Source organism: Schistocerca gregaria, chromosome 9 (assembly GCF_023897955.1).
Source record: "Schistocerca gregaria isolate iqSchGreg1 chromosome 9, iqSchGreg1.2, whole genome shotgun sequence".
Classification (NCBI taxonomy): domain Eukaryota; kingdom Metazoa; phylum Arthropoda; class Insecta; order Orthoptera; family Acrididae; genus Schistocerca; species Schistocerca gregaria.
This window is the reverse complement of record NC_064928.1, coordinates 8,150,746-8,217,104: the sequence shown is the minus strand read 5'-3', so window position 1 is coordinate 8,217,104 and position 66,359 is coordinate 8,150,746. Positions and strand designations below refer to the sequence as shown.

Sequence of the window (66,359 nt, the reverse complement as noted above, 5' to 3'; positions counted from 1 at the left end):
ATTTTATTAGGTTGAGATGGTTTAGGTTTAGTTTCTTATTGTTTAGTTATTTATTATCAAAATGTAAAATCTTATAGTGCTGGTATATTAACTGCACTTTCTAATCGTATTGGTGATGTTGCTATTTTAATTTCTATTGCATGAATGTTAAATTTTGGTGGTTGAAATTATATTTATTATTATGACTTTATTTCTAATTCTTTTGAAATAAAGCTCATTACTATATTAATTGTTTTAGCAGCTATAACTAAGAGAGCTCAGATTCCTTTCTCTTCATGACTTCCTGCTGCTATAGCAGCTCCTACTCCTGTTTCTGCTTTAGTTCATTCTTCTACTCTTGTTACTGCTGGTGTTTATTTATTAATTCGTTTTAGACCAATCTTAGATACTTATAATTGTGGTTGATTTTTACTTTTAATTGGTTGTATAACTATATTTATGGCTGGATTGGGCGCTAATTTTGAATTTGATTTGAAGAAGATTATTGCTCTTCCTACTTTAAGACAACTTGGTTTAATAATAAGAATTTTGGCTATGGGTTATCCAAAGCTTGCATTTTTTCATTTATTGGCTCATGCTTTATTTAAGGCATTATTATTTATATGTGCAGGTTCAATAATTCATAATTTGAAGGATTCTCAGGATATTCGTTTTATAGGATCAATTGTTAATTTCATACCTTTAACTTCAGTTTGTTTTAATGTTTCTAGTTTATCTTTGTGTGGAATACCTTTTTTAGCGGGATTTTATTCAAAGGATTTAATTCTTGAGATGGTTTGTTTAACATGAATTTATTGTTTAATTTTTTTTCTTTATTTTTTTTCTACTGGTGTAACTGCTTCTTATTCTTTTCGTTTGTTTTATTATTCAATATCTGGTGATAATAATTTTTATTATAGATTTTCTTTTGATGATAAGGGTTATTATATTTCATTTGGAATAATTGGTCTATTGTTGTTGCTGTTTTTGGTGGTAGTCTTTTATCTTGATTAATTTTTCCTATTCCTCATGTGATTGCTTTACCTTATTATTTAAAGTTTTTAACTATTACAGTTGTTATTTTAGGTGCTTATTTAGGTTATCTTATTTCTTATTTTGATTTTTCTCATAATTTAATTTCTTTAAGTATACTTTCTTTTGTCAGATTTGCTGGTTCTATATGATTTATACCTTTTCTTTCAACTAAGTTTATTAGATATATTCCTTTAAAAATAGGTTATTATTCATCTAAGTCATTTGATTATGGTTGGGGTGAATTACTTGGTGGTCAAGGTTTATATAGATTATTTATTTATTTAATTGGTTATATTCAAGGTTGATATGATTCTAATTTCAAGATTTATCTTTTAACTTTTATTTTTTGAATATTTATTTTGGTTATATTATTTTTCGTTTACTTAAATAGCTTATAATTAGAGCGTGACACTGAAGATGTTAAGGAAGTATTTTTACTTTTAGGTATTTATAAATATAGATATATTATTTTTACAGTGAAAATGTAATGTTTTATTTAAACTATATAAATTTTAGAAATGTTAACGGAGTTTAACCGCTAATATAAAAAGTTAGCAGCTTTCATATTGGCTTTACATTTCCTTAATTGGAACTATTATAGTTCAATTATATTATTAACAGTAATACGTCTCTTTTTGGCTTCAATTAATAAGAATAAGGGTAGTATATACCAATCTTCCAGGTCGAAACTGACTGCAATATTTCGCTTCTTATTCTATTTAAGGTTGATTGATATTATCAATACTTTTTGAATGCAACCCAAATGTTATGTTTAACTACAACCCTTTATTCAGCTCATTGTAATGCTCCTTGATTTCATTCATGGTATAGTCCACCTAGTAGAACTAGAATAAAAAATATTGTTGATACTGTTCAGATTATAATGTCTGATGTTTTAAAAATAATTACTATTGGTAGAATTAGTGCAATTTCTACATCAAAAATTAAAAAGATTACTGCGATTAGGAAGAATCGTAGTGAGAATGGTATTCGTGCTGATCTTTTTGGATCAAACCCACATTCAAATGGTGATCTTTTTTCTCGATCATTAATTAATTTTTTTGATAGTGTTGTTGCCAGGATTATAACAATTATTGGAATAATAAATCTAATGAAAACTCTTGTGGATAGAATTAGAATTGTTTTTCTTGATTTATATCAAGCTTTCTGATTGGAAGTCAAATGTACTATTTATACTAGAAAAACAATTATCTACCTCATCAATAAATAGAGATATATAAGAATAATCATACTACGTCTACGAAGTGTCAGTATCATGCTGCTGCTTCAAATCCAAAGTGGTGTCTTGGTGAGAATTGATTTATTGAGTGTCGAAGTAGACATGTTGATAAAAAGATTGTTCCAATAATTACGTGTAAACCATGGAATCCTGTTGCAACAAAGAATGTTGACCCATAAACTGCATCTGCAATGGTAAAAGGTGCTTCTCAATATTCATATGCTTGGAGTATTATAAAGTATAGTCCTAATAACACTGTGAAGAATAATCCTTGTAGTGCTTGAGTATGATTAGATTCCATTAAACTATGATGTGCTCATGTTACTGTTACTCCTGATGCTAAAAGAATAGCTGTATTAAGTAATGGAATTTGTATAGGGTTAAAGGGTTGAATTCCTATTGGAGGTCATAGTATTCCTAGTTCAATTGTTGGTGCTAATCTTCTTCTAAAGAATGCTCAAAAAAAAGAAACGAAAAATAATACCTCTGATGCAATAAATAAAATTATTCCTCATCGTAATCCAATTGATACAAATCCTGTATGTAATCCTTGATATGTTCCTTCTCGTACTACATCTCGTCATCATTGAATTATGGTTAGTAGGGTAATTCCAAATCCAATTATAAATAAGTTAATATTAAATAGGTGGAATCATTTTGCTAGTCCTGATACTAGGACTATTGCTCCAATTGCTCCTGTTAATGGTCAAGGTCTATAGTCTACTAAGTGGAATGGGTGGTTTGAGTGAGTTGTTAACATAGGTTTAATATACTTCTCTAGAATATAGAGTTCTTAGAATTGAGAAAACATAGGCTTGAATTATTGCTACTGCTGATTCTAGAATTAATAGAAGTATTTGTCCAATAATTAGTAATGAGATTAAGTTTATTGCTATAGATGGTCCTGTGTTTCCTAATAAGGTTAATAATAAGTGTCCTGCAAATATATTTGCTGCTAACCATACTGCTAATGTACCTGGTCGAATAACATTACTAATTGTTTCAATAGAACTATAAATGATATTAATGCGGGCGGTGTACCTTGTGGTACAAGGTGTGTAAATATATGATTAGTATGGTTAATTCATCCAAATAATATAAATCTTAGTCATATAGGTAGGGCAATTGCAAATGTTAATGCTAAATGTCTTGTTCTAGTAAAAATATAAGGGAATAATCCTATGAAATTGTTAAATAATATTATAATAAGAATTGAGATGAAAATGAATGTTGTTCCATTAAATGATTTTGGTCCAAGTAGTGTTTTAAATTCATTATGTAAGGTTAAATTTAGTTTATTTCAGATAATGTTAATTTGTGATGGTGTAAGTCAAAATAGTGATGGGATTAATAATAGTCCTAGAAATGTTCTAGTTCAATTTAATGATAAATTAAAGATGTTAGTTGATGGGTCAAATGTTGAGAATAGATTTGTTATCATTTTCAATTTAAGTTTTTTATTTCAATTGTTCCTTTTTCTGCTCTTTTAATAAGGTTAGGTTTAAATGAGAAGAAGTTTATTTGATTAAACAAGATTAATGTAGCTGAAAATATAATGAATAGTGAGAATCATATAAGAGGGGATATTTGAGGGATTTGGATATAATTTCCCCATCTTAAGTAGTCGTTAATTTACTATTATTTGGTTTAAGATACCATTACTTACTTTCAGTCATCTGATGAATTTCAAGGTGTACTAATTTTTTTAAATACTTTAGATTGCCACTCTAATGTTATTTATTTTAACTAACTCCTTAAATTATCTTAGATAATCACTTAATAAATAAATTTACTGAAGTTCTTTCAATTAAAATTGGTATAAATCTGTGGTTTGCTCCACAGATTTCTGAGCACTGTCCAAAGAATAATCCAGGTCGATTTATTGTGAATGTTCCTTGATTTAACCGACCAGGCGTTGCATTTATTTTAACTAACCCCTAATGCAGGAACTGCTCATGAGTGTGGAACATCTGATGCTCTTGTTAATACTCGTACTTCTGTATTTATTGGTAGGATTGTTCGGTTATCTACATCTAGCAGTCGAAATCCATCATTTTCTAGGTCTTGTTCTGGTGATATATAAGTGTCAAATTCTACGTCTATGAAGTCTGAATATTCATATCTTCAATATCATTGTCGTCCAATGGTTTTAATTGTGATTATTGCATCTACTGAATCATCAAGTAAATATAATAGTCGTAATGATGGAAGGGCAATAAAAATTAATGTAATTGCTGGTAAAGCTGTTCAGATTGTTTCAATTAAATGTCCATGAAGTATATTACGGTTAGAATAGGCAATAAATAATATATAACTTAAGGCATAACCTACATTTACTGTAATTAATAATAATACGACCATAGTATGATCATGAAAGAATGATAATTGTTCCATTAATGGTGAAGCTCCATCTTGAAGAGATAAATTTGATCATGTTGCCATTAATAAATATTTTCTAATAAAAGGTCAAACCTTTATTTGTAGAGCTTAAATCTACTGCACTAATCTGCCATATTAGAATCTAGAGATTAATGGTAATTCTGAGTAACTATGTTCTGCAGGAGGGTTATTTTGTAGTCATTCTGTTGATCTTCTTATGTTAGCTCTAAATATAATTGCTCGGTTTGTAACCATTCTTTCTCATATAATTACAATGAAAATAATGATTCCTACAATAGAAATTGTAGACCCAATTCTTGAAACTACGTTTCATGATGTATATGTGTCTGGGTAGTCTGAGTATCGTCGAGGTATTCCTGCTAATCCTAGGAAGTGTTGAGGAAAGAATGTTAAGTTTACTCCAATGAATATAATTGTAAATTGGATTTTTAATCATGTATTATTTATAGTTAATCCTGTAAATAGTGGATATCATTGAATGACACCTCCTATAATTGCAAATACTGCTCCTATAGATAATACATAATGGAAGTGGGGTACTACATAATATGTATCATGTAATACAATATCAAGTGATGAATTTGCTAATACTAATCCTGTTAATCCACCAATCAAGGTAAACCTTTAATCAGGCACTTCATTTATTTAATATATAAATCGAAAGTTTTTTTTTAAATTCCTTTATGTATTATTTTTTTTAATTAGAATTAATTTATCCTGCTCCTTATATATATATATATATATATATATATATATATATATATATATATATATATATATATATATATATATATATATAATTTATATTAATATATTACATTTAATTAAAATTAAAAGATTATAAGTTCATCTTATTATTACTAATTGATTATTATAATACATTCATTTACCTAGGATTATAGCTGCTTATGTTTTTAGCTTAAAAAAGGTTATTATAATATATATAATTATTTGTAATTTAATATTTAATATTATTATAATTGGATATAATAAATTAAATTATTAATTTTAAATATAAAATATTATAATAATATAAACAATTATATTAATTATAATAATATAATTAACATAAATTATCTATAATTAGATTATTTAACTAATATATATATAAGTTAACTTAATATAAAAAAAGAATTCATATTAATAATATATTATATTAAATTACATAATTGTATAAAATATATTTATTATATTATTTAATGTTTATTTATTTAATAGTGAAAAGAAAGATCAAATATGAAAGAATATAATACATTTATTGCTATACATGTTCCATATTAATCTTTAATTATATAAATAAGAGAAGTTGTTGTGGTCATACAGGGGAGCGTTTTTTTTTTTTTGTTAATGTTTGTGGTTTTTTTCTTTTTTTTTCTTTAAATATTTGAAGCTTTTATTTTTTTCCTGATTTAATAAATTTAAAAATTTCTTATTTTTTATTTTTAAAAGTTTTATTCTTGCTTGTTTATTCACGTTTTCTTTGTATTATATGTAAATTTTGTTAGACTAAAAGTTTTTTTTGCAGTAATTTGATTTAATTATCAATTGATTTTGGATTTAGCAATTGATTTAGTATCGGCATAATTCGTGCCAGTAGCCGCGGTTATACGATTGATACAAGTGAATATTATTGGTTAAAACAGTTGTTTATACTATTAGGGTTGAAATATAAATTTGTAAGGTGAAATGTTAAAATTTATTTGTGGCCCTTTTTATGAATCTGTGAAATTTAAATAATAAACTAGGATTAGATACCCTATTATTTTAAATGTTAATTATATTTACCAGGGTACTATTAGTTAAGGTCTTTAAACCCAAAGAATTTGGCGGTATCTCATTCCATTCAGAGGAACCTACCCCATGATTGATAATACACGATTTACTCTACTTAATTTATTTGTTTGTATATCTCCGTTATCAGAGAATCTTTTTAGAGTTATAATTCTCAAGATTTAGAATTGTAAAATATTTGAGGTCAAGGTGCAGCTTATAGTTAAGAGGAGGTGGGTTACAATAGATTTTTGTTTATAACGGATTTGATAGTGAAATACTGTTAATGAAGGTGGATTTGATAGTAAATTAATTTATTTAATTTAACTGATATTGGCTCTGAGATGTGTACACATCGCCCGTCGCTCTCATTATTGATTATTCTATTCTATTTTAAAGTAGCTTCAATTTAGATGAGATAAGTTGTAACATAGTAGATGTACTGGAAAGTGTATCTAGGAAGAGTTTCAAGATATAACTTATTAGTAAAGTGTTTCATTTACACTGAAAATTTTTCTGTGCAAATCAGGATATCTTGATTATTTATTTTATTATATTTATTTTTTGTTTATTTAATTATTTAATATAAATAATTTTATTGTATTTTTGTCTTAGTATATTTTATAGAATTGATTTTTTAAATTATAGTGTATTGGTAATGTAAGTGTTTTATGAAATATTATTTTAATTTTTTTTAAGTAGATTTTATTTATTGTACCTTTTGTATCAGGGTTTATCAAAATTTTAGTATTTATTTTACTTGTCTCGATTTGGGTTGATTTATAAATAATTTATAGTTAATGTATCATAATTATTATTAAATTATTTATAGAAATGAGATGTTAATCGTTTCCCAAGATTTCTAGTTTCATAAGAAAAATTTTAATTTTTTAAAGTTATTTGTTTTTATTTAATTTTTTAAGTAAAAATATTAACTTATTTATTCTTTAAGGGATAAGCTTTGAAGTTAATAACCTATAATTTATTTTATAGAAATATAATAGTAAGCTTTAAACCAGCTATCTTTAAGAATACGTATTAGTTCATTATTTTTTATTTTGATTTTATAAATATTTTAGGTTTTTTATTAAGATTATTAATTTAATTTTAAAATTATTGTAATAATGATAGAATTAGTATATTTATTTGTATGAAATTTTTACCTTGTGAACTTATTATAAGGAACAAGGCAAAATTGATTTCCGCCTGTTTATCAAAAACATTTCCTCTTGTTTATACTTTGAGTTCTGGCCTGCTCACTGAGCGTATTTTTAAAGAGCCGCGGTATTTTGACCGTGCAAAGGTAGCATAATCATTAGTCTCTTAATTAGTGGCTGGAATGAATGGCTTGACGAGAAATCAACTGTCTCTTAATAAATTTTTGAATTTAACTTTTGAGTCAAAAGGCTTAAATTCTTCTTTAGGACGAGAAGACCCTATAGAGCTTGACATTTTACTTTTATATAGTTTTTTGTTTGTCTTTCTATATTTAATGATGATGTTTTGTTGGGGTGACATGAAGAATAGATAAACTCTTCATTATTAAATCATTTATTTATGTTTGTTATTTTGATCCATAATTTATGATCATAAGATTAAGTTACCTTAGGGATAACAGCGTAATTGTTTTTGAGAGCTCATATCGACAAAGCAGATTGCGACCTCGATGTTGGATTAAGAAAAATTTTGGGTGCAGGAGCCCAATGATTAGGTCTGTTCGACCTTTAAATTCTTACATGATCTGAGTTCAGACCGGCGTGAGCCAGGTCGGTTTCTATCCTAAGATTATTAATCCATTTTAGTACGAAAGGACCATATGGTTAAAATATTTTTTGTTATATTGATTAATATTAATTTATTTACTATTTTGACAGATTAATGTGTTGAATTTAGAATTCATTTATGTAGATTTTTTTCTACAAATAGTATTGATACTTTATGATTTATATATATTTATTTTGAATGTTCTTTTATTGGTTATTTGTGTTTTAATTAGTGTTGCCTTTTTAACTTTATTAGAGCGTAAGGTTTTAGGTTATATTCAGATTCGAAAGGGTCCAAATAAGGTAGGTTTTCTTGGAATTCCTCAGCCATTTAGAGATGCTATTAAGTTAATTTGTAAGGAGCAGCCAATTCCAATTATATCTAATTACCTACTTTATTATTTTCCCCTGTTTTTAAGTTAATGATTTCTTTAGCCGTTTGAGTAATTTTTCCTTATTTAACTTATATGTGTTCTTTTTCTAATGGATTTTTATTTTTTTTATGTTGTACTAGATTAGGTGTTTATACTGTTATAATTGCTGGTTGATCTTCTAATTCAAATTATTCATTATTAGGTTCTCTTCGTTCTGTTGCTCAAACAATTTCTTATGAAGTTAGTTTAGCTTTAATTTAATTGTCTTTAATTATTTTAATTGGTAGTTTTTATATGTTTGATTTTATAAACTATCAGCTTTATTGTTGATTTATTATTATTTCTTTTCCTTTAGCTTTAGCTTGTTTTGCTTCTTGTTTAGCTGAAACTAATCGTACTCCTTTTGATTTTGCTGAAGGGGAATCTGAGTTAGTTTCAGGATTTAATATTGAGTATGGTGCGGGTGGTTTTACTTTAATTTTTTTAGCTGAATATACTAGAATTGTCTTCATAAGAATATTATTGGCTTTAATTTTTTTAGGTGGTGATTTTTATTCTTTTATATTATTTATTAAGCTTGCTATTATATCTTTTGTTTTTATTTGGGTTCGTGGAACATTACCACGGTTTCGTTATGATAAATTAATGTACTTAGCTTGAAAAAGTTTTTTACCTTTATCTTTGAATTTTTTTATTTTCTTTGTTGGTTTAAAGATTTTATTTATATCATTTGTTTAGTGAAATTTTTTGAGAAAAGTTAATAGAAGAGTTAAACTTCTAATTTTATGTTTTCAAAACATATACTTTTCCTAAGCTAATTAACTTTATTCCTTAATTAATTTATCTCATGCGTTTGCGACATGGACATTAATTAAGAAATATGTAAGGTAGATAATTGTTAAGATTTGACCTGTTATAATATAAGGTTCTTCAACAGGTCGTTTACCAATTCACGTTAGTAGGCATACAACAACTACTATAATTCAGAATAAAATTTGATTAATAGGGTAAAATTGAATGCCTCGGAATGGTGTTTTATTATAAAATGGTAAAATTATTAAGATTCTAATTGATAAAAATAATGCAATAACACCTCCTAATTTATTAGGGATAGATCGTAGAATTGCATATGCAAATAGGAAATATCACTCTGGTTGAATGTGAACTGGTGTTACTAATGGGTTGGCAGGTACAAAGTTATCTGGATCTCCTAATAGGTAAGGATTGATTAAACATAGTATAATTAATAATGATGTTATTATTACAAATGTAATAGAATCCTTAAAGGTAAAGTATGGATGGAATGGAATTTTTTCAATATCTCCATTTAGTCCAAGAGGATTATTAGATCCTGTTTGGTGAAGAAAAAATAAATGAATTGCTGCTATAGCAGCAATAATAAACGGTAATACAAAATGGAATGTGAAGAATCGATTTAATGTTGCATTATCAACAGCGAATCCTCCTCATACTCATTGGACTAAATCTGTTCCTAAGTATGGGATGGCTGATAATAAACTAGTAATTACTGTTGCACCTCAAAAAGATATTTGGCCTCAGGGTAAGACATATCCTACAAATGCAGTTGCTATAACTAAAAATAAAATCACTGTACCAATTATTCAGGTATGTATATATATATAAGATCCGTAGTAAATTCCCCGTCCTACATGTAAGTAAATGCAAATAAAAAATATAGATGCTCCATTTGCATGTAAGGTTCGGATAATTCAACCATTATTTACGTCTCGGCAGATGTGTACTACACTACTGAATGCTATTTCAATATTTGATGTATAATGTATAGCTAAAAATAGTCCAGTTACGATTTGAATTACCAAACATAACCCTAATAGGGATCCAAAATTTAATGAAAATGAAATATTTGTTGGGGCAGGTAAGTCAATTAAAGAGTTATTAATAATTTTAATTAAAGGATGTCTTAATCGTAAGGGTTTATTCATTAGTAATTATCTTATTTTACGAATAGGTCCCTGATTAATATTAGTGATTTTAACAACTGCTAGTAGTGCTAAAAATAAATAAATTATTATTATTATTGTAATAATGAATGTTGGTTTGTTATATAATTTTTCTAAAAATATTGTTATTTCTTGATAATTGATTGAATAATCAATATTTATAGTTTTGGTGTTTTTGAAAAAGTCTATAAATATAGATATATCTAGAATAATTAATATTGATATGATAAATACTCACATTATTAATGTAATAATTATAGTAATTGATTTAGGCTGAAATATTTCGTTTGATGCAATTCTTGTAATGTAAATAAATAATACTAGTATACCACCAAGAAATGTTAAAAATAAAATATATGATAATCAATATCTTTCTATTATTGTTCCTGTTATTAATCCAACTAGGAAGGTTTGAAGGATAATAAAAAGCATTATTGATATTGGGTGTCTTAATTTAATAAAATTAATGTTTATTACATTTTATATTGATATAATTATTATTTTGATCATTTCAGGGGTTAGTTTATTTAAAATATCGGTTTTGGGGGCCGATGATGGAAGCTTTTCCACCTCTGAAGTTTTAAAAGTGGGGGCTGGACTTATTTCCGGTTTACAAGACCGGCGTTTTTTTTAAACTATTAAAACTAATGTTTATATTCTCTATTTTTACTTCTTTATTGATTTATTTTGCTGGTGTTTATGTTTTTTCTTCTAAACGTAAACATTTATTAATGGTCCTTTTGAGATTAGAATATTGTTGTTCTTTCTCTATTTATATTAGTTATTGTGTTTCTTATTGAGTTTGATTATGATTATTTTTTTCCTGTTATTTTTTTAGTTTTTTCTGTTTGTGAGGGTGCTTTAGGTCTTTCTATTGTAGTTTCAATAATTCGTTCTCATGGTAATGATTTTTTAAATTCTTTTGGTTTATCTTTATGTTAAAGTATTTATTTATAACTATTTTTTTGATCCCTCTTTGTTTATTAAATAATTGTTGATGGTTGGTTCATTCTTTAATGTTTCTGTTGAGTTTTGTGTTTATAATTTGTGTTTATTCATATGCTGATTTGAATATAATTAGATATTATTTTGGTATTGATTATTTTTCTTTTAGTTTAATTTTGCTTAGTTTTTGGATTTGTTCTTTAATAATCACTGCTAGAGGTTCAGTTTATTTAAGTTCATATCATTCTAATTTTTTTGATTTTAATAATAATGCTTTACTGTTCATTTGCTAGATTAAGTCTTCTTTCTTTTTATATTTTTTTTGAGGCTAGATTAGTTCCTACTTTACTTTTAATTTTGGGTTGGGGTTATCAACCTGAGCGTTTGCAGGCTGGTGTTTATTTAATTTTTTATACTTTGGTTGCTAGATTACCTTTATTATTAGTTTTATTTGAGGTTAATGATTTTTCTAATACTTTATATTTTCCTTTATAAGTTGATTTTGGTTCTTATTATTTTATGTTTTATGTATTTATAATTTTGGCTTTTTTAGTTAAGATACCTATGTTTTTGGTTCATTTATGACTTCCTATGGCTCATGTAGAGGCCCCTATTTCAGGTAGAATGATTCTTGCTGGTGTTTTATTAAAGTTAGGTGGTTATGGAATTTTTTGTGTTATAAAGGTTATTTCTTATTTGAGTTTAAAGTTTAATTATTTTTGATTATCTTTGGGTTTATCTGGGGGTGTTATTGTAAGATTTATTTGTTTTCGTCAGGTTGATTTAAAGTCTTTAATTGCATATTCTTCTGTTGCTCATATAAGAATGGTTATTGGTGGATTGATGACTATGAATTGATGAGGTTGTGTAGGTTCTCTTTCTCTAATGGTTGGTCATGGTTTATGTTCTTCTGGTTTATTTTGTTTATCTAATATTATTTATGAACGTTTAGGTAGACGAAGATTATTAATTAACAAGGGTATAATTAATTTGATGCCAAGAATGGCTTTATGATGATTTCTTTTAAGATCATCAAATATGGCTGCTCCTCCTTCTTTAAATTTGGTAGGTGAAATTAGATTATTAAATAGAATTATATCTTGATCTTCTTTTAGATTCTTTGCTTTGATTTTTTTATCTTTTTTTAGAGCTGTTTATACTTTGTATATATATTCTTATTCTCAGCATGGAAATTATTATTCTGGTGTTTATACTTGTCCTCTTGGTTATTTTCGTGAATATCATCTTTTACTTTTACATTGATTGCCTTTAAATATTCTCTGTTTAAAGGGTGAATATTTCTTTGTTTAGTTTGCTTAAGTATTTTAATTAAAAATATTGTTTTGTGGAATCAATGATATGAAGTTTTTCATCTTAGGCCGTGAATTTATTTTCTATTTGTTCTTTGAGTTTTTTTTCTTTGTTTTTTTCGAGAACTATAATTTTTATTTTAGGTATTTATTATTTAATAATTGATTATAGAGTTTTTGTTGAGTCAGAGCTTTTCTATTTAAATGGTTCTATAGTTGTTATAACTTTAATTTTGGATTTAATATCTCTTATTTTTATACCTTTTGTTATATATATTTCTTCTTTGGTTATTTATTATAGAGAGGATTATATATCTGGTGAAAAGAATATAAATTGTTTTATTATTATTGTTTTAATATTTATTCTTTCTATAGGTTTTTTAATTATTAGTCCTAATTTAATTAGAATTTTATTAGGTTGAGATGGTTTAGGTTTAGTTTCTTATTGTTTAGTTATTTGTTATCAAAATGTAAAATCTTATAGTGCAGGTATATTAACTGCACTTTCTAATCGTATTGGTGATGTTGCTATTTTAATTTGTATTGCATGAATGTTAAATTTTGGTGGTTGAAATTATATTTATTATTATGATTTTATTTCTAATTCTTTTGAAATAAAGCTCATTACTATATTAATTGTTTTAGCAGCTATAACTAAGAGAGCTCAGATTCCTTTCTCTTCATGACTTCCTGCTGCTATAGCAGCTCCTACTCCTGTTTCTGCTTTAGTTCATTCTTCTACTCTTGTTACTGCTGGTGTTTATTTATTAATTCGTTTTAGACCAATATTAGATACTTATAATTGTGGTTGATTTTTACTTTTAATTGGTTGTATAACTATATTTATGGCTGGATTGGGCGCTAATTTTGAATTTGATTTGAAGAAGATTATTGCTCTTTCTACTTTAAGACAACTTGGTTTAATAATAAGAATTTTGGCTATGGGTTATCCAAAGCTTGCATTTTTTCATTTATTGGGTCATGCATTATTTAAGGCATTATTATTTATATGTGCAGGTTCAATAATTCATAATTTGAAGGATTCTCAGGATATTCGTTTTATAGGATCAATTGTTAATTTCATACCTTTAACTTCAGTTTGTTTTAATGTTTCTAGTTTTCTTTGTGTGGAATACCTTTTTTAGCGGGATTTTATTCAAAGGATTTAATTCTTGAGATGGTTTGTTTAAGATGAATTAATTGTTTAATTTTTTTTCTTTATTTTTTTCTACTGGTTTAACTGCTTCTTATTCTTTTCGTTTGTTTTATTATTCAATATCTGGTGATAATAATTTTTATTCTAGATTTTCTTTTGATGATAAGGGTTATTATATTTCATTTGGAATAATTGGTCTATTGTTTGTTGCTGTTTTTGGTGGTAGTCTTTTAACTTGATTAATTTTTCCTATTCCTCTGTGATTGCTTTACCTTATTATTTAAAGTTTTTAACTATTCCAGTTGTTATTTTAGGTGCTTATTTAGGTTAACTTATTTCTAATTTGGATTTTTCTCATAATTTATTTTCTTTAAGTATACTTTCTTTTGTCAGATTTGCTGGTTCTATATGATTTATACCTTTTCTTTCAACTAAGTTTATTAGATATATTCCTTTAAAAATAGGTTATTATTTATCTAAGTCATTTGATTATGGTTGGGGTGAATTACTTGGTGGTCAAGGTTTATTTAGATTATTTATTTATTTAATTGGTTATATTCAAGGTTGATATGATTCTAATTTCAAGATTTATCTTTTAACTTTTATTTTTTGAATATTTATTTTGGTAATATTATTTTTCGTTTACTTAAATTGCTTATAATTAGAGCGTGACACTGAAGATGTTAAGGAAGTATTTTTACTTTTAGGTATTTATAAATATAGATATATTATTTTTACAGTGAAAATGTAATGTTTTATTTAAACTATATAAATTTTAGAAATGTTAACGGAGTTTAACCGCTAATATAAAAAGTTAGCAGCTTTCATATTGGCTTTACATTTCCTTAATTGGAACTATTATAGTTCAATTATATTATTAACAGTAATACGCCTCTTTTTGGCTTCAATTAATAAGAATAAGGGTAGTATATACCAATCTTCCAGGTCGAAACTGACTGCAATATTTCGCTTCTTATTCTATTTAAGGTTGATTGATATTATCAATACTTTTTGTTGCAAGCCAAATGTTATGTTTAACTACAACCCTTTATTCTGCTCATTGTAATGCTCCTTGATTTCATTCATGGTATAGTCCACCTAGTAGAACTAGAATAAAAAATATTGTTGATACTGTTCAGATTATAATGTCTGATGTTTTAAAAATAATTACAATTGGTAGAATTAGTGCAATTACTACATCAAAAATTAAAAAGATTACTGCGATTAGGAAGAATCGTAGTGAGAATGGTATTCGTGCTGATCTTTTTGGATCAAACCCACATTCAAATGGTGATCTTTTTTCTCGATCATTAATTAATTTTTTTGATAGTGTTGTTGCCAGGATTATAACAATTACTGGAATAATAAATCTAATGAAAACTCTTGTGGATAGAATTAGAATTGTTTTTCTTGATTTACATCAAGCTTTCTGATTGGAAGTCAAATGTACTATTTATACTAGAAAAACAATTATCTACCTCATCAATAAATAGAGATATTTAAGAATAATCATACAACGTCTACGAAGTGTCAGTATCATGCTGCTGCTTCAAATCCAAAGTGGTGTCTTGGTGAGAATTGATTTATTGAGTGTCGAAGTAGACATGTTGATAAAAAGATTGTTCCAATAATTACGTGTAAACCATGGAATCCTGTTGCAACAAAGAATGTTGACCCATAAACTGCATCTGCAATGGTAAAAGGTGCTTCTCAATATTCATATGCTTGGAGTATTGTAAAGTATAGTCCTAATAACACTGTGAAGAATAATGCTTGTAGTGCTTGAGTATGATTAGATTCCATTAAACTATGATGTGCTCATGTTACTGTTACTCCTGATGCTAAAAGAATAGCTGTAGTAAGTAATGGAATTTGTATAGGGTTAAAGGGTTGAATTCCTATTGGAGGTCATAGTATTCCTAGTTCAATTGTTGGTGCTAATCTTCTTCTTAAGAATGCTCAAAAAAAAAGAAACGAAAAATAATACCTCTGATGCAATAAATAAAATTATTCCTCATCGTAATCCAATTGATACAAATCCTGTATGTAATCCTTGATATGTTCCTTCTCGTACTACATCTCGTCATCATTGAATTATGGTTAGTAGGGTAATTCCAAATCCAATTATAAATAAGTTAATATTAAATAGGTGGAATCATTTTGCTAGTCCTGATACTAGGACTATTGCTCCAATTGCTCCTGTTAATGGTCAAGGTCTATAGTCTACTAAGTGGAATAGGTGGTTTGAGTGAGTTGTTAACATAGGTTTAATATACTTCTCTAGAATATAAAGTTCTTAGAATTGAGAAAACATAGGCTTGAATTATTGCTACTGCTGATTCTAGAATTAATAGAAGTATTTGTCCAATAATTAGTAATGAGATTAAGTTTATTGCTATAGATGGTCCTGTGTTTCCTAATAAGGTTAATAATAAGTGTCCTGCAATTATATTTGCTGCTAACCGTACTGCTAATGTACCTGGTCGAATAACATTACTAATTGTTTCAATTAGTACTATATATGATATTAATGCGGGCGGTGTACCTTGTGGTACAAGGTGTGTAAATATATGATTAGTATGGTTAATTCATCCAAATAATATAAATCTTAGTCATATAGGTAGGGCAATTGCAAATGTTAATGCTAAATGTCTTGTTCTAGTAAAAATATAAGGGAATAATCCTATGAAATTGTTAAATAATATTATAATAAGAATTGTGATGAAAATGAATGTTGTTCCATTAAATGATTTTGGTCCAAGTAGTGTTTTAAATTCATTATGTAAGGTTAAATTTAGTTTATTTCAGATAATGTTAATTCGTGATGGTGTAAGTCAAAATAGTGATGGGATTAATAATAGTCCTAGAAATGTTCTAGTTCAATTTAATGATAAATTAAAGATGTTAGTTGATGGGTCAAATGTTGAGAATAGATTTGTTATCATTTTCAATTTAAGTTTTTTATTTCAATTGTTCCTTTTTCTGCTCTTTTAATAAGGTTAGGTTTAAATGAGAAGAAGTTTATTTGATTAAACAAGATTAATGTAGCTGAAAATATAATGAATAGTGAGAATCATATAAGAGGGGATATTTGAGGGATTTGGATATAATTTCCCCATCAGAAGTAGTCGTTAATTTACTATTATTTGGTTTAAGAGACCATTACTTACTTTCAGTCATCTGATGAATTTCAAGGTGTACTAATTTTTTTAGTTACTTTAGATTGACACTCTAATGTTATTTATTTTAACTAACTCCTTAAATTATCTTAGATAATCACTTAATAAATAAATTTACTGAAGTTCTTTCAATTAAAATTGGTATAAATCTGTGGTTTGCTCCACAGATTTCTGAGCATTGTCCAAAGAATAATCCAGGTCGATTTATTGTGAATGTTCCTTGATTTAACCGACCTGGCGTTGCATCAATTTTAACCCATAATGCAGGAACTGCTCATGAGTGTAGAACATCTGATGCTCTTGTTAATACTCGTATTTCTGTATTTATTGGTAGGATTGTTCGGTTATCTACATCTAGCAGTCGAAATCCATCATTTTCTAGGTCTTGTTCTGGTGTTATATAAGTGTCAAATTCTACATCTATGAAGTCTGAATATTCATATCTTCAATATCATTGTCGTCCAATGGTTTTAATTGTGATTATTGCATCTACTGAATCATCAAGTAAATATAATAGTCGTTATGATGGAAGGGCAATAAAAATTAATGTAATTGCTGGTAAAGCTGTTCAGATTGTTTCAATTAAATGTCCATGAATTATATTACGGTTAGTATAGGCAATAAATAATATATAACTTAAGGCATAACCTACAATTACTGTAATTAATAATAATACGACCATAGTATGATCATGAAAGAATGATAATTGTTCCATTAATGGTGAAGCTCCATCTTGAAGTGATAAATTTGATCATGTTGCCATTAATAAATATTTTCGAATAAAAGGTCAAACCTTTATTTTTAAAACGTATAAAGCAAATAAATTTATTTTTCATAAATCAAATTTATTCAGCCAGAAATATAAAAACCGAAATTAAATTCATAATATTCTTATCTTTATTATCTTTAGGTGGACTACCACCATTCCTTGGATTCTTACCAAAATGAATTGTAATACAATCGTTAATAGAAAACAATATAACAACTATTATAACTATTATAGTTGTATTAACTACAATTACACTCTACTACTATATACGTATTAGATTCTCAGCTCTAATTATATCATACACAGAAAATTCGTGATCTATAAAGATAAAGTCCCAAAAATCAAGAATCATTCTTCCTATAACAGTAATAATTTCAACAATAGGATTGATCTCAACATCAACCTTAATTTCATTATACTAAGGACTTAAGTTAATCAAACTAATAACCTTCAAAGTTATAATTAAAAGAATAATCTTTTAGGCCTTAGTAAAATTTTACACCTCTAGAATTGCAGTCTAGAATCATAATTGAATATAAGACCTAAATATGATAAGAGAGAAAACATCTCATAAGTAGATTTACAGTCTACCACCTAAAATTCAGCCATCTTACCGCAAAAATGATTATTCTCAACAAACCATAAGGACATTGGCACTTTATATTTTCTATTTGGAGCATGAGCAGGAATAGTAGGAACATCAATAAGAATACTTATTCGTGCTGAACTTGGTCAACCAGGATCTCTAATTGGGGAAGACCAGATTTATAATGTTATTATTACAGCTCACGCATTCGTAATAATTTTCTTTATAGTAATACCTATTATAATTGGTGGATTTGGTAATTGACTTGTTCCACTAATAATTGGTGCACCAGATATAGCATTTCCACGAATAAATAATATAAGTTTTTGATTACTACCACCTTCACTAACCCTTCTTCTTACATCTTCTATAGTAGATAATGGTGCTGGTACAGGATGAACAGTTTACCCTCCTCTAGCAGGAGCTATTGCACATGGGGGTGCATCTGTAGATCTAGCTATTTTTTCACTACACTTAGCAGGTGTATCATCTATTCTTGGTGCAGTAAATTTCATTACAACAGCAATTAATATACGATCAGAAAGTATAACTTTAGATCAAACACCTTTATTTGTATGATCAGTAGCTATTACAGCATTACTTCTCCTTCTTTCACTTCCAGTTTTAGCAGGAGCTATTACTATATTATTAACAGATCGAAATTTAAATACATCATTCTTTGACCCAGCAGGAGGGGGTGACCCAATTCTATATCAACATCTATTTTGATCCTTTGGACACCCAGAAGTTTATATTTTAATTCTACCGGGGTTCGGAATTATTTCACATATTGTATGTCAAGAAAGAGGAAAAATTGAATCATTTGGAACATTAGGTATAATTTATGCTATACTATCAATTGGACTAATAGGATTTATTGTATGAGCACATCATATATTTACAGTGGGAATGGATGTTGACACACGAGCAGATTTTACATCAGCAACAATAATTATTGCTGTACCTACAGGAATTAAGGTATTTAGATGATTAGCTACATTATATGGAACGAAATTCAAGTTCAATCCACCATTATTATGAGCTCTAGGATTTATTTTCCTATTTACAATTGGCGGATTAACAGGATTAGTATTAGCAAATTCATCACTTGATATTGTATTACATGATACATATTATGTAGTAGCCCACTTTCATTATGTATTACTATAGGAGCAGTATTTGCAATTATAGGAGGTGTCATTCAATGATATCCACTATTTACAGGATTAACTATAAATAATACATGATTAAAAATCCAATTTACAATTATATTCATTGGAGTAAACTTAACATTCTTCCCTCAACACTTCCTAGGATTAGCAGGAATACCTCGATGATACTCAGACTACCCAGACGCATATACATCATGAAACGTAGTATCAAGAATTGGGTCTACAATTTCTATTGTAGGAATCATTATATTCATTGTAATTATATGAGAAAGAATGGTTACAAACCGAGCAATTATATTTAGAGCTAACATAAGAAGATCAACAGAATGACTACAAAATAACCCTCCTGCAGAACATAGTTACTCAGAATTACCATTAATCTCTAGATTCTAATATGGCAGATTAGTGCAGTAGATTTAAGCTCTACAAATAAAGGTTTGACCTTTTATTAGAAAATATTTATTAATGGCAACATGATCAAATTTATCTCTTCAAGATGGAGCTTCACCATTAATGGAACAATTATCATTCTTTCATGATCATACTATGGTCGTATTACTATTAATTACAGTAATTGTAGGTTATGCCTTAAGTTATATATTATTTATTGCCTATACTAACCGTAATATACTTCATGGACATTTAATTGAAACAATCTGAACAGCTTTACCAGCAATTACATTAATTTTTATTGCCCTTCCATCATTACGACTATTATATTTACTTGATGATTCAGTAGATGCAATAATCACAATTAAAACCATTGGACGACAATGATATTGAAGATATGAATATTCAGACTTCATAGATGTAGAATTTGACACTTATATAACACCAGAACAAGACCTAGAAAATGATGGATTTCGACTGCTAGATGTAGATAACCGAACAATCCTACCAATAAATACAGAAATACGAGTATTAACAAGAGCATCAGATGTTCTACACTCATGAGCAGTTCCTGCATTAGGGGTTAAAATTGATGCAACGCCAGGTCGGTTAAATCAAGGAACATTCACAATAAATCGACCTGGATTATTCTTTGGACAATGCTCAGAAATCTGTGGAGCAAACCACAGATTTATACCAATTGTAATTGAAAGAACTTCAGTAAATTTATTTATTAAGTGATTATCTAAGATAATTTAAGGAGTTAGTTAAAATAAATAACATTAGAGTGTCAATCTAAAGTAACTAAAAAAATTAGTACACCTTGAAATTCATCAGATGACTGAAAGTAAGTAATGGTATCTTAAACCAAATAATAGTAAATTAACGACTACTTAAGATGGGGAAATTATATCCAAATCCCTCAAATATCCCCTCTTATATGATTCTCACTATTCATTATATTTTCAGCTACATTAATCTTGTTTAATCAAATAAACTTCTTCTCATTTAAACCTAACCTTATTAAAAGAGCAGAAAAAGGAACAATTGAAATAAAAAACTTAAATTGAAAATGATAACAAATCTATTCTCAACATTTGACCCATCAACTAACATCTTTAATTTATCATTAAAATGAACAAGAACATTTCTAGGACTATTATTAATCCCATCACTATTTTTACTTACACCATCACGAATTAACATTATCTGAAATAAACTAAATTTAACCTTACATAATGAATTTAAAACACTACTTGGACCAAAATCATTTAATGGAACAACATTCATTTTCATCTCAATTCTTATTATAATATTATTTAACAATTTCATAGGATTATTCCCTTATATTTTTACTAGAACAAGACATTTAGCATTAACATTTGCAATTGCCCTACCTATATGACTAAGATTTATATTATTTGGATGAATTAACCATACTAATCATATATTTACACACCTTGTACCACAAGGTACACCGCCCGCATTAATATCATTTATAGTACTAATTGAAACAATTAGTAATGTTATTCAACCAGGTACATTAGCAGTACGGTTAGCAGCAAATATAATTGCAGGACACTTATTATTAACCTTATTAGGAAACACAGGACCATCTATAGCAATAAACTTAATCTCATTACTAATTATTGGACAAATACTTCTATTAATTCTAGAATCAGCAGTAGCAATAATTCAAGCCTATGTTTTCTCAATTCTAAGAACTCTATATTCTAGAGAAGTATATTAAACCTATGTTAACAACTCACTCAAACCACCCATTCCACTTAGTAGACTATAGACCTTGACCATTAACAGGAGCAATTGGAGCAATAGTCCTAGTATCAGGACTAGCAAAATGATTCCACCTATTTAATATTAACTTATTTATAATTGTATTTGGAATTACCCTACTAACCATAATTCAATGATGACGAGATGTAGCACATGAAGGAACATATCAAGGATTACATACAGGATTTGTATCAATTGGATTACGATGAGGAATAATTTTATTTATTGCATCAGAGGTATTATTTTTCGTTTCTTTTTTTTTGAGCATTCTTTAGAAAAAGATTAGCACCAACAATTGAACTAGGAATACTATGACCTCCAATAGGAATTCAACCCTTTAACCCTATACAAATTCCATTACTTACTACAGCTATTCTTTTAGCATCAGGAGTAACAGTAACATGAGCACATCATAGTTTAATGGAATCTAATCATACTCAAGCACTACAAGCATTATTCTTCACAGTGTTATTAGGACTATACTTTACAATACTCCAAGCATATGAATATTGAGAAGCACCTTTTACCATTGCAGATGCAGTTTATGGGTCAACATTCTTTGTTGCAACAGGATTCCATGGTTTACACGTAATTATTGGAACAATCTTTTTATCAACATGTCTACTTCGACACTCAATAAATCAATTCTCACCAAGACACCACTTTGGATTTGAAGCAGCAGCATGATACTAACACTTCGTAGACGTAGTATGATTATTCTTATATATCTCTATTTATTGATGAGGTAGATAATTGTTTTTCTAGTATAAATAGTACATTTGACTTCCAATCAGAAAGCTTGATATAAATCAAGAAAAACAATTCTAATTCTATCCACAAGAGTTTTCATTAGATTTATTATTCCAGTAATTGTTATAAATCTGGCAACAACACTATCAAAAAAATTAATTAATGATCGAGAAAAAAGATCACCATTTGAATGTGGGTTTGATCCAAAAAGATCAGCACGAATACCATTCTCACTACGATTCTTCCTAATCGCAGTAATCTTTTTAATTTTTGATGTAGAAATTGCACTAATTCTACCAATTGTAATTATTTTTAAAACATCAGACATTATAATCTGAACAGTATCAACAATATTTTTTATTCTAGTTCTACTAGGTGGACTATACCATGAATGAAATCAAGGAGCATTACAATGAGCAGAATAAAGGGTTGTAGTTAAACATAACATTTGGGTTGCATTCAAAAAGTATTGATAATATCAATCAACCTTAAATAGAATAAGAAGCGAAATATTGCAGTCAGTTTCGACCTGGAAGATTGGTATATACTACCCCTATTCTTATTAATTGAAGCCAAAAAGAGGCGTATTACTGTTAATAATATAATTGAACTATAATAGTTCCAATTAAGGAAATGTAAAGCCAATATGAAAGCTGCTAACTTTTTATATTAGCGGTTAAACTCCGTTAACATTTCTAAAATTTATATAGTTTAAATAAAACATTACATTTTCACTGTAAAAATAAAATATCTATATTTATAAATACCTAAAAGTAAAAATACTTCCTTAACATCTTCAGTGTCACGCTCTAATTATAAGCAATTTAAGTAAACGAAAAATAATATTACCAAAATAAATATTCAAAAAATAAAAGTTAAAAGATAAATCTTGAAATTAGAATCATATCAACCTTGAATATAACCAATTAAATAAATAAATAATCTATATAAACCTTGACCACCAAGTAATTCACCCCAACCACAATCAAATGACTTAGATGAATAATAACCTATTTTTAAAGGAATATATCTAATAAACATAGTTGAAAGAAAAGGTATAAATCATATAGAACCAGCAAATCTGACAAAAGAAAGTATACTTAAAGAAAATAAATTATGAGAAAAATCAAAATTAGAAATAAGATAACCTAAATAAGCACCTAAAATAACAACTGTAATAGTTAAAAACTTTAAATAATAAGGTAAAGCAATCACATGAGGAATAGGAAAAATTAATCAAGATAAAAGACTACCACCAAAAACAGCAACAAACAATACACCAATTATTCCAAATGAAATATAATAACCCTTATCATCAAAAGAAAATCTAGAATAAAAATTATTATCACCAGATATTGAATAATAAAACAAACGAAAAGAATAAGAAGCAGTTAAACCAGTAGAAAAAAAATAAAGAAAAAAAATTAAACAATTAATTCATCTTAAACAAACCATCTCAAGAATAAAATCCTTTGAATAAAATCCCGCTAAAAGAGGTATTCCACACAAAGATAAACTAGAAACATTAAAACAAACTCAAGTTAAAGGTATGAAATTAACAATTGATCCTATAAAACGAATATCCTGAGAATCCTTCAAATTATGAATTATTGAACCTGCACATATAAATATTAATGCCTTAAATAAAGCATGAGCCAATAAATGAAAAAATGCAAGCTTTGGATAACCCATAGCCAAAATTCTTATTATTAAACCAAGTTGTCTTAAAGTAGAAAGAGCAATAATCTTCTTCAAATCAAATTCAAAATTAGCGCCCAATCCAGCCATAAATATAGATATACAACCAATTAAAAGTAAAAATCAACCACAATTATAAGTATCTAATATTGGTCTAAAACGAATTAATAAATAAACACCAGCAGTAACAAGAGTAGAAGAATGAACTAAAGCAGAAACAGGAGTAGGAGCTGCTATAGCAGCAGGAAGTCATGAAGAGAAAGGAATCTGAGCTCTCTTAGTTATAGCTGCTAAAACAATTTATATAGTAATGAGCTTTATTTCAAAAGAATTAGAAATAAAATCATAATAATAAATATAATTTCAACCACCAAACTTTAACATTCATGCAATAGAAATTAAAATAGCAACATCACCAATACGAATAGAAAGTGCAGTTAATATACCAGCACTATAAGATTTTACATTTTAATAATAAATAACTAAACAATAAGAAACTAAACCTAAACCATCTCAACCTATTAAAATTCTAATTAAATTAGGACTAATAATTAAAAAACCTATAGAAAGAATAAATATTAAAACAATAATAATAAAACGATTTATATTCTTTTCACCAGATATATAATCCTCTCTATAATAAATAACCAAAGAAGAAATATATATAACAAAAGATATAAAAATAAGAGATATTCAATCAAAAATTAAAGTTATAACAACTATAGAACCATTTAAATTGAAAAGCTCTCACTCAACAAAAACTCTATAATCAATTATTAAATAATAAATACCTAAAATAAAAATTATAGTTCTCGAAAAAAACAAAGAAAAAAACTCAAAGAACAAATAGAAAATAAATTCACGGCCTAAGATGAAAAACTTCATATCATTGATTCCACAAAACAATATTTTTAATTAAAATACTTAAGCATACTAAACAAAGAAATATTCACCCTTTAAACAGAGAATATTTAAAGGCAATCAATGTAAAAGTAAAAGATGATATTCACGAAAATAACCAAGAGAACAAGTATAAACACCAGAATAATAATTTCCATGCTGAGAATAAGAATATATATACAAAGTATAAACAGCTCTAAAAAAAGATAAAAAAATAAAAGCAAAGAATCTAAAAGAAGATCAAGATATAATTCTATTTAATAATCTAATTTCACCTACCAAATTTAAAGAAGGAGGAGCAGCCATATTTGATGATCTTAAAAGAAATCATCATTAAGGCAATCCTCGCATCAAATTAATTATACCCTTGTTAATTAATAATCTTCGTCTACCTAAACGTTCATAAATAATATTAGATAAACAAAATAAACCAGAAGAACATAAACCATGACCAACCATTAGAGAAAGAGAACCTACACAACCTCATCAATTCATAGTCATCAATCCACCAATAACCATTCTTATATGAGCAACAGAAGAATATGCAATTAAAGACTTTAAATCAACCTGACGAAAACAAATAAATCTTACAATAACACCCCCAGATAAACCCAAAGATAATCAAAAATAATTAAACTTTAAACCCAAATAAGAAATAACCTTTATAACACGAAAAATACCATAACCACCTAACTTTAATAAAACACCAGAAAGAATCATTCTACCTGAAATAGGGGCCTCTACATGAGCCTTAGGAAGTCATAAATGAACCAAAAACATAGGTATCTTAACTAGAAAAGCCAAAATTATAAATACATAAAACGTAAAATAATAAGAACCAAAATCAACTAATAAAGGAAAATATAAAGTATTAGAAAAATCATAAACTTTACATAAAACTAATAATAAAGGTAATCTAGCAACCAAAGTATAAAAAATTAAATAAACACCAGCCTGCAAACGCTCAGGTTGATAACCCCAACCCAAAATTAAAAGTAAAGTAGGAACTAATCTAGCCTAAAAAAAAATATAAAAAGAAAGAAGACTTAATCTAGCAAATGAACAGTAAAGCATAATTATTAAAATCAAAACCATAAAAACAAAAAAATTAGAATGATATGAACTTAAATAAACTGAAACTCTAGCAGTGATTATTAAAGAACAAATCCAAAAACTAAGCAAAATTAAACTAAAAGAAAAATAATCAATACCAAAATAATATCTAATTATATTCAAATCAGCATATGAATAAACACAAATTATAAACACAAAACTCGACAGAAACATTAAAGAATGAACCAACCATCAACAATTATTTAATAAACAAAGAGGGATCAAAAAAATAGTTATAAATAAATACTTTAACATAAAGATAAACCAAAAGAATTAAAAAAATCATTACCATAAGAACGAATTATTGAAACTACAATAGAAAGACCTAAAGCACCCTCACAACCAGAAAAAACTAAAAAAATAACAGGAAAAAAATAATCATAATCAAACTCAATAAGAAAAACAAAAACTAATATAAATAAAGAAAGAACAATATATTCTAATCTCAAAAGAACCATTAATAAATGTTTACATTTAGAAGAAAAAACATAAACACCAGCAAAGTAAATCAATAAAGAAGTAAAAATAGAGAATATAAACATTAGTTTTAATAGTTTAAAAAAAACGCCGGTCTTGTAAACCGGAAATAAGTCCAGCCCCCACTTTTAAAACTTCAGAGGTGGAAAAGCTTCCATCATCGGTCCCCAAAACCGATATTTTAAATAAACTAACCCCTGAAATGATCAAAATAATAATTATATCATTATCAAATGTAATAAATATTAATTTTATTAAATTAAGACACCCAATATCAATAATGCTTTTTATTATCCTTCAAACCTTCCTAGTTGGATTAATAACAGGAACAATAATAGAAAGATATTGATTATCATATATTTTATTTTTAACATTTCTTGGTGGTATACTAGTATTATTTATTTACATTACAAGAATTGCATCAAACGAAATATTTCAGCCTAAATCAATTACTATAATTATTACATTAATAATGTGAGTATTTATCATATCAATATTAATTATTCTAGATATATCTATATTTATAGACTTTTTCAAAAACACCAAAACTATAAATATTGATAATTCAATCAATTATCAAGAAATCACAATATCTTTAGAAAAATTATATAACAGACCAACATTCATTATTACAATAATAATAATAATTTATTTATTTTTAGCACTACTAGCAGTTGTTAAAATCACTAATAGTAATCAGGGACCTATTCGTAAAATAAGATAATTACTAATGAATAAACCCTTACGATTAAGACCTCTTTTAATTAAAATTATTAATAATTTCTTTAATTGACTTACCTGCCCCAACAAATATTTTATTTTGATGAAATTTTGGATCCCTATTAGGGTTATGTTTGGTAATTCAAATCGTAACTGGACTATTTTTAGCTATACATTATACATCAAATATTGAAATAGCATTCAGTAGTGTAGTACACATCTGCCGAGACGTAAATAATGGTTGAATTATCCGAACCTTACATGCAAATGGAGCATCTATATTTTTTATTTGTATTTACTTACATGTATGACGGGGAATTTACTACGGATCTTATATATATATATATATATACATACCTGAATAATTGGTACAGTGATTTTATTTTTAGTTATAGCAACTGCATTTATAGGATATGTCTTACCCTGAGGCCAAATATCTTTTTGAGGTGCAACAGTAATTACTAATTTATTATCAGCAATCCCATACTTAGGAACAGATTTAGTCCAATGAGTATGAGGAGGATTCGCTGTTGATAATGCAACATTAAATCGATTCTTCACATTCCATTTTGTATTACCATTTATTATTGCTGCTATAGCAGCAATTCATTTATTTTTTCTTCACCAAACAGGATCTAATAATCCTCTTGGACTAAATGGAGATATTGAAAAAATTCCATTCCATCCATACTTTACCTTTAAGGATTCTATTACATTTGTAATAATAACATCATTATTAATTATACTATCTTTAATCAATCCTTACCTATTAGGAGATCCAGATAACTTTGTACCTGCCAACCCATTAGTAACACCAGTTCACATTCAACCAGAGTGATATTTCCTATTTGCATATGCAATTCTACGATCTATCCCTAATAAATTAGGAGATGTTATTGCGTTATTTTTATCAATTAGAATCTTAATAATTTTACCATTTTATAATAAAACACCATTCCGAGGCATTCAATTTTACCCTATTAATCACATTTTATTCTGAATTATAGTAGTTGTTGTATGCCTACTAACGTGAATTGGTAAACGACCTGTTGAAGAACCTTATATTATAACAGGTCAAATCTTAACAATTATCTACTTTACATATTTCTTAATTAATGTCCATGTCGCAAACGCATGAGATAAATTAATTAAGGAATAAAGTTAATTAGCTTAGGAAAAGCATATGTTTTGAAAACATAAAATTAAAAGTTTAACTCTTCTATTAACTTTTCTCAAAAAATTTCACTAAACAAATGAGATAAATAAAATCTTTAAACCAACAAAGAAAATAAAAAAATTCAAAGATAAAGGTAAAAAACTTTTTCAAGCTAAGTACATTAATTTATCATAACGAAACCGTGGTAATGTTCCACGAACCCAAATAAAACCAAAAGATATAATAGCAAGCTTAATAAAAAATATAAAAGAATAAAAATCACCACCTAAAAAAATTAAAGCCAATAATATTCTTATGAAGACAATTCTAGTATATTCAGCTAAAAAAATTAAAGTAAAACCACCCGCACCATACTCAATATTAAATCCTGAAACTAACTCAGATTCCCCTTCAGCAAAATCAAAAGGAGTACGATTAGTTTCAGCTAAACAAGAAGCAAAACAAGCTAAAGCTAAAGGAAAAGAAATAATAATAAATCAACAATAAAGCTGATAGTTTATAAAATCAAACATATTAAAACTACCAATTAAAATAATTAAAGACAATTAAATTAAAGCTAAACTAACTTCATAAGAAATTGTTTGAGCAACAGAACGAAGAGAACCTAATAATGAATAATTTGAATTAGAAGATCAACCAGCAATTATAACAGTATAAACACCTAATCTAGTACAACATAAAAAAAATAAAAATCCATTAGAAAAAGAACACATATAAGTTAAATAAGGAAAAATTACTCAAACGGCTAAAGAAATCATTAAATTAAAAGCAGGGGAAAATAATAAAGTAGGTAATTAGATATAATAGGAATTGGCTGCTCCTTACAAATTAACTTAATAGCATCTCTAAATGGCTGAGGAATTCCAACAAAACCTACCTTATTTGGACCCTTTCGAATCTGAATATAACCTAAAACCTTATGCTCTAATAAAGTTAAAAATGCAACACTAATTAAAACACAAATAACCAATAAAAGAAAATTCAAAATAAATATAAATTAATCATAAAGTATCAATACTATTTGTAGAAAAAAATCTACATAAATGAATTCTAAATTCAACACATTAATCTGTCAAAATAGTAAATAAATTAATATTAATCAATATAACAAAAAATATTTTAACCATATGGTCCTTTCGTACTAATATGGATTAATAATCTTAGGATAGAAACCGACCTGGCTCACGCCGGTCTGAACTCAGATCAAGTAAGAATTTAAAGGTCGAACAGACCTTATCATTGGGCTCCTGCACCCAAAATTTTTCTTAATCCAACATCGAGGTCGCAATCTGCTTTGTCGATATGAGCTCTCAAAAACAATTACGCTGTTATCCCTAAGGTAACTTAATCTTATGATCATAAATTATGGATCAAAATAACAAACATAAATAAATGATATAATAATGAAGAGTTTATCTATTCTTTATGTCACCCCAACAAAACATCATCATTAAATATAGAAAGACAAACAAAAAACTATATAAAAGTAAAATGTCAAGCTCTATAGGGTCTTCTCGTCCTAAAGAAGAATTTAAGCCTTTTGACTCAAAAAGTTAAATTCAAAAATTTATTAAGAGGCAGTTGATTTCTCGTCAAGCCATTCATTCCAGCCACTAATTAAGAGACTAATGATTATGCTACCTTTGCACGGTCAAAATACCGCAGCTCTTTAAAAATATGCTCAGTGAGCAGGCCAGACCTCAATGTATAAACAAGAGGACATGTTTTTGATAAACAGGCGGAAATCAATTTTGCCTAGTTCCTTATAATAAGTTCACAAGGTAAAAATTTCATACAAATAAATTTACTAATTCTATCATTATTACAAAAATTTTAAAATTAAATTAATAGTCTTAATAAAAAACCTAAAATATTTATAAAATCAAAATAAAAAATAATGAACTAAAACGTAATCTTAAAGATAGCTGGTTTAAAGCTTACTATTATATTTCTATAAAATAAATTATAGGTTATTAACTTCAAAGCTTATCCCTTAAAGAATAAATAAGTTTACATTTTTACTTCAAAAATTAAATAATTAAATTTTTTCTTAAGAAACTAGATATCTTGGGAAACGATTAACATCTCATTTCTATAAATAAATTAATAATAATTATGATACATTAACTATAAATTATTTATAAATCAACCCAAATCGAGACAAGTAAAATAAATACTAAAATTTTGATAAACCCTGATACAAAAGGTACAATAAATAAAATGTACTTAAAAAAATTTAAAATAATATTTCATAAAACACTTACATTACTAATACACTATAATTTAAAAAATCAATTCTATAAAATATACTAAGACAAAAATAAAATACAATTATATATATTAAATAATTAAATAAACAAAAAATAAATATAATAAAATAAATAATCAAGATATCCTGATTTGCACAGAAAAATTTTCAGTGTAAATGAAACACTTTACTAATAAGTTATATCTTGAAACTCTTCCTAGATACACTTTCCAGTACATCTACTATGTTACGACTTATCTCATCTAAATTGAAGCTACTTTAAAATAGAATAGAATAATCAATAATGAGAGCGACGGGCGATGTGTACACATCTCAGAGCCAATATCAGTTAAATTAAATAAATTAAATTACTATCAAATCCACCTTCATTAACAGTATTTCACTATCAAATCCGTTATAAACAAAAATCTATTGTAACCCACCTCCTCTTAACTATAAGCTGCACCTTGACCTGAAATATTTGATAATTATAAATCTTGAGAATTATAACTCTAAAAAGTTTCTCTGATAACGGAGATATACAAACAAATAAATTAAGTAGAGTAAATCGTGTATTATCAATCATGGGGTAGGTTCCTCTGAATGGAATGAGATACCGCCAAATTCTTTGGGTTTAAAGACCTTAACTAATAGTACCCTGGTAAATATAATTAACATTTAAAATAATAGGGTATCTAATCCTAGTTTATTATTTAAATTTCACAGATTCATAAAAAGGGCCACAAATAAATTTTAACATTTCACCTTACAAATTTATATTTCAACCCTAATAGTATAAACAACTGTTTTAACCAATAATATTCACTTGTATCAATCGTATAACCGCGGCTGCTGGCACGAATTATGCCGATACTAAATCAATTGCTAAATCCAAAATCACTTGATAATTAAATCAAGTTACTGCAAAAAGAACAATAAGAAATTTTTAAATTTATTAAATCAGGAAAAAATTAAAGATTCAAATATTTAAAGAAAAAAAAAAGAAAAAACCACAAACATTAACAAAAAAAAAAAGAAACGCTCCCCTGTATGACCACAACAACTTCTCTATTATATATAATTAAAGATTAATATGGAATAGTATAGCAATAAATGTATTATATTCTTTCTTATATAATCTTTCGTTTCACTAATAAATAAAGAAAGATTAAATAATATAATAAATATATTTTATACAATTATGTAATTTAATATAATATTTTATTAATATGAATTCTTTTTTTATATTAAGTTAACTTATATATATATTAGTTAAATAAACTAATTATAGATAATTTATGTTAATTATATTATTATAATTAATATAATTATTAATATTATTATAATATTTTATATTTAAAATTAATAATTTTATTTTTATATCCAATTATAATAATATTAAATATTAAATTACATATTATTATATATATTATATTATAATAACCTATTTTAAGCTAAAAACATAAGTAGCTATAATCCTAGGTAAATGTATGTATTATAATAATCAATTAATAATAATAAGATGAACTTATAATCTTTTATTTTTAATTAAATATATATATATATATATATATATATATATATATATATATATATATATATATATATATATATATATATATATATATATATATAAAAGAAAAGGAGCAGGATAAATTAATTCTAATTGAACAAAATAATACATAAAAGAATTTCAAAAAAAACTTTCGAATTATATATTAAATAAATGAAGTGCCTGATTAAAGGGTTACCTTGATAGGGTAAATAAAGTAAAAAAAATTACCTTCATTAAAATTACATAAGATTGAATTAAACTACCTCCTTTAGTATCAAAAAATAACGTGCATCATACACCTTAATGTAAACGGTAAGCTAAACAAGCTAATGGGTTCATACCCCATTTATAGAGGTATCAATCCTCTCCTTTTTAATGACGAACAACTCTACAAAACTTCTCTTCCTATCAACATTAATGATAGGAACGATCCTGTCCATTTCATCAAACTCCTGATTTGGGGTTTGAATAGGACTTGAGATCAACTTACTTTCATTTATTCCGCTCCTAACAAGAAATAAAAATATAATAATAAACGAATCATCAATTAAATATTTTTTTGTCCAAGCAATAGCATCGACAATATTATTATTTTCAATTTTGCTGATTCAAATAAAATATCCCATGGGATGGGAAACAGAATTTATCCCATCAATAATAATTAGATCTAGACTATTATTAAAGATTGGAGCTGCACCTTTCCATTTCTGATTTCCAGAAGTTATAGGAGCATCAAGATGAAATAATTGTTTAACATTTATAACATGACAAAAAATCGCCCCAATAATGGTCTTATCCTATTGTATTCAATTAAGAACTTTTATTTGAACAATTATTATCTTAAGAATTATTATTGGGGCAATAGGAGGTTTAAATCAAACATCCTTACGACAACTTTTAGCATATTCATCAATCAGACATCTACATTGAATAATTAGATCATTAACAGTCAGAGAAAACATCTGAGAACTATACTTCATTATTTACTCACTATTAAGATTAATTATAATTTTATTATTTAAGCAAATAAATTTATTTTTCATAAATCAAATTTATTCAGCCAGAAATATAAAAACCGAAATTAAATTCATAATATTCTTATCTTTATTATCTTTAGGTGGACTACCACCATTCCTTGGATTCTTACCAAAATGAATTGTAATACAATCGTTAATAGAAAACAATATAACAACTATTATAACTATTATAGTTGTATTAACTACAATTACACTCTACTACTATATACGTATTAGATTCTCAGCTCTAATTATATCATACACAGAAAATTCGTGATCTATAAAGATAAAGTCCCAAAAATCAAGAATCATTCTTCCTATAACAGTAATAATTTCAACAATAGGATTGATCTCAACATCAACCTTAATTTCATTATACTAAGGACTTAAGTTAATCAAACTAATAACCTTCAAAGTTATAATTAAAAGAATAATCTTTTAGGCCTTAGTAAAATTTTACACCTCTAGAATTGCAGTCTAGAATCATAATTGAATATAAGACCTAAATATGATAAGAGAGAAAACATCTCATAAGTAGATTTACAGTCTACCACCTAAAATTCAGCCATCTTACCGCAAAAATGATTATTCTCAACAAACCATAAGGACATTGGCACTTTATATTTTCTATTTGGAGCATGAGCAGGAATAGTAGGAACATCAATAAGAATACTTATTCGTGCTGAACTTGGTCAACCAGGATCTCTAATTGGGGATGACCAGATTTATAATGTTATTATTACAGCTCACGCATTCGTAATAATTTTCTTTATAGTAATACCTATTATAATTGGTGGATTTGATAATTGACTTGTTCCACTAATAATTGGTGCACCAGATATAGCATTTCCACGAATAAATAATATAAGTTTTTGATTACTACCACCTTCACTAACCCTTCTTCTTACATCTTCTATAGTAGATAATGGTGCTGGTACAGGATGAACAGTTTACCCTCCTCTAGCAGGAGCTATTGCACACGGGGGTGCATCTGTAGATCTAGCTATTTTTTCACTACACTTAGCAGGTGTATCATCTATTCTTGGTGCAGTAAATTTCATTACAACAGCAATTAATATACGATCAGAAAGTATAACTTTAGATCAAACACCTTTATTTGTATGATCAGTAGCTATTACAGCATTACTTCTCCTTCTTTCACTTCCAGTTTTAGCAGGAGCTATTACTATATTATTAACAGATCGAAATTTAAATACATCATTCTTTGACCCTGCAGGAGGGGGTGACCCAATTCTATATCAACATCTATTTTGATTCTTTGGACACCCAGAAATTTATATTTTAATTCTACTGGGGTTTGGAATTATTTCACATATTGTATGTCAAGAAAGAGGAAAATTGAATCAATTGGAACATTAGGTATAATTTATGCTATACTATCAATTGGACTAATAGGATTTATTGTATGATCACATCATATATTTACAGTAGGAATGGATGTTGACACACGAGCATATTGTACATCAGCAACAATAATTATTGCTGTACCTACAGGAATTAAGGTATTTAGATGATTAGCTACATTATATGGAACTAAATTCAAGTTCAATCCACCATTATTATGAGCTCTAGGATTTATTTTCCTATTTACAATTGGTGGATTAACAGGATTAGTATTAGCAAATTCATCACTTGATATTGTATTACATGATACATATTATGTAGTAGCCCACTTTCATTATGTATTATCTATAGGAGCAGTATTTGCAATTATAGGAGGTGTCATTCAATGATATCCACTATTTACAGGATTAACTATAAATAATACATGATTAAAAATCCAATTTACAATTATATTCATTGGAGTAAACTTAACATTCTTTCCTCAACACTTCCTAGGATTAGCAGGAATACCTCGACGATACTCAGACTACCCAGACGCATATACATCATGAAACGTAGTATCAAGAATTGGGTCTACAATTTCTATTGTAGGAATCATTATATTCATTGTAATTATATGAGAAAGAATGGTTACAAACCGAGCAATTATATTTAGAGCTAACATAAGAAGATCAACAGAATGACTACAAAATAACCCTCCTGCAGAACATAGTTACTCAGAATTACCATTAAACTCTAGATTCTAATATGGCAGATTAGTGCAGTAGATTTAAGCTCTACAAATAAAGGTTTGACATTTTATTAGAAAATATTTATTAATGGCAACATGATCAAATTTATCTCTTCAAGATGGAGCTTCACCATTAATGGAACAATTATCATTCTTTCATGATCATACTATGGTCGTATTATTATTAATTACAGTAATTGTAGGTTATGCCTTAAGTTATATATTATTTATTGCCTATACTAACCGTAATATACTTCATGGACATTTAATTGAAACAATCTGAACAGCTTTACCAGCAATTACATTAATTTTTATTGCCCTTCCATCATTACGACTATTATATTTACTTGATGATTCAGTAGATGCAATAATCACAATTAAAACCATTGGACGACAATGATATTGAAGATATGAATATTCAGACTTCATAGACGTAGAATTTGACACTTATATAACACCAGAACAAGACCTAGAAAATGATGGATTTCGACTGCTAGATGTAGATAACCGAACAATCCTACCAATAAATACAGAAGTACGAGTATTAACAAGAGCATCAGATGTTCTACACTCATGAGCAGTTCCTGCATTAGGGGTTAAAATTGATGCAACGCCAGGTCGGTTAAATCAAGGAACATTCACAATAAATCGACCTGGATTATTCTTTGGACAATGCTCAGAAATCTGTGGAGCAAACCACAGATTTATACCAATTGTAATTGAAAGAACTTCAGTAAATTTATTTATTAAGTGATTATCTAAGATAATTTAAGGAGTTAGTTAAAATAAATAACATTAGAGTGTCAATCTAAAGTAACTAAAAAAATTTGTACAACTTGAAATTCATCAGATGACTGAAAGTAAGTAATGGTCTCTTAAACCAAGTAATAGTAAATTAACGACTACTTCTGATGGGGAAATTATATCCAAATCCCTCAAATATCCCCTCTTATATGATTCTCACTATTCATTATATTTTCAGCTACATTAATCTTGTTTAATCAAATAAACTTCTTCTCATTTAAACCTAACCTTATTAAAAGAGCAGAAAAAGGAACAATTGAAATAAAAAACTTAAATTGAAAATGATAACAAATCTATTCTCAACATTTGACCCATCAACTAACATCTTTAATTTATCATTAAATTGAACTAGAACATTTCTAGGACTATTATTAATCCCATCACTATTTTTACTTACACCATCACGAAATAACATTATCTGAAATAAACTAAATTTAACCTTACATAATGAATTTAAAACACTACTTGGACCAAAATCATTTAATGGAACAACATTCATTTTCATCTCAATTCTTATTATAATATTATTTAACAATTTCATAGGATTATTCCCTTATATTTTTACTAGAACAAGACATTTAGCATTAACATTTGCAATTGCCCTACCTATATGACTAAGATTTATATTATTTGGATGAATTAACCATACTAATCATATATTTACACACCTTGTACCACAAGGTACACCGCCCGCATTAATATCATTTATAGTACTAATTGAAACAATTAGTAATGTTATTCGACCAGGTACATTAGCAGTACGGTTAGCAGCAAAAATAATTGCAGGACACTTATTATTAACCTTATTAGGAAACACAGGACCATCTATAGCAATAAACTTAATCTCATTACTAATTATTGGACAAATACTTCTATTAATTCTAGAATCAGCAATAGCAATAATTCAAGCCTATGTTTTCTCAATTCTAAGAACTCTATATTCTTGAGAAGTATATTAAACCTATGTTAACAACTCACTCAAACCACCCATTCCACATAGTAGACTATAGACCTTGACCATTAACAGGAGCAATTGGAGCAATAGTCCTAGTATCAGGACTAGCAAAATGATTCCACCTATTTAATATTAACTTATTTATAATTGTATTTGGAATTACCCTACTAACCATAATTCAATGATGACGAGATGTAGTACGAGAAGGAACATATCAAGGATTACATACAGGATTTGTATCAATTGGATTAGGATGAGGAATAATTTTATTTATTGCATCAGAGGTATTATTTTTCGTTTCTTTTTTTGAGCATTCTTTAGAAGAAGATTAGCACCAACAATTGAACTAGGAATACTATGACCTCCAATAGGAATTCAACCCTTTAACCCTATACAAATTCCATTACTTAATACAGCTATTCTTTTAGCATCAGGAGTAACAGTAACATGAGCACCTCATAGTTTAATGGAATCTAATCATACTCAAGCACTACAAGGATTATTCTTCACAGTGTTATTAGGACTATACTTTACAATACTCCAAGCATATGAATATTGAGAAGCACCTTTTACCATTGCAGATGCAGTTTACGGGTCAACATTCTTTGTTGCAACAGGATTCCATGGTTTACACGTAATTATTGGAACAATCTTTTTATCAACATGTCTACTTCGACACTCAATAAATCAATTCTCACCAAGACACCACTTTGGATTTGAAGCAGCAGCATGATACTGACACTTCGTAGACGTAGTATGATTATTCTTATATATCTCTATTTATTGATGAGGTAGATAATTGTTTTTCTAGTATAAATAGTACATTTGACTTCCAATCAGAAAGCTTGATACAAATCAAGAAAAACAATTCTAATTCTATCCACAAGAGTTTTCATTAGATTTATTATTCCAATAATTGTTATAATCCTGGCAACAACACTATCAAAAAAATTAATTAATGATCGAGAAAAAGATTACCATTTGAATGTGGGTTTGATCCAAAAAGATCAGCACGAATACCATTCTCACTACGATTCTTCCTAATCGCAGTAATCTTTTTAATTTTTGATGTAGAAATTGCACTAATTCTACCAATTGTAATTATTTTTAGAACATCAGACATTATAATCTGAACAGTATCAACAATATTTTTTATTCTAGTTCTACTAGGTGGACTATACCATGAATGAAATCAAGGAGCATTACAATGAGCAGAACAAAGGGTTGTAGTTAAACATAACATTTGGGTTGCATTCAAAAAGTATTGATAATATCAATCAACCTTAAATAGAATAAGAAGCGAAATATTGCAGTCAGTTTCGACCTGGAAGATTGGTATATACTACCCTTATTCTTATTAATTGAAGCCAAAAAGAGGCGTATTACTGTTAATAATATAATTGAACTATAATAGTTCCAATTAAGGAAATGTAAAGCCAATATGAAAGCTGCTAACTTTTTATATTAGCGGTTAAACTCCGTTAACATTTCTAAAATTTATATAGTTTAAATAAAACATTACATTTTCACTGTAAAAATTATATATCTATATTTATAAATACCTAAAAGTAAAAATACTTCCTTAACATCTTCAGTGTCACGCTCTAATTATAAGCTATTTAAGTAAACGAAAAATAATATTACCAAAATAAATATTCAAAAAATAAAAGTTAAAAGATAAATCTTGAAATTAGAATCATATCAACCTTGAATATAACCAATTAAATAAATAAATAATCTATATAAACCTTGACCACCAAGTAATTCACCCCATCCATAATCAAATGACTTAGATAAATAATAACCTATTTTTAAAGGAATATATCTAATAAACTTAGTTGAAAGAAAAGGTATAAATCATATAGAACCAGCAAATCTGACAAAAGAAAGTATACTTAAAGAAAATAAATTATGAGAAAAATCAAAATTAGAAATAAGATAACCTAAATAAGCACCTAAAATAACAACTGTAATAGTTAAAAACTTTAAATAATAAGGTAAAGCAATCACATGAGGAATAGGAAAAATTAATCAAGATAAAAGACTACCACCAAAAACAGCAACAAACAATAGACCAATTATTCCAAATGAAATATAATAACCCTTATCATCAAAAGAAAATCTAGAATAAAAATTATTATCACCAGATATTGAATAATAAAACAAACGAAAAGAATAAGAAGCAGTTAAACCAGTAGAAAAAAAATAAAGAAAAAAAATTAAACAATTAATTCATCTTAAACAAACCATCTCAAGAATTAAATCCTTTGAATAAAATCCCGCTAAAAAAGGTATTCCACACAAAGATAAACTAGAAACATTAAAACAAACTCAAGTTAAAGGTATGAAATTAACAATTGATCCTATAAAACGAATATCCTGAGAATCCTTCAAATTATGAATTATTGAACCTGCACATATAAATAATAATGCCTTAAATAAAGCATGAGCCAATAAATGAAAAAATGCAAGCTTTGGATAACCCATAGCCAAAATTCTTATTATTAAACCAAGTTGTCTTAAAGTAGAAAGAGCAATAATCTTCTTCAAATCAAATTCAAAATTAGCGCCCAATCCAGCCATAAATATAGTTATACAACCAATTAAAAGTAAAAATCAACCACAATTATAAGTATCTAATATTGGTCTAAAACGAATTAATAAATAAACACCAGCAGTAACAAGAGTAGAAGAATGAACTAAAGCAGGAACAGGAGTAGGAGCTGCTATAGCAGCAGGAAGTCATGAAGAGAAAGGAATCTGAGCTCTCTTAGTTATAGCTGCTAAAACAATTAATATAGTAATGAGCTTTATTTCAAAAGAATTAGAAATAAAATCATAATAATAAATATAATTTCAACCACCAAAATTTAACATTCATGCAATAGAAATTAAAATAGCAACATCACCAATACGATTAGAAAGTGCAGTTAATATACCAGCACTATAAGATTTTACATTTTGATAATAAATAACTAAACAATAAGAAACTAAACCTAAACCATCTCAACCTAATAAAATTCTAATTAAATTAGGAATAATAATTAAAAAACCTATAGAAAGAATAAATATTAAAACAATAATAATAAAACGATTTATATTCTTTTCACCAGATATATAATCCTCTCTATAATAAATAACCAAAGAAGAAATATATATAACAAAAGATATAAAAATAAGAGATATTCAATCCAAAATTAAAGTTATAACAACTATAGAACCATTTAAATTGAAAAGCTCTCACTCAACAAAAACTCTATAATCAATTATTAAATAATAAATACCTAAAATAAAAATTATAGTTCTCGAAAAAAACAAAGAACAAATAGAAAATAAATTCACGGCCTAAGATGAAAAACTTCATATCATTGATTCCACAAAACAATATTTTTAATTAAAATACTTAAGCAAACTAAACAAAGAAATATTCACCCTTTAAACAGAGAATATTTAAAGGCAATTAATGTAAAAGTAAAAGATGATATTCACGAAAATAACCAAGAGAACAAGTATAAACACCAGAATAATAATTTCCATGCTGAGAATAAGAATATATATACAAAGTATAAACAGCTCTAAAAAAAGATAAAAAAATCAAAGCAAAGAATCTAAAAGAAGATCAAGATATAATTCTATTTAATAATCTAATTTCACCTACCAAATTTAAAGATGGAGGAGCAGCCATATTTGATGATCTTAAAAGAAATCATCATAAAGCCATTCTTGGCATCAAATTAATTATACCCTTGTTAATTAATAATCTTCATCTACCTAAACGTTCATAAATAATATTAGATAAACAAAATAAACAAGAAGAACATAAACCATGACCAACCATTAGAGAAAGAGAACCTACACAACCTCATCAATTCATAGTCATCAATCCACCAATAACCATTCTTATATGAGCAACAGAAGAATATGCAATTAAAGACTTTAAATCAACCTGACGAAAACAAATAAATCTTACAATAACACCCCCAGATAAACCCAAAGATAATCAAAAATAATTAAACTTTAAACCCAAATAAGAAATAACCTTTATAACACGAAAAATACCATAACCACCTAACTTTAATAAAACACCAGCAAGAATCATTCTACCTGAAATAGGGGCCTCTACATGAGCCTTAGGAAGTCATAAATGAACCAAAAACATAGGTATCCTAACTAAAAAAGCCAAAATTATAAAAACATAAAACATAAAATAATAAGAACCAAAATCAACTAATAAAGGAAAATATAAAGTATTAGAAAAATCATAAACCTTAAATAAAACTAATAATAAAGGTAATCTAGCAACCAAAGTATAAAAAATTAAATAAACACCAGCCTGCAAACGCTCAGGTTGATAACCCCAACCCAAAATTAAAAGTAAAGTAGGAACTAATCTAGCCTCAAAAAAAATATAAAAAGAAAGAAGACTTAATCTAGCAAATGAACAGTAAAGCATAATTATTAAAATCAAAACCATAAAAACAAAAAAATTAGAATGATATGAACTTAAATAAACTGAACCTCTAGCAGTGATTATTAAAGAACAAATCCAAAAACTAAGCAAAATTAAACTAAAAGAAAAATAATCAATACCAAAATAATATCTAATTATATTCAAATCAGCATATGAATAAACACAAATTATAAACACAAAACTCGACAGAAACATTAAAGAATGAACCAACCATCAACAATTATTTAATAAACAAAGAGGGATCAAATAATAGTTATAAATAAATACTTTAACATAAAGATAAACCAAAAGAATTAAAAAAATCATTACCATGAGAACGAATTATTGAAACTAAAATAGAAAGACCTAAAGCACCCTCACAAACAGAAAAAACTAAAAAAATAACAGGAAAAAAATAATCATAATCAAACTCAATAAGAAAAACAATAACTAATATAAATAAAGAAAGAACAATATATTCTAATCTCTAAAGAACCATTAATAAATGTTTACGTTTAGAAGAAAAAACATAAACACCAGCAAAATAAATCAATAAAGAAGTAAAAATAGAGAATATAAACATTAGTTTTAATAGTTTAAAAAAAACGCCGGTCTTGTAAACCGGAAATGAGTCCAGCCCCCACTTTTAAAATTTCAGAGGTGGAAAAGCTTCCATCATCGGTCCCCAAAACCGATATTTTAAATAAACTAACCCCTGAAATGATCAAAATAATAATTATATCATTATCAAATGTAATAAATATTAATTTTATTAAATTAAGACACCCAATATCAATAATGCTTTTTATTATCCTTCAAACCTTCCTAGTTGGATTAATAACAGGAACAATAATAGAAAGATATTGATTATCATATATTTTATTTTTAACATTTCTTGGTGGTATACTAGTATTATTTATTTACATTACAAGAATTGCATCAAACGAAATATTTCAGCCTAAATCAATTACTATAATTATTACATTGATAATGTGAGTATTTATCATATCAATATTAATTATTCTAGATATATCTATATTTATAGACTTTTTCATTAACACCGAAATTATAAATATTGATAATTCAATCAATTATCAAGAAATAACAATATCTTTAGAAAAATTATATAACAGACCAACATTCATTATTACAATAATAATAATAATTTATTTATTTTTAGCACTACTAGCAGTTGTTAAAATCACTAATATTAATCAGGGACCTATTCGTAAATTAAGATAATTACTAATGAATAAACCCTTACGATTAAGACATCCTTTAATTAAAATTATTAATAACTCTTTAATTGACTTACCTGCCCCAACAAATATTTCATTTTGATGAAATTTTGGATCCCTATTAGGGGTATGTTTGGTAATACAAATCGTAACTGCACTATTTTTAGCTATACATTATTCATCAAATATTGAAATAGCATTCAGTAGTGTAGTACACATCTGCCGAGACGTAATTAATGGTTGAATTATCCGAACCTTACATGCAAATGGAGCATCTATATTTTTTATTTGTATTTACTTACATGTAGGACGAGGAATTTACTACGGATCTTATATATATATATATATATATATATATATATATATATATATATACATACCTGAATAATTGGTACAGTGATTTTATTTTTAGTTATAGCAACTGCATTTATAGTATATGTCTTATCCTGAGGCCAAATATCTTTTTGAGGTGCAACAGTAATTACTAATTTATTATCAGCAATCCCATACTTAGGAACAGATTTGGTCCAATGAGTATGAGGAGGATTCGCTGTTGATAATGCAACATTAAATCGATTCTTCACATTCCATTTTGTATTACCATTTATTATTGCTGCTATAGCAGCAATTCATTTATTTTTTCTTCACCTAACAGGATCTAATAATCCTCTTGGACTAAATGGAGATATTGAAAAAATTCCATTCCATCCATACTTTACCTTTAAGGATTCTATTACATTTGTAATAATAACATCATTATTAATTATACTATGTTTAATCAATCCTTACCTATTAGGAGATCCAGATAACTTTGTACCTGCCAACCCATTAGTAACACCAGTTCACATTCAACCAGAGTGATATTTCCTATTTGCATATGCAATTCTACGATCTATCCCTAATAAATTAGGAGGTGTTATTGCATTATTTTTATCAATTAGAATCTTAATAATTTTACCATTTTATAATAAAACACCATTCCGAGGCATTCAATTTTACCCTATTAATCAAATTTTATTCTGAATTATAGTAGTTGTTGTATGCCTACTAACGTGAATTGGTAAACGACCTGTTGAAGAACCTTATATTATAACAGGTCAAATCTTAACAATTATCTACCTTACATATTTCTTAATTAATGTCCATGTCGCAAACGCATGAGATAAATTAATTAAGGAATAAAGTTAATTAGCTTAGGAAAAGTATATGTTTTGAAAACATAAAATTAGAAGTTTAACTCTTCTATTAACTTTTCTCAAAAAATTTCACTAAACAAATGATATAAATAAAATCTTTAAACCAACAAAGAAAATAAAAAAATTCAAAGATAAAGGTAAAAAACTTTTTCAAGCTAAGTACATTAATTTATCATAACGAAACCGTGGTAATGTTCCACGAACCCAAATAAAACCAAAAGATATAATAGCAAGCTTAATAAAAAATATAAAAGAATAAAAATCACCACCTAAAAAAATTAAAGCCAATAATATTCTTATGAAGACAATTCTAGTATATTCAGCTAAAAAAATTAAAGTAAAACCACCCGCACCATACTCAATATTAAATCCTGAAACTAACTCAGATTCCCCTTCAGCAAAATCAAAAGGAGTACGATTAGTTTCAGCTAAACAAGAAGCAAAACAAGCTAAAGCTAAAGGAAAAGAAATAATAATAAATCAACAATAAAGCTGATAGTTTATAAAATCAAACATATTAAAACTAACAATTAAAATAATTAAAGACAATAAAATTAAAGCTAAACTAACTTCATAAGAAATTGTTTGAGCAACAGAACGAAGAGAACCTAATAATGAATTATTTGAATTAGAAGATCAACCAGCAATTATAACAGTATAAACACCTAATCTAGTACAACATAAAAATAATAAAAATCCATAAGAAAAAGAACACATATAAGTTAAATAAGGAAAAATTACTCAAACGGCTAAAGAAATCATTAAATTAAAAACAGGGGAAAAATAATAAAGTAGGTAATTAGATATAATAGGAATTGGCTGCTCCTTACAAATTAACTTAATAGCATCTCTAAATGGCTGAGGAATTCCAACAAAACCTACCTTATTTGGACCCTTTCGAATCTGAATATAACCTAAAACCTTAAAAAAGGAACACTAATTAAAACACAAATAACCAATAAAAGAAAATTAAAAATAAATATAAATAACTCATAAAGTATCAATACTATTTGTAGAAAAAAATCTACATAAATGAATTCTAAATTCAAAACATTAATCTGTCAAAATAGTAAATAAATTAATATTAATCAATATAACAAAAAATATTTTAACCATATGGTCCTTTCGTACTAATATGGATTAATAATCTTAGGATAGAAACCGACCTGGCTCACGCCGGTCTGAACTCAGATCATGTAAGAATTTAAAGGCCGAACAGAACTAATCATTGGGCTCCTGCACCCAAAATTTTTCTTAATCCAACATCGAGGTCGCAATCTGCTTTGTCGATATGAGCTCTCAAAAACAATTACGCTGTTATCCCTAAGGTAACTTAATCTTATGATCATAAATTATGGATCAAAATAACAAACTTAAATAAATGATATAATAATGAAGAGTTTATCTATTCTTCATGTCACCCCAACAAAACATCATCATTAAATATAGAAAGACAAACAAAAAACTATATAAAAGGAAATGTCAATTTCTATAGGGTCTTCTCGTCCTAAAGAAGAATTTAAGCCTTTTGACTCAAAAGTTAAATTCATAAATTTATTAAGAGACAGTTGATTTCTCGTCAAGCCATTCATTCCAGCCACTAATTAAGAGACTAATGATTATGCTACCTTTGCACAGTCAAAATACCGCGGCTCTTTAAAAATACGCTCAGTGAGCAGGCCAGACCTCAAAGTATAAACAAGAGGACATGTTTTTGATAAACAGGTGGAAATCAATTTTGCCTAGTTCCTTATAATAAGTTCACAAGGTAAAAATTTCATACAAATAAATATACTAATTCTATCATTATTACAAAAATTTTAACATTAAATTAATAATCTTAATAAAAAACCTAAAATATTTATAAAATCAAAATAAAAAATAATGAACTAAAACGTAATCTTAAAGATAGCTGGTTTAAAGCTTACTATTATATTTCTATAAAATAAATTATAGGTTATTAACTTCAAAGCTTATCCCTTAAAGAATAAATAAGTTAATATTTTTACTTAAAAAATTAAATAAAAACAAATAACTTTAAAAAATTAAATTTATTCTTAAGAAACTAGATATCTTGGGAAACGATTAACATCTCATTTCTATAAATAATTTAATAATAATTATGATACATTAACTATAAATTATTTATAAATCAACCCAAATCGAGACAAGTAAAATAAATACTAAAATTTTGATAAACCCTGATACAAAAGGTACAATAAATAAAATGTACTTAAAAAAATTTAAAATAATATTTCATAAAACACTTACATTACCAATACACTATAATTTAAAAAATCAATTCTATAAAATATACTAAGACAAAAATACAATAAAATTATTTATATTAAATAATTAAATAAACAAAAAATAAATATAATAAAATAAATAAACAAGATATCCTGATATGCACTGAAAAATTTTCAGTGTAAATGAAACACTTTACTAATAAGTTATATCTTGAAACTCTTCCTAGATACACTTTCCAGTACATCTACTATGTTACGACTTATCTCATCTAAATTGAAGCTACTTTAAAATAGAATAGAATAATCAATAATGAGAGCGACGGGCGATGTGTACACATCTCAGAGCCAATATCAGTTAAATTAAATAAATTAATTTACTATCAAATCCACCTTCATTAACAGTATTTCAGTATCAAATCCGTTATAAACAAAAATCTATTGTAACCCACCTCCTCTTAACTATAAGCTGCACCTTGACCTGAAAGATTTTATAATTATAAATCTTGAGAATTATAACTCTAAAAAGATTCTCTGATAACGGAGATATACAAACAAATAAATTAAGTAGAGTAAATCGTGTATTATCAATCATGGGGTAGGTTCCTCTGAATGGTATGAGATACCGCCAAATTCTTTGGGTTTTTAAGACCTTAACTAATAGTACCCTGTTAAATATAATTAACATTTAAAATAATAGGGTATCTAATCCTAGTTTATTATTTAAATTTCACAGATTCATAAAAAGGGCCACAAATAAATTTTAACATTTCACCTTACAAATTTATATTTCAACCCTAATAGTATAAACAACTGTTTTAACCAATAATATTCACTTGTATCAATCGTATAACCGCGGCTGCTGGCACGAATTATGCCGATACTAAATCAATTGCTAAATCCAAAATCACTTGATAATTGAATCAAATTACTGCAAAAAGAACATTTAGTCTAACAAAACTTACATATAATACAAAGAAAAAGTGAATAAACAAGCAAGAATAAAACTTTTAAAAATAAAAAATAAGAAATTTTTAAATTTATTAAATCAGGAAAAAATAAAAGATTCAAATATTTAAAGAAAAAAAAGAAAAAAACCACAAACATTAACAAAAAAAAAGAAACGCTCGCCTGTATGACCACAACAACTTCTCTATTATATATAATTAAAGATTAATTGGAACATGTATAGCAATAAATGTATTATATTCTTTCTTAATTAATCTTTCTTTTCACTAATAAATAAAGAAAGATTAAATAATATAATAAATATATTTTATACAATTATGTAATTTAATTTAATATGTTATTTATATGAATTCTTTTTTTATATTAAGTTAACTTATATATATATTAGTTAAATAATCTAATTATAGATAATTTATGTTAATTATATTATTATAATTAATATAATTATTTAAAAAAATTTTATTTATATATTAAATAAATGAAGTGCCTGATTAAAGGGTTACCTTGATAGGGTAAATAAAGTAAATAAAATTACCTTCATTAAAATTACATAAGATAGAATTAAACTACCTCCTTTAGTATTAAAAACTAACGTGCATCATACACCTTAATGTAAAAAGGTAAGCTAAACAAGCTAATGGGTTAAAAGATAAATCTTGAAATTAGAATCATATCAACCTTGAATATAACCAATTAAATAAATAAATAATCTATATAAACCTTGACCACCAAGTAATTCACCCCAACCATAATCAAATGACTTAGATGAATAATAACCTATTTTTAAGGGAATATATCTAATAAACTTAGTTGAAAGAAAAGGTATAAATCATATAGAACCAGCAAATCTGACAAAAGAAGGTATACTTAAAGAAAATAAATTATGAGAAAAATCAAAATTAAAAATAAGATAACCTAAATAAGCACCTGAAATAACAACTGTAATAGTTAAAAACTTTAAATAATAAGTTAAAGCAATCACATGAGGAATAGGAAAAATTAATCAAGATAAAAGACTACCACCAAAAACAGCAACAAACAATAGACCAATTATTCCAAATGAAATATAATAACCCTTATCATCAAAAGAAAATCTAGAATAAAAATTATTATCCCCAGATATTGAATAATAAAACAAACGAAAAGAATAAGAAGCACTGAAACCAGTAGAAAAAAATAAAGAAAAACAATTAAACAATTAATTCATCTTAAACAAACCATCTCAAGAATTAAATCCTTTGAATAAAATCCCGCTAAAAAAGGTATTCCACACAAAGATAAACTAGAAACATTAAAACAAACTGAAGTTAAAGGTATGAAATTAACAATTGACCCTATAAAAGGAATAACCTGAGAATCCTTCAAATTATGAATTATTGAACCTGCACATATAAATAATAATGCCTTAAATAAAGCATGAGCCAATAAATGAAAAAATGCAAGCTTTGGATAACCCATAGCCAAAATTCTTATTATTAAACCAAGTTGTCTTAAAGTAGAAAGAGCAATAATCTTCTTCAAATCAAATTTAAAATTAGCGCCCAATCCAGCCATAAATATAGTTATACAACCAATTAAAAGTAAAAATCAACCACAATTATAAGTATCTAATATTGGTCTAAAACGAATTAATAAACAAACACCAGCAGTAACAAGAGTAGAAGAATGAACTAAAGCAGAAACAGGAGTAGGAGCTGCTATAGCAGCACTGGGTATTGAGCACTGGAGGCACTGGGTATTGATCCCAGTACCTCTCGCATACTAAGCGAGCGCTCTACCATCTGAGCTACGCCCCCCCCCCCCCAAGACTAATGGTGCTACATACAGCCATATAGACGACACAGTCCATTGCACTCCCATTATTCAGCAGACAAACACTACTCTCTATGTATCCGTTAGGGTGTCTTTCAGGTTTCGTGCATTCTGTATCGAATCGTAGTTGGCCACAATGAAAGTGGCACGTATAACGTCGAAAATAGAATTCGGACACCGCTCTGAGTAAGACCAACGTGTTGTCCACCCTCTAGAATTCAATGAGGTTAAGCTGCGATACCTAAGACAGATCTGCACTCGATGACACCTCGATAACAGCCGGTCCCCACACTTACATCTTGCTCTCCTTACGTCAGTATACATCATATCAGTCTGTGACACTGGCTTTGCAACATCTTGCGTGCCTTTAGGTTCGCCGCGACCAACACTTACCATGCACTGACCACAAAAAATGGAGGCGCCGCGGCTTGAACCCTGGACCTTTCACATGCCAAGCGAACGCTCTACCAACTGAGCTACGCCCCATGCACGAGCAAACTGCGCAATTCCCCATTCTTTGCGACTCAGATGCGTACGGACACGATGGTTGTTGGTTTGTAGCGGTGAAGGGAGCAGAGTACAAAGGCGCGGACCCGTTCATATACACAAAAGTTCCAAGTAGTTTCGATGCTCTGGTATTACAAATGCAAATTCCGTCTGTTTTTAACGTCTTAAATTGGAAGAGCCGTCACAAATTGCTCCGTTTTCACTCCTTGTCGACAATCATAGAGCACCTGAGGTAACAAACACCTCTCGAGCCCCATTGTGCACTCCATTATTCATGCCAACTCAGTGCCTCGCTCTTTACTACTGTGTACCAATCTTGTCGTCCAACTGCAAAACACTGGGCCACAACAAGTTTCCGCGTCTCCATTGCACTGCGCATACTACGAAACGCTCCCCAAACTTGGCACTCACCCTCGCAGCCGACTTTTCCGACTTTCCACGACGCTCACGCTAGTGACAGCATTATTTATAGTTCGACGTCGCGCCAAAGCGAATGAGCACATTTCGCCTACGGCTTGCTAGTGTTGCTGCTAGGTGTCTGCAGGCAGCGAGGGTCTGCAAGCTTCCTGTGTTCGCACCTATGTCACCTGTGCTTGCTTGTCAGAGACAGACTATCGCAAAACATACAACTCACTCCATGAATTGATTGCTACGGCATCTGTTATCAGCAGTAACAACTAGCAGCACCAGTAGCAGCTGACTGCACGCAAAGAATAGGAATGTGCAGTGGGATTTACGTGAACTCAGCGCAAGGCAGATCTTTCCGACATAGGCTTGAGAATGTTACGGGAACACTTGTACTGTTTCTAAATTAAGTGTAGGCGTGGGAGGAGGGTGCTTCCTGCGCACTAATAACAGCACGCTTGTCAATTGTGGATGCTAATCATTCGCTTGTATGTTCCTAGACACATCTGCTGGTTGTGAATTATTCCACTTGCATGGCAAGGTGCGCATGTAGGTGTGTTAAAAATTCTGGAGGCACTGGGTATTGATCCCAGTACCTCTCGCATACTAAGCGAGCGCTCTACCATCTGAGCTACGCCCGCCCCCCCCAAAGACTAATGGTGCTACATACAGCCATATAGACGACACAGACCCTTGCACTCCCATTATTCAGCAGACAAACACTACTCTCTATGTATCCGTTAGGGTGTCTTTCAGGTTTCGTGCATTCTGTATCGAATCGTAGTTGGCCACAATGAAAGTGGCACGTATAACGTCGAAAATAGAATTCGGACACCGCTCTGAGTAAGAGCAACGTGTTGTCCACCCTCTAGACTTCAATGAGGTTAAGCTGCGATACCTAAGACAGATCTGCACTCGATGACACCTCGATAACAGCCGGTCCCCACACTTACATCTTGCTCTCCTTACGTCAGTATACATCATATCAGTCTGTGACGCTGGCTTTGCAACATCTTGCGTGCTTTTAGGTTCGCCGCGACCAACACTTACCATGCACTGACCACGAAAAATGGAGGTGCCGCGGCTTGAACCCTGTACCTTTCACATGCCAAGCGAACGCTCTACCAACTGAGCTACGCCCCATGCACGAGCAAACTGCGCTATTCCCCATTCTTTGCGACTCAGATGCGTACGGACACGATGGTTGTTGGTTTGTAGCGGTGAAGGGAGCAGAGTACAAAGGCGCGGACACGTTCATATACACAAAAATTCCAAGTAGTTTCGATGCTCTGGTATTACAAATGCAAATTCCGTCTGTTTTTAACGTCTTAAATTGAAAGAGCCGTCACAAATTGCTCCGTTTTCACTCCTTGTCGACAATCATACAGCACCTGAGGTAACAAACACATCTCGAGCCCCATTGTGCACTCCATTATTCATGCCGACTCAGTGCATCGCTCTTTACTACTGTGTACCAATCTTGTCGTCCAACTGCAAAACACTGGGCCACAACAAGTTTCCGCGTCTCCATTGCACTGCGCATACTACGAAACGCTCCCCAAACTTGGCACTCACCCTCGCAGCCGACTTTTCCGACTTTCCACGACGCTCACGCTAGTGACAGCATTATTTATAGTTCGACGTCGCGCCAAAGCGAATGAGCACATTTCGCCTACGGCTTAGGCCGCCCTGCTAGTGTTGCTGCTAGGTGTCTGCAGGCAGCGAGGGTCTGCAAGCTTCCTGTGTTCGCACCTATGTCACCTGTGCTTGCTTGTCAGAGACAGACTATCGCAAAACATACAACTCACTCCATGAATTGATTGCTACGGCATCTGTTATCAGCAGTAACAACTAGCAGCACCAGTAGCAGCTGACTGCACGCAAAGAATAGGAATGTGCAGTGGGATTTACGTGAACTCAGCGCAAGGCAGATCTTTCCGACATAGGCTTGAGAATGTTACGGGAACACTTGTACTGTTTCTAAATTAAGTGTAGGCGTGGGAGGAGGGTGCTTCCTGCGCACTAATAACAGCACGCTTGTCAATTGTGGATGCTAATCATTCGCTTGTATCTTCCTAGACACATCTGCTGGTTGTGAATTATTCCACTTGCATGGCAAGGTGCGCATGTAGGTGTGTTAAAAATTCTGGAGGCACTGGGTATTGATCCCAGTACCTCTCGCATACTTAGCGAGCGCTCTACCATCTGAGCTACGCCCGCCCCCCCGAAGACTAATGGTGCTACATACAGCCATATAGACGACACAGACCCTTGCATTCCCATTATTCAGCAGACAAACACTACTCTCTATGTATCCGTTAGGGTGTCTTTCAGGTTTCGTGCATTCTGTATCGAATCGTAGTTGGCCACAATGAAAGTGGCACGTATAACGTCGAAAATAGAATTCGGACACCGCTCTGAGTAAGAGCAACGTGTAGTCCACCCTCTAGTTTTCAATGAGGTTAAGCTGCGATACCTAAGACAGATCTGCACTCGATGACACCTCGATAACAGCCGGTCCCCACACTTACATCTTGCTCTCCTTACGTCAGTATACATCATATCAGTCTGTGACGCTGGCTTTGCAACATCTTGCGTGCCTTTAGGTTCGCCGCGACCAACACTTACCATGCACTGACCACAAAAAATGGAGGCGCCGCGGCCTGAACCCTGGACCTTTCACATGCCAAGCGAACGCTCTACCAACTGAGCTACGCCCCATGCACGAGCAAACTGCGCTATTCCCAATTCTTTGCGACTCAGATTCGCACGGACACGATGGTTGTAGGTTTGTAGCGGTGAAGGGAGCAGAGTACAAGGGCGCAGACCCGTTCATATACACAAAAGTTCCAAGTAGTTTGGATGCTCTGGTATTACAAATGCAAATTCCGTCTGTTTTTAACGTCTTAAATTGAAAGAGCCGTTACAAATTGCTCCGTTTTCACTCCTTGTCGACAATCATACAGCACCTGAGGTGACAAACACATCTCGAGCCTAATTGTGCACTCCATTATTCATGCCAACTCAGTGCCTCGCTCTTTACTACTGTGTACCAATCTTGTCGTCCAACTGCAAAACACTGGGCCACAACAAGTTTCCGCGTCTCCATTGCACTGCGCATACTACGAAACGCTCCCCAAACTTGGCACTCACCCTCGCAGCCGACTTTTCCGACTTTCCACGACGCTCACGCTAGTGACAGCATTATTTATAGTTCGACGTCGCGCCAAAGCGAATGAGCACATTTCGCCTACGGCTTAGGCCGCCCTCCCAGTGTGGCTGCTCGGTGTCTGCAGGCAGCGAGGGTCTGCAAGCTTCCTGTGTTCGCACCTATGTCACCTGTGCTTGCTTGTCAGAGACAGACTATCGCAAAACATACAACTCACTCCATGAATTGATTGCTACGGCATCTGTTATCAGCAGTCACAACTAGCAACACCAGTAGCAGCTGACTGCACGCAAAGAATAGGAATGTGCAGTGGGATTTACGTGAACTCAGCGCAAGGCAGATCTTTCCGACATAGGCTTGAGAATCTTACGGGAACACTTGTACTGTTTCTAAATTAAGTGTAGGCGTGGGAGGAGGGTGCTTCCTGCGCACTAATAACAGCACGCTTGTCAATTGTGGATGCTAATCATTCGCTTGTATGTTCCCAGACACATCTGCTGGTTGTGAATTATTCCACTTGCATGGCAAGGTGCGCATGTAGGTGTGTTAAAAATTCTGGAGGCACTGGGTATTGATCCCAGTAACTCTCGCATACTAAGCGAGCGCTCTACCATCTGAGCTACGCCCGCCCCCCCCAAAGACTAATGGTGCTACATACAGCCATATAGACGACACAGACCCTTGCACTCCCATTATTCAGCAGACAAACACTACTCTCTATGTATCCGTTAGGGTGTCTTTCAGGTTTCGTGCATTCTGTATCGAATCGTAGTTGGCCACAATGAAAGTGGCACGTATAACGTCGAAAATAGAATTCGGACACCGCTCTGAGTAAGAGCAACGTGTTGTCCACCCTCTAGACTTCAATGAGGTTAAGCCGCGATACCTAAGACAGATCTGCACTCGATGACACCTCGATAACAGCCGGTCCCCACACTTACATCTTGCTCTCCTTACGTCAGTATACATCATATCAGTCTGTGACGCTGGCTTTGCAACATCTTGCGTGCCTTTAGGTTCGCCGCGACCAACACTTACCATGCACTGACCACAAAAAATGGAGGCGCCGCGGCTTGAACGCTGGACCTTTCACATGCCAAGCGAAAGCTCTACCAACTGAGCTTCGCCCCATGCACGAGAAAACTGCGCTATTCCCCATTCTTTGCGATTCAGATGCGTACGGACACGATGGTTGTTGGTTTGTAGCTGTGAAGGGAGCAGAGTACAAAGGCGCGAACACGTTCATATACACAAATGTTCCAAGTAGTTTGGATGCTCTGGTATTACAAATGCAAATTCCGTCTGTTTTTAACGTCTTAAATTGAAAGAGCCGTCACAAATTGCTCCGTTTTCACTCCTTGTCGACAATCATACAGCACCTGAGGTAACAAACACATCTCGAGCCCCATTGTGCACTCCATTATTCATGCCAACTCAGTGCCTCGCTCTTTACTACTGTGTACCAATCTTGTCGTCCAACTGCAAAACACTGGGCCACAACAAGTTTCCGCGTCTCCATTGCACTGCGCATACTACGAATCGCTCCCCAAACTTGGCACTCACCCTCGCAGCCGATTTTTCCGACTTTCCACGACGCTCACGCAACGCTCACGCTAGTGACAGCATTATGTATAGTTCGACGTCGCGCCAAAGCGAATGAGCACATTTCGCCTACGGCTTAGGCCGCCCTCCTAGTGTGGCTGCTCGGAGTCTGCAGGCAGCGAGGGTCTGCAAGCTTCCTGTGTTCGCACCTATGTCACCTTGCTTGCTTGTCAGAGACAGACTATCGCAAAACATACAACTCACTCCATGAATTGATTGCTACGGCATCTGTTATCAGCAGTCACAACTAGCAACACCAGTAGCAGCTGACTGCACGCAAAGAATAGGAATGTGCAGTGGGATTTACGTGATCTCAGAGCAAGGCAGATTTTTATCCGACATAGGCTTGAGAATCTTACGGGAACACTTGTACTGTTTCTAAATTAAGTGTAGGCGTGGGAGGAGGGTGCTTCCTGCGCACTAATAACAGCACGCTTGTCAATTGTGGATGCTAATCATTCCCTTGTATCATCCTAGACACATCTGCTGGTTGTGAATTATTCCACTTGCATGGCAAGGTGCGCATGTTGGTGTGTTAAAAATTCTGGAGGTAGTCTGTATAGATCCCAGTACCTCTCGCATACTAAGCGAGCGCTCTACAATCTGAGCTACGCCCCCCCCCCCCCCCAAGACTAATGGTGCTACATACAGCCATATAGACGACACAGACCCTTGCACTCCCATTATTCAGCAGACAAACACTACTCTCTATGTATCCGTTAGGGTGTCTTTCAGGTTTCGTGCATTCTGTATCGAATCGTAGTTGGCCACAATGAAAGTGGCACGTATAACGTCGAAAATAGAATTCGGACACCGCTCTGAGTAAGACCAACATGTTGTCCACCCTCTAGACTTCAATGAGGTTAAACCGCGATACCTAAGGCAGATGACACCTCGATAACAGTTGGTGCCCACACTTACATCTTGCTCTCCTTACGTCAGTATACATCATATCAGTCTGTGACGCTGGCTTTGCAAAATCTTGCGTGCCTTTAGGTTCGCCGCGACCAACACTTACCATGCACTGACCACAAAAAATGGAGGCGCCGCGGCTTGAACGCTGGACCTTTCACATGCCAAGCGAACGCTCTACCAACTGAGCTACGCCCCATGCACGAGCAAGCTGCGCTATTCCCCATTCTTTGCGACTCAGATGCGCACGGACACGATGGTTGGTTGGTTTGTAGTGGTGAAGGGAGCAGAGTACAAAGGCGCGGACCCGTTCATATACACAAAAGTTCCAAGTAGTTTCCATGCTCTGGTATTACAAATGCAAATTCCGTCTGTTTTTAACGTCTTAAATTGAAAGAGACGTCACAAATTGCTCCGTTTTCACTCCTTGTCGACAATCATACAGCACCTGAGGTAACAAACACATCTCGAGCCCCATTGTGCACTCCATTATTCATGCCAACTCAGTGCCTCGCTCTTTACTACTGTGTACCAATCTTGTCGTCCAACTGCAAAACACTGGGCCACAACAAGTTTCCGCGTCTCCATTGCACTGCGCATACTACGAAACGCTCCCCAAACTTGGCACTCACCCTCGCAGCCGACTTTTCCGACTTTCCACGACGCTCACGCTAGTGACAGCATTATTTATAGTTCGACGTCGCGCCAAAGCGAATGAGCACATTTCGCCTACGGCTTAGGCCGCCCTCCTAGTGTGGCTGCTCGGTGTCTGCAGGCAGCGAGGGTCTGCAAGCTTCCTGTGTTCGCACCTATGTCACCTGTGCTTGCTTGTCAGAGACAGACTATCGCAAAACATACAACTCACTCCATGAATTGATTGCTACGGCATCTGTTATCAGCAGTAACAACTAGCAACACCAGTAGCAGCTGACTGCACGCAAAGAATAGGAATGTGCAGTGGGATTTACGTGAACTCAGCGCAAGGCAGATCTTTCGGACATAGGCTTGAGAACCTTACGGGAACACTTGTACTGTTTCTAAATTAAGTGTAGGCGTGGGAGGAGGGTGCTTCCTGCGCACTAATAACAGCACGCTTATCAATTGTGGATGCTAATCATTCGCTTGTATCTTCCTAGACACATCTGCTGGTTGTGAATTATTCCACTTGCATGGCAAGGTGCGCATGTAGGTGTGTTAAAAATTCTGGAGGCACTGGGTATTGATCCCAGTACCTCTCGCGTACTAAGCGAGCGCTCTACCATCTGAGCTACGCCCGCCCCCCCGAAGATAAATGGTGCTACATACAGCCATATAGACGACACAGACCCTTGCACTCCCATTATTCAGCAGACAAACACTACTCTCTATGTATCCGTTAGGGTGTCTTTCAGGTTTCGTGCATTCTGTATCGAATCGTAGTTGGCCACAATGAAAGTGGCACGTATAACGTCGAAAATAGAATTCGGACACCGCTCTGAGTAAGACCAACGTGTTGTCCACCCTCTAGACTTTAATGAGGTTAAGCCGCGATACCTAAGACAGATCTGCACTCGATGACACCTCGATAACAGCCGGTCCCCACACTTACATCTTGCTCTCCTTACGTCAGTATACATCATATCAATCTGTGACGCTGGCTTTGCAACATCTTGCGTGCCTTTAGGTTCGCCGCGACCAACACTTACCATGCACTGACCACAAAAAATGGAGGCGCCGCGGCTTGAACCCTGGACCTTTCACATGCTAAGCGAACGCTCTACCTACTTTTTTTTATTTATTTTACCAGTGCTCTACCACTTTTTTTTTACGACTGATCCACTTTTTTTTCATTTCTTTTCTTTTTTTCGCTGTTTTTTTCGTTTATGTTTATTATGTCCTTTTTAGGTTTTTCTTTATTCATATTTTTTTAACACTGTTTTTTCGTTTTTCCTTTGTAATGACCCAGGGCAGGTAGGTGGAGGCGCGTTGGGCAGGGGTCGTATCCCGAGGCCTGGCCATGACGTCTCCTCCTCCCTGCACTGAAGCACAGTGTCACCAATACGTTGTAATTGTCTTTGGTTCGGAGTCTTATTATACTTATATGTGAACACAGGACTTATGAAGCGTTGTCTATCGAAACAGTTATTTTGCCTTCCTGCCAAGATTGTACCTAAGAACTAGCGAGAATGTCTTCCCTGTCATGAAGTTAGCTCAGTATGCCCCTATACCAGTTCCATTAATAATTCAGGCGCAGGAGCGATCAATAGAAATTGAAACTTAACCAACTCCCTGCTTTTCGAAAACAATAGTAAGCATATTCGCAAAGTCCCTCTTAAGGTGTGGGAAAGACTTTTGCGTCCAGTACTCATGAAGCATGTAACCAGTAAACGAAATGAAATCGGTAATACCATGATCATCAACCACTGCAAAAATGTAACGGCCAAGAAGCCACATAACGGTGTTGTTCTTGGTCCGGGGATAAAAAACCGTGTCCGGCCAGCAGAGAATATCAGTCTTAAATGCCGATTCGGAGCTCCTGGTGAGTAAAGCCAATTGTCGGCGCAGCCAGTGCCACATGCGATGACGGTCAGCGCAGGTAAATCGGTGTTGGAGTGTATCAACACAACCACACGTTTGACAAAGCGGAGAGACACATAAACCTATACGATGAAGGCGTTCGTTCGTAGGAATCAGCTGATTAACTACCTTATACCATTGGGAGGCAACAGTTGCTGAATGAACGGGTAAGCTAATATTCGTCCATATGTTATGCCAATTAAAACTGGGATAATGCAAAACAATCGGGTTGGAAGAAGAAGACCGTCGCCATTTGTCAAGCAGGGTTAGCGTAGTAATAACAGGACGACGTTGTAAGTGGAGATCTAGGTAACTAATCTCAATGTAGAAGTCCCGAACATGCCGTAGCTTCGCATTTAGAGGCCCAACGTTAATGGGCGGTGACAAGCTCGCAGGACGAACGACATGGAATAATCGCGAAGTAACAGTCGGGGACTCAGATAATAAAAGATGGAGGGTTCGCTTAACATAAAGGGCAGCAGCCTTGACACGGACGTCGGTGAACGACAAGCCGCCCTCAAGACGCGGCTTCGTAAGAACATCACAACGTAATTTAAAAATATGCCCCCGCCAAATATATCTGTTAATAAGCTGGACCATTTTTGCACCCTGCATTCGGGGAAGCGGAAACAGCTGAGCAACGTAATATACTTTACATAAAACATAAGTGTCTAATACACGCTTTTTTTGCAGTAGCGGTATCGAACGCCATGAGTGTTCTAATAAAACACCTTGCAGCTTGGAAATGGCCACTTGCCAATTTTTTGCAGCCATCCGAAGAGGACAACGTTCAAGATAGATACCTAAATGTGTATGGTGTTCAACAGCTGTAACCCACGGAACAACCACACGTTCAAAGCCCCGCAAATTCAGGAGCTTGCTTTTACGGGGATTGATACGAGAACCTGAGGCCGCAGAAAATTTATCGAGTTCCATTTTCAACTGCGGCACTTCTGCGGTGGAACGAAGCAAAACAACCAAATCATCAGCATAAGCTGTTGCCGTCTGGGTAACCCCAGAGATCGTAAGACCACGAAGTGTCGAGTTGAGACGTGTAAGGACTGGTTGAAGGGAGAGAGCATAAAGGGTCATGGATAAAGGACTACCTTGCGGGAAGCCACGTTGAATATCAATGACCTTTGTCGGCTGGCCATTAATGTCAGTCTTAGCAGAAATGCCAGTCGTGATATTCTTAAGTACCAGCAGCGCCTGTTCATTAAAACCGAGCCGGCGCAGCAGAAGCTCTAAAAACGAATGGGACACACGATCAAAGGCCTTACTAAAATCAACAAATAAAAGCGCACAGGAAATATTGGTGACAGCGACAATCGACACGACATCACGATACCCCGCCAGAGACGTCAATATAGAGCGCCCTGGAAAGCAGCTTTGACAAGGAGGTATCACAGGTGTAAGCAAGAGGGATAGACGTGCATTAACAGCCCTAGCGGCCGTCTTATAGTCAAAATTTAATAGGGTTAAAGGACGAAAGTCACTAGCTGTCTTCAAACCAGCAGATTTAGGTATTAGGACAACCGTACCTCTCTTGAAATCGGCTGGAATTGTGCCACCATTCAAGATTTCATTCACAATATCCGTAAAAACAGGCCCTACAATAGGCCAAAAGCGAACAAAAAACTCCTTAGGTAGGCCATCAGGACCAGGAGATTTGTGAGATGCTGAACAAACAATGAAAGCTGAAATTTCGTCTGCAGTAAAAGGAGCTAAAAATTTCGCATTATGGTCCTCTGTTAAAACTGATGGGATAGCAGTTAAAATCTCGTCAACATCAATCGGATCAGAATCAGCCGCAGTATATAACGTCTCATAGTAGCAGGTAAGTTCATGGCTTATTTGATTCTGTAAGGTAAGCCGGCGACCATCAGCTGCCATACGGCCGTCAATCAATACACGTCGACGGTTCTTGTGGTGACGAAACAGATGGTACATAGAAGTCATTTCATGAGCTAACGTGGACGGTGGTTTAGATTTAATCTTCAATCCTTCCATCTGAAGCCGCTTAATACTAAGTAGCTTGGCCTTAATTTTCCGAATCTCAGAAAGGTGGGCACATGCCATTGTAGAAGTATCATAAAGTTCGCGAAGCACCGAATAGTAATATTCAAAAGTCAGTTTCAGATCTCGCGCTCTATTATAACTGTAGGACATTAAAGTGCGACGTAGTTTTGGCTTCACACAGTGGATCCACCAGTGAAGCTTAGACGGATAGTATCGCAGAGAACGTAAACAAATGTCCCACGCCGTCTGTATTAGAGGTTCGATGTCAGGGTCATCAAGCAAGGAGACATTTAATTTCCACAGCGGCCTATAAAGTTTAAGAGGTTGACGCTCCAAATTAATTATAACAGCAAGGGCACAATGATCCGTAAAACTGGCTGGAATAACATCTACATCTAAAACAGAAACACTAAGGGGATCAGAAATATACAATCGGTCAAGTCGACTACTTGAGGTGGCAGTAAAAAATGTAAATTTAACTAAAGTGGGGTGTTTAACCTCCCACGCATCGCGTAGTCGTAATTGACGTACAAGAGAATGTAGCTCGAAACAATAATTAAAATGAGGGGATTGGTCTTTAGCTTGTAACACACAATTAAAACCGCCCCCCAATATCAAGATCGCAGGATTTTTTCGTAAAAGGTAAATCAGATCCTCTTTATAAAAACGAGACCTTTCCTGCCGCTTGCTAGAACCAGAGGGGGCGTAAATGTTAACCAAGGTCGTGTCAAATAACCGACAACCAATGCCCCGTCCCGAGTCTAAAAGCTCAATTTCGGTAACGGGGATACCGTGACGAATTAGGAAAGCAGTACCTGCAGAAAACTCAGGAGCAAAATTTATAATAGTGCGAAAACCAGGAACAAACAGGTGTGCAACGGAGACTTCCTGCAGGAAAACATTATCAGCTGCAGAGTCATAAATAAACTGCTGCAGAGACGCTAACTTCAGAGCAGATTGAATGCCATTTATATTTAAGGTAATAAACGTGTACGCCTGCAACATCAACCAAAAAATGGGAAATGAACCCAAATTACACCACACTAGAAGCAACTACATCCATATCATCAACATCAGACATGGCAGAGGGTGATTGTCCAGAATCAACGGAATCAGAGTCGTCCTTCGCATGCTTATGTTTCTTCCGCACCGCGTGGAGATTGGGGGGCACTTTCACCCGACGACGTATCTGATGCACACCAGATTCAAGAGCAGGCGGAGTGGGGGGTTCGAGATCAGGCACGTCAACCAAAGCGTCCGAAGGATTAGCAGGGCGAGAGGAGTCCGAAGGAGGAGCCATCAAGGGGAAAACTGCATCAGGAACATCGGCACCGGTTTCAGAATGTGTAGGTATTGGAAGTGTAGGAGGTGGTAAGATAGGTTTGGAGTCTGCTGATGCGGAGCGCGCAGTTCTAGGAGCGGTTTTCCGACAAACAGCCGTCTCCATCGAAGTGTCGTCAACATGTTGTGATGCCTGTGGCGGTGGGGATGTCAACAACACCTCGACCGAATGTTGTGGCTCTTGCGCCGACGGCATGGCAGCAAGTTTGACGTCATCAGGCAAAGCAGGAGAGACAGCGGGAACAGATTCCGAAACAGGCATGGGAGATTCTGGAATTCTCTCATCAGATTCGCAAACCGGCTGCGAAACAGCAGCTTCGTCATCAGTGCTACCGGTATCACTAGCACGACGGCGTTTGTTGTTGGAAACAGACGGAATCGGTATAGGAGCAGCCGATACGTCTGGGCGAGTGGGTAGCGGAGGAAAACCTGCATCAGGGGAGGGTGACACCTGTTGTGAAGAAGCTACTGCAGGAGGCAGATAGGAAACAGTGGAGGAAGCTGCTGGCACAAGATCGGTAACCGTTAATTTGCGGCGCTGTGCTAGGCCATTTTTAAGCACAAATACCCGCTTAGGGCAATTAGCTCGAACATGACCATGTTCATTACATAGGAAACATGTACCAAGCTGCCCCTCATAAGTAAGATGTACACGATAACCACATACAATCAGATGGGACGGTATATTAGACTTAATATGCATTTCAACTGATCTGACACCATTATAACATTGCAGCTTATGTTGTGCAGACCAACGTTCATTTCGAATTGACCGAACAGTACCATAACCAAGCAAAGCTTCATTAAGATAGCTGTTGTCAACTTCAGGGGGTAAATTACAAACCCGAACTGTGGTATACGTAATTTCAGCATTTGAGACAGTAACACTGCTAACAGAACCATCCCTATGACGGAACGACACTTGCTCACCATGTTTAAGTAATATATTATCCAGCAAAACCGGGTTCAACAATTTCACAAAAAAGCAGTATAATTCTGTATCAAAATACGCCGTATGTACCTGGTCCGATGTAATGCCAATCGTGTGCACAACCCATTCGTGAATTTCCAACGATGTCGGTTGGACATTCCTGGTAGCCTTGTTAAACTGAAAACTGAGAGTACACTTCCGCGGAAACAACCGGGAAGCCATAACAATTAATTAATGCGGCAAAAGCCGCAATACAACGCAAGACACAAAACAAACACTAGGGCAAAGAAACAACGAAAAACAGAAGACAAAGAAACGTCACACACAGAAGGTAAATATTCACAACCCGAGGGTAACGGCGGATCGAATACACAGCACGTCCGATCGCTGTCGCGTCTCAAGCGGAACTACCGAAACTGTATTTAACAACTGAGCTACGCCCCATGCACGAGCAAACTGCGATATTCCCCATTCTTTGCGACTCAGATGCGCACGGACACGATGGTTGGTTGGTTTGTAGCGGTGAAGGGAGCAGAGTACAAAGGCGCGGACCCGTTCATATACACAAAACTTCCAAGTAGTTTCGATGCTCTGGTATTACAAATGCAAATTCCATCTGTTTTTAACGTCTTAAATTGAAAGAGCCGTCACAAATTGCTCCGTTTTCACTCCTTGTCGACAATCATACAGCACCTGAGGTAACAAACACATCTCGAGCCCCATTGTGCACTCCATTATTCATGCCAACTCAGTGCCTCGCTCTTTACTACTGTGTACCAATCTTGTCGTCCAACTGCAAAACACTGGGCCACAATAAGTTTCCGCGTCTCCATTGCACCGCGCATACTGCGAAACGCTCCCCAAACTTGGCACTCACCCTCGCAGCCGACTTTTCCGACTTTCCACGACGCTCACGCTAGTGACACCATTATTTATAGTTCGACGTCGCGCCAAAGCGAATGAGCACATTTCGCCTACGGCTTAGGCCGCCCTCCTAGTGTGGCTGCTCGGTGTCTGCAGGCAGCGAGGGTCTGCAAGCTTCCTGTGTTCGCACCTATGTCACCTGTGCTTGCTTGTCAGAGACAGACTATCGCAAAACATACAACTCACTCCATGAATTGATTGCTACGGCATCTGTTATCAGCAGTCACAACTAGCAACACCAGTAGCAGCTGACTGCACTCAAAGAATAGGAATGTGCAGTGGGATTTACGTGAACTCAGCGCAAGGCAGATCTTTCCGACATAGGCTTGAGAATCTTACGGGAACACTTGCACTGTTTCTAAATTAAGTGTTGGCGTGGGAGGAGGGTGCTTCCTGCGCACTAATAACAGCACGCTTGTCAATTGTGGATGCTAATCATTCGCTTGTATGTTCCTAGACACATCTGCTGGTTGTGAATTATTCCACTTGCAGGGCAAGGTGCGCATGTAGGTGTGTTAAAAATTCTGGAGGCACTGGGTATTGATCCCAGTACCTCTCGCATATTAAGCGAGCGCTCTACCATCTGAGCTACGCCCGCCCTCCCGAAGACTAATGGTGCAACATACAGCCATATAGACGACACAGACCCTTGCACTCCCATTATTCAGCAAACAAACACTGCTCTCTATGTATCTGTTAGGGTGTCTTTCAGGTTTCGTGCATTCTGTATCGAATCGTAGTTGGCCACAATGAAAGTGGCACGTATAACGTCGAAAATAGAATTCGGACACCGCTCTGAGTAAGAGCAACGTGTTGTCCACCCTCTAGACTTCAATGAGGTTAAGCCGCGATACCTAAGACAGATCTGCACTCGATGACACCTCGATAACAGCCGGTCCCCACACTTACATCTTGCTCTCCTTACGTCAGTATACATCATATCAGTCTGTGACGCTGGCTTTGCAACATCTTGCGTGCCTTTAGGTTCGCCGCGACCAACACTTACCATGCACTGACCACAAAAAATGGAGGCGCCGCGGCTTGAACGCTGGACCTTTCACATGCCAAGCGAACGCTCTACCGACTGAGCTACGCCCCATGCACGAGAAAACTGCGCTATTCCCCATTCTTTGCGACTCAGATGCGCACGGACACGATGGTTGTTGGTTTGTAGCTGTGAAGGGAGCAGAGTACAAAGGCGCGAACACGTTCATATACACAAATGTTCCAAGTAGTTTGGATGCTCTGGTATTACAAATGCAAATTCCGTCTGTTTTTAACGTCTTAAATTGAAAGAGCCGTCACAAATTGCTCCGTTTTCACTCCTTGTCGACAATCATACAGCACCTGAGGTAACAAACACATCTCGAGCCCCATTGTGCACTCCATTATTCATGCCAACTCAGTGCCTCGCTCTTTACTACTGTGTACCAATCTTGTCGTCCAACTGCAAAACACTGGGCCACAACAAGTTTCCGCGTCTCCATTGCACTGCGCATACTACGAAACGCTCCCCAAACTTGGCACTCACCCTCGCAGCCGACTTTTCCGACTTTCCACGACGCTCACGCTAGTGACAGCATTATTTATAGTTCGACGTCCCGCCAAAGCGAATGAGCACATTTCGCCTACGGCTTAGGCCGCCCTCCTAGTGTGGCTGCTCGGTGTCTGCAGGCAGCGAGGGTCTGCAAGCTTCCTGTGTTCGCACCTATGTCACCTGTGCTTGCTTGTCAGAGACAGACTATCGCAAAACATACAACTCACTCCATGAATTGATTGCTACGGCATCTGTTATCAGCAGTCACAACTAGCAACACCAGTAGCAGCTGACTGCACCCAAAGAATAGGAATGTGCAGTGGGATTTACGTGAACTCAGCGCAAGGCAGATCTTTCCGACATAGGCTTGAGAATCTTACGGGAACACTTGTACTGTTTCTAAATTAAGTGTAGGCGTGGGAGGAGGGTGCTTCCTGCGCACTAATAACAGCACGCTTGTCAATTGTGGATGCTAATCATTCGCTTGTATGTTCCTAGACACATCTGCTGGTTGTGAATTATTCCACTTGCATGGCAAGGTGCGCATGTAGGTGTGTTAAAAATTCTGGAGGCACTGGGTATTGATCCCAGTACCTCTCGCATACTAAGCGAGCGCTCTACCATCTGAGCTACGCCCGCCCCCCCTAAAGACTAATGGTGCTACATACAGCCATATAGACGACACAGACCCTTGCACTCCCATTATTCAGCAGACAAACACTACTCTCTATGTATCCGTTAGGGTGTCTTTCAGGTTTCGTGCATTCTGTATCGAATCGTAGTTGGCCACAATGAAAGTGGCACGTATAACGTCGAAAATAGAATTCGGACACCGCTCTGAGTAAGACCAACGTGTTGTCCACCCTCTAGACTTCAATGAGGTTAAGCCGCGATACCTAAGACAGATCTGCACTCGATGACACCTCGATAACAGCCGGTCCCCACACTTACATCTTGCTCTCCTTACGTCAGTATACATCATATCAGTCTGTGACGCTGGCTTTGCAACATCTTGCGTGCCTTTAGGTTCGCCGCGACCAACACTTACCATGCACTGACCACAAAAAATGGAGGCGCCGCGGCTTGAACGCTGGACCTTTCACATGCCAAGCGAACGCTCTACCGACTCCCCTTAAGTAAATAGACCATATCGTTCTTAAAAAAATTAGCCCTATCATCTCTAGCGTTGTTAC

At 32.1% G+C, this 66,359-nt stretch overlaps 2 long non-coding RNA genes, 1 other non-coding gene and 1 pseudogene across 3 annotated transcripts; 2 read left to right on the top strand and 2 right to left on the bottom strand.

The window, feature by feature from the left end:
* The first annotated feature begins 15,443 nt into the window (after positions 1–15,443).
* Positions 15,444–38,153, top strand: LOC126292174 (uncharacterized). Its single transcript, XR_007552027.1, has 2 exons — positions 15,444–16,831; positions 36,648–38,153. It is a non-coding gene; the product is annotated as an uncharacterized LOC126292174 (long non-coding RNA).
* On the top strand, positions 17,953–35,604 carry LOC126292173 (uncharacterized). Its single transcript, XR_007552026.1, has 2 exons — positions 17,953–19,323; positions 34,879–35,604. It is a non-coding gene; the product is annotated as an uncharacterized LOC126292173 (long non-coding RNA).
* An 840-nt stretch (positions 38,154–38,993) lies between the features above and the next one.
* LOC126292029 (NADH-ubiquinone oxidoreductase chain 5-like) lies at positions 38,994–57,546 on the bottom strand (annotated as a pseudogene).
* Positions 49,175–49,247, bottom strand: Trnat-agu (transfer RNA threonine (anticodon AGU)). Its single transcript has one exon. It is a non-coding gene; the product is annotated as a tRNA-Thr (tRNA).
* Positions 57,547–66,359: the final 8,813 nt, after the last annotated feature.